The sequence below is a fragment of the Triticum dicoccoides genome, chromosome 3A (assembly GCF_002162155.2).
Source record: "Triticum dicoccoides isolate Atlit2015 ecotype Zavitan chromosome 3A, WEW_v2.0, whole genome shotgun sequence".
Lineage (NCBI taxonomy): Eukaryota > Viridiplantae > Streptophyta > Magnoliopsida > Poales > Poaceae > Triticum > Triticum dicoccoides.
The window spans coordinates 647,081,212-647,138,231 of NC_041384.1; the positions used below are offsets into that span (position 1 = coordinate 647,081,212).

A 57,020-nucleotide genomic window follows, 5' to 3' on the forward strand; every position below is an offset into this window, starting at 1 on the left:
GAAACGTCTTAAAAATGAAAGACTGAAAAAAAAGATTTGTCTGAGCCCAGCGGGGGACCTTTAGTGTGTGAGACTAACGTGATAACCAACTACACCACCCAGACCCGCTTGACATGGGACACGCCTAAAGTATGTTGTACAGACAGCTGGCATCAATTTCAACCTACGCGAGTTCCACAATCCTTAATCTTTTTCCCAAAAATACAATCTGTAACCTTGATGCCTTACGTGGATTATGTTTAAAATAATATAAAAGTGGTAAAAGTCATATTGTAAGGACCATATGAAGAATGCAAGTGTCGAGCTATTCGAAATTGTGCAATGCTTTTGAAGCTTCCAACGAAAAATTATAGCCTCCTCCCTCTCATGCACTCCCTCCCACTCTCTTTTGATTTAATCTCCAGATGTTGTCATTTTCACTTCTGCGGATTCTTTTTATCTATGCTATCAGGTGCTCGACAAAGAATCAAAGCAAGTAGTAGAGGAAGATTAATCTACGTTTTCAGGTCACATGTGAATACATGAAACCAAACATGAGAACAACATTGTTGAAGTATTTTTGCTTTTCCTGATTCTTGCCATTTGACATGGGTTCCCGGTTGTAAGTGCATTGTCTCTTAATCACTATTTTGGTGTTGATGGCAATAGGATTAGTAAGACCCAATGTCGTTTTCTAGATTATCTCATGAATCAGGACATTGGACTCTCAGTGATTGTCTACGGACATCGGTGACCCCGTATTTAAAAAGACGGTGATTTCCGAAGGCTCGGAAGTTTTTAGTTTATTTAGTCGTAGGAAAGTCGCTCTATAAAGAGGTTTTGGAGTGGAGAAATTCATATCAATCATATACATTGCCTTCCTCACTAGCTTTTGTCGAAATAATGGTAAAACCAAGGTTCAAAGTTCCTATGCCAGAAGGTCCGAGTGCCCGCAGTAACCCGAGAAGAAGCATGCACATTTCGCTAACCCAAGTTCCCGAGGTCCTACCCCCCCCCCCCCCGTGCTTGGAGGGAGGGAAACCTCTGTGCATACTCCGGGTTGCTGGAGTCCCTTTACTACAGGTGCTCGGTCTCCTGTGGTTGGTTCACCTTTTGTGTATTCTGGATGCCCGAGCATTAATCTAGATCCATAGAGTCCTAGGGTAATGACTCTTTTTTATGCTTTTGCAGGTGAAAGTGTAAAAGCCCCCTTTTCCACCTCTCAACCCAGTAGTTGCTTAAGCTAATCCACCATTTCCAAAACCCTAAAAGCTTGATATCTCCCTTTCACTCCACCCAAACACTCTGATTCTTTGAGGACTGGAAGAGGTTCACCCGATCTAAACTTCCACCAAACCAATTTGTGTTGCCCCAACTAATTATTCACCAACACTTGTTACTGTTCGAGCTTGGGCTTCTAAGTGATAGTGGTCCCTCCAGAAGCTTCTTTGTGTGTGGTGTGCTCCGGAGTGAATATGCAAATGTGTGGTAGTCACCTTCAAGACCAACCCTGGGTAATTTGAGGCTCATCCATTGAACATGATCGAGGAGACTATCATGAGCCATTTGGTGGTGCTCTCGAGACTTGGTTCCAGCACTACTCTAACAGAGATTAGCACTTCCCAAGGAAGTGTGAACTCCGGGGTAAAATCCGCGTCCTCGACTCACTTGTGTTTAATTCTTCATGCACTTTAGTTTGCTTTGTATGCTCGTGGGCTTGTTAATTAGTTTGCTGCCCTAGGTTACATTGCTTTGAGCTTGCTTGCCACATAGGTTGTGTTTATCTAATCGTATATCCAGAGAACCTACTTTATTCATAATTTTCTTAAATTTGGTAACTAAGATTATATTTGTAGGCTCCTATTCACCCCACCCCTCTAGTGGACCGTATTGATCCTTTCGATTTGTATCATACTGCTTCTCCGGGGGGAGGAGTTAGAGGCGTCGTACTTCTCGATGCTCGCGACGACCCGTGCAAGGTCGGTGAGATGGCTGGCGTGCGGCGGTGGCGACGGTGTTGGAAATATGCCCTAGAGGCAATAATAAAAGTGTTATTATTATATTTCTTTGTTCATGATAATAGTCTTTTATTCATGCTATAACTGTATTATCCGGAAATCGTAATACACGTGTGAATACATAGACCACAATATGTCCCTAGTGAGCCTCTAGTTGACTAGCTCGTTGTGATCAACAGATAGTCATGGTTTCCTGGCTATGGACATTGGATGTCGTTGATAACGGGATCACATCATTAGGAGAATGATGTGATGGACAAGATCCAATCCTAAGCCTAGCACAAAGATCGTGTAGTTCGTATGCTAAAGTTTTTCTAATGTCAAATATCTTTTCCTTAGACCATGAGATTGTGCAACTCCCGGATACCGTAGGAATGCTTTGGGTGTACCAAACGTCACAACGTAACTGGGTGGCTATAAAGGTGCATTACATGTATCTCCGAAAGTGTCTGTTGGGTTGGCACGAATCGAGACTGGGATTTGTCACTCCGTCTAAACGGAGAGGTATCTCTGGGCCCACTCGGTAGGACATCATCATAATGTGCACAATGTGACCAAGGGGTTGATCACGGGATGATGTGTTATGGAACGAGTAAAGAGACTTGCCGGTAACGAGATTGAACAAGGTATCGGTATACCGACGATCGAATCTCGGGCAAGTACAATACCGTTAGACAAAGGGAATTGTATACGGGATCGATTGAGTCCTTGACATCGTGGTTCATCCGATGAGATCATCGTGAAACATGTGGGAGCCAACATGGGTATCCAGATCCCGCTGTTGGTTATTGACCGGAGAACGTCTCAGTCATGACTACATGTCTCCCGAACCCGTAGGGTCTACACACTTAAGGTTCGATGACGCTAGGGTTATAAAGGAAGTTTGTATATGGTTACCGAATGTTGTTCGGAGTCCCGGATGAGATCCCGGACGTCACGAGGAGTTCCGGAATGGTCCGGAGGTAAAGATTTATATATGGGAAGTCCTGTTTTGGTCGCCGGAAAAGTTTTGCACTTTATCGGTATTGTACCGGGAGTGCCGAAAGGGGTCCGGGGGTCCACCGGGGGGGTCCACCTGCCCCGGGGGGCCACATGGGCTGTAGGGGGTGCGCCTTGGCCTATATGGGCCAAGGGCACCAGCCCCAAGAGGCCCATGCGCCAAGGAAACTTGGGGAGGGAAGAGTCCTCAATGGGGAAGGCACCTCCGAGGTGCCTTGGGGAGGATGGACTCCTCCCCCCCCTCTTGGCCGCAACCCTTCCTTGGAGGAAGGGGCAAGGCTGCGCCTCCCCCCTCTCCCTTGCCCCTATATATAGTGGAGGGGAGGGAGGGCATCCATACCAGAAGCCCTGGCGCCTCCCTCCCTCCCGTGACACCTCCTCCTCTCCCGCAAGTGCTTGGCGAAGCCCTGCAGGATTGCCATGCTCCTCCATCACCACCACGCCGTTGTGCTTCTGCTGGATGGAGTCTTCCTCAACCTCTCCCTCTCTCCTTGCTGGATCAAGGCGTGGGAGACGTCACCAGGTTGTACGTGTGTTGAACGCGGAGGTGCCGTCCGTTCGGCACTAGGATCTCCGGTGATTTGGATCACGACGAGTACGACTCCTTCAACCCCGTTCTCTTGAACGCTTCCGCTTAGCGATCTACAAGGGTATGTAGATGCACTCTCCTTCCCCTCGTTGCTGGTTTCTCCATAGATAGATCTTGGTGACACGTAGGAAAATTTTGAATTTCTGCTATGTTCCCCAACAGTGGTATCAGAGTTAGGTCTATTGCGTAGATTCTTTGCACGAGTAGAACACAAAGTAGTTGTGGGCGTTGATGTTGTTCAATATGCTTACCGTTACTAGTCCAATCTTGTTTCGACGGTATTGTGGGATGAAGCGGCCCGGACCGACCTTACACGTACTCTTACGTGAGACAGGTTCCACCGACTGACATGCACTTGGTGCATAAGGTGGCTAGCGGGTGCTAGTCTCTCCCACTTTAGTCGGAACGGATTCGATAAAAAGGGTCATTATGAAGGGTAAATAGCAATTGGCATATCACGTTGTGGTTTTGCGTAGGTAAGAAACGTTCTTGCTAGAAACCCATAGCAGCCACGTAAAACATGCAAACAACAATTAGAGGACGTCTAACTTGTTTTTGCAGGGTATGCTATGTGATGTGATATGGCCAACAAGAATGTGATGAATGATATGTGATGTATGAGATTGATCATGTTCTTGTAATAGGAATCACGACTTGCATGTCGATGAGTATGACAACCGGCAGGAGCCATAGGAGTTGTCTTAAATTTATTGTATGACCTGCGTGTCATTAAACGACGCCATGTAACTACTTTACTTTATTGCTAACCGGTAGCCATAGTAGTAGAAGTAATAGTTGGCGAGACAACTTCATGAAGACACGATGATGGAGATCATGGTGTCATGCCGGTGACGATGATGATCATGGAGCCCCGAAGATGGAGATCAAAAGGAGCAAAATGATATTGGCCATATCATGTCACTATTTGATTGCATGTGATGTTTATCATGTTTATGCATCTTGTTTACTTAGAACGACGGTAGTAAATAAGATGATCCCTTACAGCAATTTCAAGAAGTGTTCTCCCCTAACTGTGCACCGTTGTTACAGTTCGTCGCTTCGAAGCACCACGTGATGATCGGGTGTGATAGATCCTTACGTTCACATACAACGGGTGTAAGACAGATTTACACATGCAATACACTTAGGGTTAACTTGACGAGCCTAGCATGTACAGACATGGCCTCAGAACACGGAGACCGAAAGGTCGAGCATGAGTCATATAGTAGATACGATCAACATGAAGATGTTCACCGATGATGACTAGTCCGTCTCACGTGATGATCGGACACGGCCTAGTTGACTCGGATCATGTAATCACTTAGATGACCAGAGGGATGTCTATCTGAGTGGGAGTTCATAAGATGAACTTAATTATCCTGAACATAGTCAAAAGATCTTTGCAAATTATGTCGTAAGCTCGCGCTTTAGTTCCACTGTTTAGATATGTTCCTAGAGAAAATATAGTTGAAAGTTGACAGTAGCGATTATGCGGACAGTAGAAAGCTTATGTCCTTAATGCACCGCTCAGTGAGCTGAGCCCCAAACGTCGTTTGTGGATGTTGCGAACATCGGACATACACGTTTTGATAACTATGTGACAGTTCAGTTAAACGGTTTAGAGTTGAGGCACCAAAGACGTTTTTCGAAACGTCGCGGAACATATGAGATGTTTTTGAGGGCTGAAATTGAGATTTCAGGCTCGTGCCCACGTCAAGAGGTATAAGACCTCCGACGATTTTCTTAACCTGCAAACTAAGGGAGAAAAGCTCAATCGTTGAGCTTGTGCTCAGATTGTCTGAGTGCAACAATCACTTGAATCGAGTGGAGTTGATCTTCCAGATGAGATAGTGATGTTTCTCCAAAGTCATTACCACCAAGCTGCTAGAGCTTTGTGATGAACTATAACAAATCAGGGATAGATATGATGATCCTTGAGATATTCATGATGTTTGACACCGCGAAAGTGGAAATCAAGAAGGAGCATCAATTGTTGATGGTTGGTGAAACCACTAGTTTCAAGAAGGGCAAGGGCAAAAAGGGATACTTCATGAAACGGCAAATCAGTTGCTGCACCAGTGAAGAAACCCGAGGTTGAACCCAAACTCGAGACTAAGTGCTTCTATGATAAGGGGAACAACCACTGGAGCAGAATTACCCTAGATACTTGGTAGATGAGAAGGCTGGCAAGGTCGATAGAAGTATATTGGATATACATTATGTTAATGTGTACTTTACTAGTACTCCTAGTAGCACCAGGGTATAAGATACCGGTTCGGTTGCTAAGTGTTAATAACTCGAAATAAAAGAGCTACGGAATAAACGGAGACTAGCTAAAGGTGAGCTGACAATATGTGTTGGAAGTGTTTCCAAGTTTGATGTGATCAAACATCGCACACTCCCTCTACCATCAAGATTAGTATTAAACCTGAATAATTGTCATTTGGTGTTTTGCGTTGAGCATAGACATGATTGGATTATGTCTATGGCAATACGGTTATTCATTTAAGGAGAATAATGGTTACTCTATTTATTTGAATAATACCTTCAATGGTCTTGCACCTAAAGGAATGGTTTATTGAATCTCGATCGTAGTGATACACATTTTCATGCCAAAAGATATAAGATAGTAATGATAGTACCACCTACTTGTGGCACTGCCATGTAAGTCATATTGGTATAAAAACGCATGAAGAAGCTTCATGTTGATGGATCTTTGGACTCACTCGTTTTTGAAAAGTGTGAGACATGCGAACCATGTCTGTTGGTGTATACGCATGAAGAAACTCCATGCAGATGGATCGTTTGGACTCACTTGATTTTGAATCACTTGAGACATGCAAATCACAGCACATGGGCAAGATGACTGAAAGGCCACGGTTTCAGTAAGATGGAACAAGATAGCAACTTGTTGGAAGTAACACATTTTGATGTGTGCAGTCCAATGAGTGCTGAGGCATGCAGTGAATATCGTTATGTTCTTACTTCACAGATGATTCGAGTACATGTTGAGTATATTTACTTGATGAAACACAAGTCTAAATTATTGAATGGTTCAAGTAATTTCAGAGTGAAGTTGAAGATCACTGTGACAAGAGGATAAAATGTCTATGATATGATCATAGAGATGAGTATCTGAGTTACGAGCTTTGGCACGCAATTAAGACATTGTGGAAATTGTTTCACAACAAATACCGCCTGGAACACCATAGTGTGAGGGTGTGTCCGAACATCATAGTTGCACCCTATTGGATATGGTGCGTACCATGATGTCTCTTATCGAATTACCACTATCGTTCATGGGTTAGGCATTAGAGACAACCGCACTCACTTTAATAGGGCACCACGTAATTCCGTTGAGACGACACCGTTTGAACTATGTTTGAAGAAACCTAAGCTGTCGTTCCTTAAAAGTTTGGGGCTGCGACACTTATATGAAAAAGTTTCAGGTTGATAACCTCGAACCCAAAGCGGATAAAATGCATCTTCATAGGACACCCAAAAATAGTTGGGTATACCTCCTAATTCAGATCCGAAAGCAATAGGGATTGTTTCTTGAATCGGGTCCTTTCTCGAGAAAAGTTTGTCTCGAAAGAGTTGAGTGGGAGGATGGTGGAGACTTGATGAGGTTATTGAACCGTCACTTCAACTAGTGTGTAGCAGGGCATAGGAAGTTGTTCCTGTGGCACCTACACCAATTGAAGTAGAAGCTTATGATAGTGATCATGAAGTTTTGGATCAAGTCACTACTGTACCTCGTAGGGTGACAAGGATGCGTACCACTTCAGAGTGGTACGGTAATCCTGTCTTGAAGGTCATGTTGCTAGACAACAATGAACCTACGAGCTATGGAGAAGCGATGGTGGGCCCATATTCCGACAAATGTTTAGAAGACATGAAATCCGAGATAGGATCCATGTATCAGAACAAAGCATGGACTTTGGTGGACTTGCCCAATGATCGGCAAGCCATTGAGATAAATGGATCTTTTAAGAAGAAGACGGACGTGGATGGTAATGTCACCATCTATGAAGCTCGACTTGTGGCGAAGAGTTTTTCACAAGTTCAAGGAGTTGACTACGATGAGATTTTCTCATCCGTAGCGATGCTTAAGTCCGTCGGAATCATGTTAGCATAAGCTGCATTTATGAAATCTGGCAGATGGATGTCAAAACGAGTTTCCTTACCAACTTTCGTAAGGAAAGGTTGTATGTGATACAATCAGAAAGGTTTTGTCGATCCTAAGGATGCTAAAAGGTATGCTAGCTCCAGCAATCCTTCTAAGGACTGGAGTAAGCATCTCGGAGTTGGAATGTGCGCTTTGATGAGATGATCAAAGATTTTGGGTTTATACAAAGTTCATGAGAAACTTGTATTTCCAAAGAAGTGAGTGGGAGCACTATAGAATTTCTGATGAGTATATGTTGTTGACATGTTGATGATCAGAAATGATTTTCTAGAAAGCATATAAGGTTATTTGAAAGGTGTTTTTCAATAGAAAACCTGGATTAAGCTACTTGAACATTGAGCATCAAGATCTATAAGGATAGATCAAAATGCTTAATAATACTTTCAAATGAGCACATACCTTGACATGATCTTGAAGGTGTTCAAAGATGGATCAGTCAAAGAAGAAGTTCTTGCCTGAGTTGTAAGGTACGAAGTTAAGACTTAAAGCTCGGCCTCGGCAGAAAAGAGAGAAAGGACGAAGGTCGTCCCCTATGCTTTAGACGTAGGCTCTACAGTATGCTATGCTAAGTACCGCACCTGATGTGTGTCTTGCCACATGTCTGGCAAGAGAGTACAAAGGTGATCAAGGAGTGGATCATCAGATAGCGGTCAAAGCTATCCTTAGAGGAATAAGGATATGTTTCTCGATTATGGAGGTGATAAAGAGTTCGGCGTAAAGGGTTACGTTGATGCAAGCTTTAACACCTATCCGAATGACTCTGAGTAGCAAACCAGATACGTATAGTGGAGCAACCATTTGGAATAGCTCCAAGTGGAGCATGGAAGCAGCATTTACAATATGACCTAGAAATTTGCGAAGTACATACGGATCTGAATGTTGCAGATCCGTTGACTAAAACCTCTCTCACAAGCAGAACATGATCAAACCCCAGAACTCATTGAGTCTTAATCACATGATGATGTGAACTAGTTTAATGACACTAGTAAACTCTTTGGATGTTAGTCACATGGTGATGTGACCTGTCAGTGTTAATCACATGGTGATGTGAACTAGATTATTGACTCTAGTGCAAGTGGGAGACTGTTGGAAATATGCCCTAGAGGCAATAATAAAAGTGTTATTATTATATTTCTTTGTTCATGATAATAGTCTTTTATTCATGCTATAACTGTATTATCCGGAAATCGTAATACACGTGTGAATACATAGACCACAATATGTCCCTAGTGAGCCTCTAGTTGACTAGCTCGTTGTGATCAACAGATAGTCATGGTTTCCTGGCTATGGACATTGGATGTCGTTGATAACGGGATCACATCATTAGGAGAATGATGTGATGGACAAGACCCAATCCTAAGCCTAGCACAAAGATCGTGTAGTTCGTATGCTAAAGCTTTTCTAATGTCAAGTATCTTTTCCTTAGACCATGAGATTGTGCAACTCCCGGATACCGTAGGAATGCTTTGGGTGTACCAAACGTCACAACGTAACTGGGTGGCTATAAAGGTGCATTACAGGTATCTCCGAAAGTGTCTGTTGGGTTGGCACGAATCGAGACTGGGATTTGTCACTCCGTGTAAACGGAGAGGTATCTCTGGGCCCACTCGGTAGGACATCATCATAATGTGCACAATGTGACCAAGGGGTTGATCACGGGATGATGTGTTACGGAACGAGTAAAGAGACTTGCCGGTAACGAGATTGAACAAGGTATCGGTATACGGACGATCGAATCTCGGGCAAGTACAATACCGTTAGACAAAAGGAATTGTATACGGGATCGATTGAGTCCTTGACATCGTGGTTCATCCGATGAGATCATCGTGGAACATGTGGGAGCCAACATGGGTATCTAGATCCCGCTGTTGGTTATTGACCGGAGAACGTCTCGGTCATGACTACATGTCTCCCGAACCCGTAGGGTCTACACACTTAAGGTTCGATGACGCTAGGGTTATAAAGGAAGTTTGTATGTGGTTACCGAATGTTGTTCGGAGTCCCGGATGAGATCCCGGATGTCACGAGTAGTTCCGGAATGGTCCGGAGGTAAAGATTTATATATGGGAAGTCCTGTTTTGGTCGCCGGAAAAGTTTCGCACTTTATCGGTATTGTACCGGGAGTGCCGAAAGGGGTCCGGGGGTCCACCGGGGGGGTCCACCTGCCCCGGGGGGCCACATGGGCTGTAGGGGGTGCGCCTTGGCCTATATGGGCCAAGGGCACCAGCCCCAAGAGGCCCATGCGCCAAGGAAACTTGGGGAGGGAAGAGTCCTCAATGGGGAAGGCACCTCCGAGGTGCCTTGGGGAGGATGGACTCCTCCCCCCTCTTGGCCGCACCCCTTCCTTGAAGGAAGGGGCAAGGCTGCGCCTCCCCCCTCTCCCTTGCCCCTATATATAGTGGAGGGGAGGGAGGGCATCCATACCAGAAGCCCTGGCGCCTCCCTCCCTCCCGTGACACCTCCTCCTCTCCCGCAAGTGATTGGCGAAGCCCTGCAGGATTGCCACGCTCCTCCATCACCACCACGCCGTTGTGCTGCTGCTGGATGAAGTCTTCCTCAACCTCTCCCTCTTTCCTTGCTGGATCAAGGCGTGGGAGATGTCACCGGGCTGTACGTGTGTTGAACGCGGAGGTGCCGTCCATTCGGCATTAGGATCTCCGGTGATTTGGATCACGAGGAGTACGACTCCTTCAACCCCGTTCTCTTGAATGCTTTCGCTTAGCGATCTACAAGGGTATGTAGATGCACTCTCCTTCCCCTCGTTGCTGGTTTCTCCATAGATAGATCTTGGTGACACGTAGGAAAATTTTAAATTTCTGCTACGTTCCCCAATAGGCGGTACTCGGGGAAGAGCTCGGGCCCACAAAGAAATTGGTTGTAAATAAACTTATAACATACCCTAGATTCGGTTCTCTGTCTCTCATCCGCCGTGCCTGACCGTCGCCACAATCAGTCCCCAACGCCTCACGCAAAACCATGGTAGAGTGCCGATCTGGCTGGACCCTCGCTGTATTAGCCATCCCCGACCTCGTTGTGGCCAGTCATGGCCGGATCCTCCCCGCCTAACCGTACCCAAGCTTGTCGTAGCTCGATCTCGCCCGACGAAGTGAGGCGACGTATGAACCGACGACAGAGGGAGGAAGGTACCTACGGTGGTGGCGGCGCCCGACGAGAGTATATAGCAAAAACCTACCACATTACATGTTTTCGTTCCAAAAAACTACCATTTGTTTTATTTTTTTTAAAACTACCACAAAAGTGGTGGGCTATTCCAAAAAGCCCCAAGTGACTAAATGGTTATTATCATAATCTAGACTATGACATGAAGGGCCCGCTCGTCAGCTCCACGTGGCAAAAAAGTCAACACCGTTATGTAAACAATTAGTTGACTGTTAGACCGGGTGGGGCCCACATGTCATCTTCTCCTCCTCCTTCCTTTTCTTCTTTGTCCGGTCGAGAAGCTATGCCGGCCCACCCCTGCCGCCTGAGCACCATGCCGGCGAGCAGCCCCACCCCCACCGCCTCAGCACCACGTCGGCGAGCAGCCCCACCCCAGCTGTCGCTGGATCTTGGTGCTCTTCGCCGTTGCGTGATACTCGAGCCACCGCGCCTAGGAGCTCGGGTGGCCGCGAGCAGCCACGCCCTGGAGCTCGGGCCACCGCGCCCAGGAGCTCACGCCCACCCGTGCACAGGGCGCTTACCGACGCGCGCCCCCACCATCGACTGAGCGATGGATGGACCCCTCCCCCTTCCCCACTCGTGACTCGTGGCCACATGAGCCGTCGCCCGTCGCAGCTGCCAGGAAGGAGGCAGCACCCATCGTCGGGTGGAGAAGCCGGAGGCGGAGATGAGAGGTCGCGGTCGTGCGCCTCTGCTGTCGGCTGGTCCCCCTGCACCATCTCCACCACGCGGCTGCAAGGCGAACGGCGAGCTCGTCGCACATGGATGTGATGGATGTGGTTGGCGAGCTTTTCCGACGCCCTCGACTCTAGCGAGTTCGTTGCCGGCGAGACCTGATTGGATTTCATATTTTTTGGAAAGGACCTGATTGCTTTTTTTATAAAAATTACAGGGACCGGATTGCTATCAATTTTTTTGTCGGGACATGATTGCCTTTTAGAAATATGTGGGGCCCACCTATCATAACATGTCAACGGTCAACTTAACAGTCAAATCTAACAGTCAACCTGACGGGTGGGCCAGACATGTCATAATATTGCTTAAATCTTAACGGTTCAGTCACTTGAGTTTTTTGGAACAACCAACCAATTTTGTGATAGTTTTTTGAAAAATTAAAAAATTGGTAATTTTTTTAAACGAAAGCATGTAATATGGGGAGGTGGATTAAGAGCACTCGGCGGCGACTCCCTCCGAAATCACGGCCTGTCGTCTACCCCCCGGGGATTCGCGTCACTTTAGCCGAACTGATTTTTTTTACGCGTGAATACACGGTGAAGTTGTATAGGTTAGCAGTGCGTACATGTCCTTTGACATTTAATATAGTTGACACTTAATGGTATATTTGTGCAGCATGGTGGGGTAGCATACTAAATTGGACAGCAAAAGTCAATATTCTCAGTTAATGTCACACATTTGCATGCAAGAAAAGTTCATATGATGTCTTTTGTCTGCATAGGTATGTCAGAGTAGTTATTAGTACTACATAATCAATATGTTGTGTTGGAGCTTAGAGGTATGGCACGACTCAATAAATAAAAACAAAACAGTTGTATGCAATGTAATTATCGTTAATTCATCTTTGTTGGCCCATGAAGATGAACGATTAAATGCCACTACGCTGCACTGATAAACCAGACAAGGTGACTAATAAAATAGTTTCTAGAGAAGGAAAAGTTTTGGAATTACTATAATTAATTTGTCTAGAATTATTATCACGAAGTTCTCGGGTTTAACTAAAATAAAAATAAGAAGACTTAATTTCATGGAATTTATTCCATGAGTTTTCAAGCAATTAGAATATTGGAATTCTCTCTTTATTTAAAATTCTAATAACAATAAAATCCACTATTTTAATTGTCATAGGATGAGGTTCTCAATTTTATAGAAGACACATAACTTGATGTGTTTTTCGATATTACAGTTTTAAAACTGAAACAAAAACATAATCTTGCAAAGGCTATTGTCAAATGAAAAATAATATTGCAGTTTGAAAACTTGGTAGAAACTAAATATTAGATGTGTTATATGATTCAAAACGCATGGCTCAATAAAATCCGCATGCATGTAGGGCCGCTGTCAGATGTCAGTCTGCCACCCACATCTCCATACATTTATTCTTAGTCAGAGATCATTAAAAGTTTGAAAGAATACAAACCCTATACCTCTCCTAAAAGAAAACATACTCCCTCTGTCCTTTAAAGAGTGTACTTCCAACTTTGTTGGAGAGTCAAACTATTTGAAAGTTTAACTGAGTTTGTGCAAAAATAGATCAATATTTATGAAACCAAATAGGTATATGATAAAAATATATTATATCATGAATCGAATGCTATTAATTTGACAGCATAAATATTGGTGTATTATTGTATAAATACAGTCAAACATAAAAAAGTTTGACTTTCCAAGAAAGTTGGAAGTAAACTCTTTAATGGATGGAGGGCGTACGTCAATCTAAACTAAAGAATACATATTGTCTAATATAACAGCATGAATCCCTATGCTTATTTAATAAAGAGATATGAGGGTGGTGAGCCCGCAGGTGTTCCTAGGCATTTTCGGTAAGGCTAGTCATAGTGGAAGTAATTTAGTTAGAGCATGGTTAATAGCACAACCTGCTGCTGGCTATAAGCCCCTGCCACATCATCTATAAAACCTTCCCACACAATAAGCTGGCTTTTAGGTTGGCTCTAAGACTGACCCTAATAAAGACATGGACATTTAATATTTACACCTGTTGTGATCCAATACATACAACATCTTTATGGCCATTTCAATGAGCATATATCTGCCATTCATGCCAATAGGATATACCGGATATACCAAAAGAAACTGATCAATATTCAAGCAATTTTAATAATTATGTATGCATATATTCCATTCATGCCAATAGAACATACCAAGGAAAACTAATTAATAAACAAGCAAGAAACAGGTACGCATAACACCATGACAAAACAGTTGAACATTGCTTGAGTCTTTCCAAGGAAGCATTAACCAAACATAGAACTAAATAAGACGCTCGGCAAACAAGCCGTTAGTTTTAATCTTGACGCCGACGATCAACAAACTGATGGCGCATAACACCATGACATCGACACTTAAACATTACACCAGTCTTTTTAAGAAAACATTAACGAAACAAGAGACAATGCAAATAAGCCATTAGTTTTGATGGTAAATGGAGCAACGAATCCATCTGCATCAACATATAACCCCGAGAACCAAAGTGTGAATGATTATTAGTAGTTTAGTACACTGCTAACTTGCTTTCATTTGTAATTTTTAAGATTGATTAGACAGTATTCTAATCTACTGAAATATAAGGAAGGCTTTCTTATTACTAGTTAAGTACAATACAAAGGCCGTCAAGGAGACTAGCGTGCTGGTTAATTATAAGAAAATTAATTAATTCATTAGGGAAAATTCTAAATGTTCAGAGTTTTAGATAAGATGGATACCCTTATTTGCTTTCTGTTTTTGTCATAACCATTTTTAAATTACAACAGCTGAGCATGATATCAAATACATGTGGATTCATATCATACAGAAACGCATAGCTGCATATCATGCAAATATTTGACAGTTTGACACCAACAAAGACCATCTGCATGTTCAGAGTTTAGATAAGCAGAAAAACAAATGTATCACATAGCAAGCTAGCATTGCATGACAGTACTAACTAACCAGATATGCATAAACAGGTGAAATGTATCAAACAGAAGGCTATCATAGCAAGACTGTACTAGTAAACAGGGGGAGAACACATACCATGCTTCTGGATTCAGATCATCAACATTCGTGTACCACAAAGGGCCTTGTGTCTGGGGGAGCCAGCATGGTGCAGAGGCCGCCGCTGCCTTTGGTGGCCGTGGAGGAATCGAGGCACCTGGTCCGGGCTGGCGTGGTGGCGGGACGAGGTGTGGCGCCGACGGCGGGACGAGATGCGGCATCAACGGCGGAAGGAATTGAGGCAGCGACGGCGGGACGACCTGAGGTGTCGGCGCACGCGTCCTTTTGGACTGCTGACCCATCTCCTTGATGCGGCGCCGGCGGATGTTCTAGGGTTTGGGGTGGTGGCGATTTGGGGGAAGCTGGAGGCTTTAAAGCTTCGATTTGGCGCGCACCAAGCGATTTGGAGCGAGGGGAAGATGGATTTCGCGCGCGGAGGTGGAAGGAGAAGCGCACGAGGCAAGGGAGACGCACGGGATCGGAAGCGGCGGCACTAGCGCTCGCATCGGGCTGCGAGCAGGCGGAAGGCTCTTGTGTTCTGTGTCTTAGCCCGGCGCTTCACGAAGAGCCCGCTCCTTCTCTCTCCTTTCTTTTTTTCTCTCCAGCTCAGATTTTTGCTGATGTGAACTCTGTTGCAGCCTGCTGAATAGGACTATTGTACTTGCTCTTAGTAACATAACACATCCCAAGACAAATTTGCTTATGTGGCACCTAGTTAATGAGGAGAGAGGTGTTTGGAGTAACATATTATGTTACCATCACATAGCGCTTCTCAAGAAATGTTAAGTCTATAAGCTAATAAATGCAACCATATATGATACTACTTCTATAACACTTAGCACTATGAAGATAGTAACATAAACTAGTGTCATATGCATGATACTAGTCTAAGTTATTCCCCACTATGACCAGTCTAATGTGGTTGCTTTTTTGCTATATACTCCCTCCGTTTCTTTTTACTCCGCATATAAGATTTGGTCAAAGTCAAACTACACAAAGTTTGACCAAATTTATATATAAAAATATGGACATCTACAATATTAAAACTATATAGTATGAAAATACATTTCGTGGTGCATCTGATAACGTTGATTTCATATTGTCAATGTTTATATTTTTAATATAGAGTTAGTCAAACTTTACAAAGCTTAACTTTGACCAAATCTTATATGCAGACTAAAAAGAAATGGAGGGAGTATACTCCGCCCAGCGACCATCTGGTTCTGATTCGGCCGCGTCCGGCTCCTATTCAATGTCAGGTAGATCTGATTGGACCGCGTCCGACACGGAATCCAGGTCAGGTACGCAATCTTGCCTCCGAATTCGACTACAATTGGGCTGAAGCCCCGAGCGCAACAAAGGATCCAGTCTTTAGGCCTCTCTCTCTATATATATACTGCGTGCAAACAGTGGGAGCAGCAGATCAAAAAAACCCAGGATGTCTAAGCGGCTCCAGGGAGAGGAGAAACAGGCAAACTGCGCCCGCAAAAGGTCACGACGTTCTGATCAGAAGCACCTCTATCTGGTACTGGATGACTGGAAAGATGGGTTCAGCATTCACAAGATCGACGCTGACGACGATGACGCGGACCTTGGCCAGCCACCGGTCCTCCGGTTGGTGTCGCCGGCGCCTGGTTTTCCAATGCGCTTTGCGGTCCTGGGCAGCAACATCGTCATCGTCACCAACCCACGCTGTGGCCAGGCTCCCACACTTTTCTATGATACGAAAAGAACAGGACTCGCCGTCGGCCCTCCACTCCCCGGTCCACTGGTAGGTGACTTCCACACCTCCGTGGCCACTGCGGATATGCTGTATGCGCTGAGTTTTCACCATAGGAATCAGCAGCACTCCTTTGAGGTGATGTCTTGGGAATCTCCAAATCCTCATACCATGAGCTGGTCATGGACAAGTGTGCCCTCACCACCCCCGTTCGAGGAGGATGAATGGATCGCCTCCTACGCCGTGCACCCTGATGGACGCACCATCTTCATGTCTGGGGTCAACAAGTACAATCTCAAGCGCCGGACCTTCTCTTTCGACACCGGCTACTGCGAGTGGAGGTTTCATGGGGAATGGGCCTTGCCTTTCCAAGGCCAGGGCTACTATGACAAGACGCTGGACGGATGGGTTGGCCTTCACGAGGATGGCTACATCTGCGCCTGCCAAGTCGCCCCCCGCAGCCGCGCAAGTACCATGCAGCCGGAGTGGAAGATTGTCAAGGGGAAGTTGTTCCACAAGGTCCCGGAGAGGAAACGAGCGGCCTCATATGCCACTCTAACATGCATGGGCAATGCCAGATTTTGCCTTGTGGAGTGTGTGGTACGCGAGGAAGTGGAGTATGAGGACGCCTTAGGTGATTGTGATGGTTGCATGCTCCTTATGACCAAGTTTGGCCTCAAGTACTCTCATAATGGAGAGTTGCAAACCATCAATCGCACCACCAACTCCTATGTGTTGTCCAAGCATATCACCGGGTTTTCTCCTGTAGCCTTCTGGATGTAGGAACTAGCTGGCTGGCTTAGCTGCACGCAATGGATACTATGTCTGTTTCGAGTTTCTGGATGTATATTATGATTTGCATCAATAAAAATTACTTCGTGGCAATCTTGTCGAACCAGTTTATCTTTATTTTTACATGTCTGCCCAGAAAACTCCGAGATATCGATAGGTTTCAGGAACTAAAACACATGCAAATCATACTAAATGTCGATGGCAGAATTCAAATATATTTTTATTTTCAGCATATAAACAGCAAAAGTAGTTCGTCGCTACAGAAAAGAAATGATAAGTTTACAAACCAACTTGGCCGGTAATTGTGTAGGTCTCTTCAGCTTGATACTTTGTTTCTCTCTAGAACAGATATAGTCTGATCATCTCTTTCAGAACAGATCTGAAGATGATATCGCAGCTAGAGGTTCATTGTCTCCACCAACAAAGAATTTTGGTCGGTTTCCATCCACCTATGAAGCATGAGGTGTCTTTAATTAATCTCCTGCTCCAGGAATACAGGTATGCCTTGCTTGGCGATTTAATTTGCTTGTGCGGCCTGATTCATAATTAGGTATATCCCTGCTGATTTTGTGTTCAGTTCAATTGCAGAAAAACGGGAAAGTCTAAAGCATCACTTATTTTGGAACATACGGGCTATATGGCACTTCATCTATCTCGTGATATTGTGGCTGACCTAGTTGTTTGTACATCCTTCATGTTGAATTTTTGAGACCATAAGTTGGTTGTATTAGTTGTGTTGGCCTCAAATGGAACAGAAAAAGGCAGATGCAGAAAAAGGCTAATGAACCATCTCCCTAACATTCATTCTACTTTAAAAAATTGTACTGTGAGAAATCCTGGATAATTGATTCAGACATCAACCACCAGACACCTTATACCATCATTAAATTTGGCCTGACATTTCCAGGCACATACTGTATCGAAGCACTATATATATAACCACACTACTATGTATGTTGTTGAATATTCACTTGAAAATGATAGAGAAGAAACGTGTGTTAGGTGGTGTGTACAAAGATAGATGTATGGATGTGTAGGCTGTCATTTTATTTCTTGGAATTACAGGCATCGGGAAAAATCTAGCCAGTATCGTAGCATATCACCGTAGTAGCTCGCCTAGATTCATATTCACATGTGTGATTGAGTTTATTGTCGTATAGGATTTCAATATACATTCATTAAATTGTGCAAGGCTACCGCACCACATGCACAAAATGGATTTTGTCCGCGGGCTTAGATAGCTCTAGACAACTGTGCAATAGCAAAGACTACTCTGTAACATTTGATGTTGTGACTTAAACTTATGATGTGTTTGGTCCAAGGTTTTTCTGAGTTCCTTGTAGCTCAAAATAATAAACGGATGTATTCGCTCCATCTTTCTTTTCATTTTCAGTTTTAAGAGATGGAATATTTGTGTCCCTTGCAAATACTAATGCTTCTCACCCTTAATTACTAGGCGGTTCACTGTATGTATGGTTGATGCTGACTGTATTCTGCTCAGGGTTTGATACTGGCAGATTCTGACTATTCCATGTAATAGTAGGTAATGGGTCTTCCTCGGCGGGGGGCGGCAGCACAACCTCATCGGACATTGGGTGAAGGGGCTGCTTGTCCTTGTTGTCAACGGCCGGGAGCACCTCCGTGCCAATCTCATTGCTCTCCTCGATCTGCACATAATTCATGGAGTCAAGCACAACACAAAGTTCATGGCTAATTGAAGAGCGTGTAGTTAAAACGGCATGACTGTCACTCTTCTCCTCCTCTCAATCCCTCCTATATTTTACTCACCCTGCCCACGACTACTTACCCACCCCCTCTCTTCTCTCACTGACAACCTTCCTCCTCCCCATCGCCATGAGCTCTAGCTCCAGCTCCAACGCCAACCCCTTCCCTTGGGGTATTGGCTGGAGGGCCTTCTTCCTTGGGTGGACGGCTAGTGACCGGACCCAGTTCGAGAACACCATGGAGGTGTGCTCGAACTTCGGCTCCATGCCTGAGATGCAGAAGGAAGCTAATGCAGTGCTCATGAAGGCCACTGCAGAAGAGCTGAAGATGCTGGTTCCTGACCCAACGAAGGGCGTGATGGCAGTTGACATCATTCGCCGGGCCATGAATCAGTCCGTCTCCGACGATGCTAAACAAAGGAAGAAGTGGTGCAAGTACAATACCCACTGGGTTCCTGATGACCGTCGCGCCGCAGTGTACTGGGAGACGGCTATCGCGCCACCGGCGGTCATCTACGGGGAGCCTAAGGCGGAGGAGGAAGAAGCGGTGCACAATGCCAGTAAGGGCGCCGGAGCCAGGCCGTCGTACCTGGCAGATCGACCTCGACTCTGCTGAGGACGATGACCCACCGGCCCGCACGGCGATGAAGAAGAAGATGAAGGCCAGCGGCTCGACCAGCCGCTCCGCACGCCGTGAGTCGGCGCGACACGTACGAAAGAACAAATTGTTAACATATTTTTTTTCTAGTTAGTGATATTGGCAATCGATAAAAGATGTATGCAAGTAAACCATGACAAATATATGCTGTGATACAGTTGTGAATGAAAAATATAATGGTGCCATTCACATCTTTTTTAACGTCGTTACTAATTAACTAGTGGTCAAGTACTGTACATACAAGTATGATTATTGATTTTCTACAAGAGTATATGCTTTAGACGAAAGGGGTATATAACATGAATAATTTGAGCAAGTCAATTCTTTAACTCTTGCATATGCCATTAATATAATTTTGTTGGCTTCTTTTTTAGATGAACCATGCATTTAGGAGATTAAATGTGATTAAGTGGATTAATCTCAAACCAAATTAACGAGCTACTCCTATATGCTTTTTAAAAAACATTAAAAAAAGTTGTCTAAGCCCAGGTTCGAACTGGGGACCTTTAGTGTGTGAGACTAACGTGATAACCAACTACACCACCCAGACAAGTTGTTTTCTTAAGCCAGGTGCTGCTATATTACCAACTGACATACACGCATGTTGCATGCTTAAACGATTAAACCAAATAATTACGTTGACTAGATTTTACCCCGCGTGTTGCTGCAGGAATTTTTAGTACTGTATAGGAGGATTTATGAAGTGAGAAATAGGGAAACTTATGAAAGGAAATATAAACATATGTCTATTTGAACATTTGAATGGTATAAAAAGTCCGACAAATTAATATATTATAGAGTATCTCCATATTTGCATAACGAAAAGAATGCGTTGCCAACATTAAGAGAACTAACATATATTGGGATGAAAATTTTCTCATAACGATTCAAGATAATATTTGTTAGTAAGCATGTAGTACAGTAGTAGGGCTATAGGCACCATATAGTTAAACTAAATTTCAGAGAGAATGCAAGTATGTTAATAAGAATATTTCATATTTCCTTTCATTTGTATATGCAGGTGATTGTTGTGACAACAGTAGAACCCTACAATTTGGGAAGAACAAAAATGTCAATCACACAATTGTATCACTCGAGTAATAGAACAGAACGAACCATAAAATTCAGAATGGAATACCTGAAAATGAACAAATTACCTGAAAATTATATGATATATGTTGTGAACTTGTGATTCTACAAAATAATCTGCCCAGAGCAATAATAGTACAAAATACTAAACTAACATGTGTGAGAGGGGGGAGACAGAGAGATGCGGGATTGCAGTTGGGCACAATATAGCTCGCCAGGTGGACGCCTGGGCGTAGTCTTGGACCATCATAGCTCACACGACGACAGGGATCACCGGGCTTCAGGAGAGGTGAAGATAAAGGGAAGGATCACGAGGCTCTGATCCGGCAGTAGTGCTTGGGTCTCCGACGGTGACGATCGACTTGTGAAAGCTTGGCCGGCCGTGGTGCAATACGAAGAGAAAGAGGTAGAGATAGACGAAACATGGGAAGAACCGATTCGTGTTGTTTCCTTTTCATGAAGGAATAGTTGGAGCTTTATTCGTCCAGGGAGATGAATGAACCTTCGGGGGTTCGTTGATTAGATAAGATTAATAGGGCAATAAGACGGCGGTTCAGGAGATGGCCAATAATATTCCTTCAGTTATGGAAAAAAATTAGCGCATGCACAGCCTAATCCCTTAAAACTCGTGCAGTTATTGTACTCTCTCCGTTTCTTTTTAGTCTGCATATAAGATTTGGTCAAAGTCAAACTTTATAAAGTTTGACCAACTTTGTTGGAAAAAATATCAACATCTACAACACTAAAGCTATATGGTACGAAAATTAATTTCATGATGCATCTAACAATATTGATTTCTTATTATGAATCTTGATTATTTTTTTCTATAAACTTAGCCAAAGTTGATAAAGTTTGACTTTGACCAAATCTTATATGCAAGGCTAAAAAGAAATGGAGGGAGTATGTGCCTTCTTTCTCTCGATTCCTCTCCCTAGCATGATCCACATGCACATGAATAGCCCAATCAGATCCTTCTTTCCCGGGCATGCATTGTTATTTGTGTTGTGCCCCTCATCGCTCCAATCAAGGCTAGATTTATTCCTGGCAATAGTGTGCATGCTGCATTAATTCTCTAATTTTCCAGCCCTCTAAATATGGACGTGGCTGGATAGGAGTCTAGTGATAGACATATTTTTTTCCTAATTATTTCTTGCATCTAGGGTGGAAGGATGCATGTCTCATGAGTGGGTGCATGGATGAGGAACTGCTGACGTGGTAGGTTGATGACGTGGACAGTGTACATGCTAAGAGAATTACTAGTAGTGGGAATCAACTTCTTAAAAATGTTAGATAAGTTCTTTACAGTGTTATAAAGGCTTACACCTCAATAGCTTCCCTGGATACTCTGCATATTTGCTTTTTGTCCTAATTTATGCTTCCCATCCCATAATATAAGACGTCTTTTGACACTAGTGTAGTGTTAAAAAATATCTTACATTATGGGACGGAGTAGTATTACTTTACAATATAATAAAGTTTGGCCAAGTTTATAGTAAAAATTTATGAACATTTACAATACGGAATCAATGCCAGTAGATTCATCATCGAATATATATTCACATTATATATATTTGTTATTATAAATTTTAATATTATTTTTATAAACTTTCAAACTTATAAAAGTAAAGATTCACTTAGGACAAAACTAAAATGCAAAGTAAAAAAAAAGATGGAGTACTAGAGTGGTGAGAAACCTAACTGAAACATATGAGTTGCAACATTGCATAAATAACAAATAAATAATGGACTTTGGAGCTATTTAAATTCGAGCAATGCATATGCCTCTTCTTTCGCAATATAGTGGTCAAACACAAAAAAAAACGACATTCACGTTCCAACATAACATCAATGTTATAAGGGACCATGGTGCCCGTTGCCTAGATGAGGAGAGCTGAGAGGAGGAGGTACGTAAGAATTTTCATCCATTTTTCAATGAATTTCCGCAAAATACGTGTGCACGGATCACAACGTAGATACATGCCCCTGCGAATTCCGCACGCACGTGCCCCTGCGAAATTTCGCAACATCCAACATCATGCATCATGTGTGCGTTCACGATTGCTTAGCTAGTACTCCCTCCTTTCCGGTTTATAGAGCTTATTTTAAAATTTTAGTTTCTCCATTTTATAAGGCTCAATTTGGTTGTTCCCCATCACATGTTCAGACTTCAAGGTGCATTAAATCATTGTATGCAAGTATTAAGATAAAACTGACCAATGCATGCACTTTATGCATACATGCATTGTAATTAATGCATTCGTAAACATAATTTTTTGAGGAAAACAAGAGCATTAGTTGAGTGTTTTTCAAACTACAAAAAATATTCCACCACTCATCATCTACCTTGGCTGGTGAGATTTTTGAATTGAGCCTTATAAACCGGAAAGGAGGAAGTAAAATAGACAAATCTACTTTAGAAATACATTAAAAACTAACAACAATGTAGCAAAATAATTGTACTAGGGGACAACACTCAGGTGCTTGCTAACTACTCCCTCCGTCACAGTTTATAAGGCACCTTTCAGATTTCATGCATTTTCAGAATTGAGAAGGATTAAGGCGCGTTTCATTTACTGCCTAGTAGTACACCATGCATGAGTAATTAGGAGTACTAGTACTAGCTGCATGCATGGTGTGAACGTGGGGTGGAAACCTGGGGTGTGAACAGGTGTGGAATTGGTCTCCACCAATGCATGCAAGGAGGCTGCTCGTTTATTGGAGGTGGGGTTTACCGAATCATTAACTTCTCAGCTAATTAGGCGCATACAATTAACTATGCTATAGATGAAATGGAGCCAATCGCTGCATCCCTTGGTTCCAGCGATCTGGGCTAGACGCCCTATAAACTGTGACGGAGGGAGTACTTGCTACTTTATTACTGAATCTGCATGCAGAAGAGTTTAATCGATGAGGCCCTCTTAATAATTAACTACGCACTAATTGTTCGACCACCATCGACAGCGATGACTTGGCCGGTGACCAAAGATGCCGCCGGCATGCAGAGGAACGAGACCACTGCAGCCACCTCCTCTGGCTCGCCTGCCCGCCGCATCGGAGTCCTCGCCAACTCGGTCTCTTTAATTTCCGGTGGAAGCTGTTCCACGCACAAATGATCAGTTCTCCAAATGATTTGTTTCTTTGAAAAATGACAGTATAAGAGAATCCTACTATATACGTAAAAAGTCATAACTAATTAGGCTAAATGGTTTTGTTTGTGTATTTTTTGAATGTAATTTTAATGAAGACTCGGTAGGTGCCTACACTGTTTAACATGTCACTCTTGGTCGCGCCCGGGGCGACGCAATTCACTCGGATCTTGTTTTGGGCCCATTCGGTAGCAAGGCTCCTTGTAAGCTGGTTAATTCCTCCTGGTATATTAGAGACAAAAAAAGAGATGTCAGTCTTATGCCTCACTTGAAAGTTGGATCGAGTCGTGGTTATGAATACCTTCAGTTAGAGCTTCTTTGAGTTTTTATACAAGTAGTTAGATTGGATAGCTAAAAAGTTATAGTGCGATTTCGTCTCGAAAAAACATTGTCGCTTGAGACAAGGAAAGATTCAAATTTTCAAAATAGTCACTTGACTATCGATATCTAGAAATATTGAGATTGGATTGAACACCTAAAATCATGTGTGTGAATTTGCATCGGAAAGTGCACCATTCAATTTTTTGGACTCTACAAACATAGAAATGAAAGCATGGTTGTTGTTTCAGACATTTACCTGATCTTTAAAGTACAAATTAAATCACTATTTTCTGAAACCGTCATTATTTGAAAGTTTCAGTTTTAAAATGGGCGCTATAATAATACTCAAATTTCAAAACAGGAAGACCGGAGGGAGTTACCTTTTGTCATACTGTAAATTGCGAGGCCCGGGAACCCAAGTGTGCCCCCAAGGGAGGATATGTTGACAATGCTCCCTCCTCCAGCGATGGAGGCCCCGAGGAGCAAGGGGTGCGCGAGCTGGCTCAGGTGGAAGCACGACTCTAGGTTGGTTGCCATGAGGTGCGAGTACTCCTCCGATGTCCACTCCACGCCCGGCTTGGCTAGAATCTGCGCCGCGTTGTTCACCTGCATATATACAGTAGGAATGATCCAGCGAAAACACTTAGCCCTTTATGTCCAGACCAACCTCTTTGGATTGGGTGGAATTTTAGAGCCCATTTGCAATCTCAATCCGAAGTTCATCAGATTGAACTGGCAAACTCTGGAGATTTCAGGAAGACGACTTACCAGTATGTCGAGCTTGCCGTCGAAGACTTGCTTGGCCGTCTCCACGAGCTGCTCCCTGTGGGCGCGCAGGGAGACGTCGCAGACGGAGACGGTGACCGGGAGCCCCTTGGCCTCCCACCGGCGGCGGCACTCCTCCAGCTCCGCCGCGCTCCGGGAGCACGTGTGCACCCGCGCCCCGTGCCCCGCCAGCTCCTCCACGATCGCGTGGCTGTTCTCCACCCATCGATAAGCACATGAATATATGCATCGATCGGTCGATCAACGACTATAGTGCAGTAAATTGCATCTTCCTACCTAAGCTAGCCGATTAGATTACAGTATGATCACGTACCCGATCCCTTTGCTGCCGCCGGTGACGAGCGCCGTCGCGCCGGCCAGGCTCCACCTCTCCTCCCTGCTCATGCCACCGGCCGCCATCTCTCTCTCTCTCTGTGCGTGTGTGCGCGTGTTCTGGTACTCTGTGCTGTGGAGTGGGCGAGTGGCGGCGTAGGTAGGGAGAGTTACCTCGCTTCACACGTAGCGTAGGCAGTGTGTGGCAGAAACACATGTTCCACGAGCACCGAGCATCATAGTGTCCAGTCGTATTTGCCTACTCCAGACAGTCAAGCCACACTCCAATTTGTAGACCGATCACTGGTTCACGGTGAATGGGAGATGGATTGGCCATTGGCGATTGACGATGCATGCAAACGGACGCGGTTGGCGTTTTCTCAAGAATAGCTGCCGTTTCGGATGTCGATTCCATTATTACAGCTTTGACCACTGATGACTTATCCTTGCAAAATTATATACTCCAAAGTTTATTGTTACATGTACTTGTCGGAGCTTTTGGCGGAGTTTGAATCATTGCTTCGCTGTAATCTACTCCCTAAAGTTGAGTCATCTATTTTGAAACGGAGGGAGTAGATGATAATTATTGCGCGGTTCTCCGTCCCGGTGGTTTGCGGCTGGAGGCTCCGGTGGTGGTGGGCCCTGATGGTGTACTTTGGGTCTGGGAAAACCTTGGCCAGTCTGGCCGGCCCGGCGGCGGCGACGTCTATGGGCGCCGCTTTCCTTCATGAAGGCGCAACTGAGGGTCCAATCTACCCACCCTGATCCCCGACCGGATGAAAAACTTCAATACTTTACGGATTTGGCGGCAACGGCGCTTTTCGCGTCGTGATGTTTCTGGAGATGTCGTCAGGGGCACTAAGGCTTTGTTGGGAGTGCAGAGGATCTACAAGTGGAGGGGATGGGACCAGTGGTAGCAGGTGGTGTTCGCGAAGAAGGAGCGGCGCTGCATCTGACACGTCGACAACTGCGGGTCTCAGCGGCATGGAGCAGCGGGGTCTCGCTGCTGGGCGTGTGTTGATGGACGAGCGCAGGAAGGTGGCGTTGTCTGGCGTCGTGGTGACGTCGACGACAGCTAGACTGGGCAAGATTGATGCATCAGTACAACTCTGTAGTTGGAGTGGTGGCAGTTGGCGGCGCCGACCTCTGAGAGCGCGCCGGACCGGTGTGTTCCCCATACCCAGCAAATGGCTTAGTTGGGGCCTCAGGTCTTAGATGTTAGGCTTGGTTGCGAGGTCTGTTTCGTATTAGGCCCGGACTATCAACATCTCTTCATCAAATGGATACGAGTAGCGACAGATGTTGCCTAAACGGTGGCTTCAGACTTACTGTTGTATTTTTTTTAAGGTCTTTTAAAAATAATTAATAAAATGGTAGCATGCATCGTCCAGATGCAGAGGCTGTGGGCCTTTCTCTTTTTTTTTTTAAGAAAGCTCTCTTGACGTGCCTTTTAGGAAAAGCCGTCGTTGCGACTTTATTCAAAATGGCATAAAAATTGCATCATTTGTTAGTTGTGCGAATATTGCATCAGGTGGTTCATGTTGTTGCCACAGAATAGCACTAAAACTCTTAGAATTACGAGCTAAAAACTGCGCTAACTTGATTGGCTTCTCTAGGTCAGTGATCGAACTTGACAATAGCAAAACCTCTACAAAAGGAAGGATTCTTCTTCATAAACTGCAGCAGCGACACCGATTGAGTCTCCATAGTTATCCATCGTGTCAATAACATCCATATAGTTAGAGTGTACCAAAAGCTTGTTGCATGACACTTGCCCTACTAGGATTAGACCGTTTCTCAATGCTATCGGCTCCATCATCACGCAAGAGAATTCAAATCTATCTGCAATAAATTAAGTTGTGAATTAATATTAGTTTCCTTATTCACGTATGTTATCCCCCTCCCCCCTCCCCAACATCGAGTGGGTTGAACGATCATCTTAAGGATGTTTCTACATGGAAGATTAGCTCTAGCAGATGTTGTCCTTTTGCCTTCTAGATAAGTATACAAGGTGCAACACATGCTTACTCTATGAGTTTATCATTGTACTTGTCTTCCATGGGTAGAAATTGAGGCATGTAAGTAAGTAGGCACACAACTTTTGCACATAATAGCAACATGTACTTTATTTGCATGCTAACCTGATATATTCAATCTTTTATGTACCTTGATCTTGGGTAGTACGTCACGTCATACACAAGGGAAACCCTAGGCCCCCGCGCCGTTGAAGGAAATATGCCCTAGAGGCAATAATAAAGTTATTGTTTATTTCCTTATATCATGATAAATGTTTATTATTCATGCTAGAATTATATTAACCGGAAACATAATACATGTGTGAATACATAGACAAACAGAGTGTCACTAGTATGCCTCTACTTGACTAGCTCGTTGATCAAAGATGGTTATGTTTCCTAACCATAGACATGAGTTATCATTTGATTAACGGGATCACATCATTAGGAGAATGATGTGATTGACTTGACCCATTCCGTTAGCTTAGCACACGATCGTTTAATATGTTGCTATTGCTTTCTTCATGACTTATACATGTTCCTATGACTATGAGATTATGCAACTCCCGTTTACCGGAGAAACACTTTGTGTGCCACCAAACGTCACAACGTAACTGGGTGATTATAAAGATGCTCTATAGGTGTCTCCGAAGGTACTTGTTGGGTTAGCGTATTTCGAGATTAGGATTTGTCACTCCGATTGTCGGAGAGGTATCTCTGGGCCTACTCGGTAATGCACATCACTATAAGCCTTGCAAGCATTACAACTAATGAGTTAGTTGCGGGATAATGTATTACGGAACGAGGAAAGAGACTTGCCGATAACGAGATTGAACTAGGTATTGAGATACCGACGATCGAATCTCGGGCAAGTAACATACCGATGACAAAGGGAACAACGTATGTTGTTATGCGGTTTGACCGATAAAGATCTTCGTATAATATGTAGGAGCCAATATGAGCATCCAGGTTCCGCTATTGGTTATTGCCCGGAGACGTGTCTCGGTCATGTCTACATAGTTCTCGAACCCGTAGGGTCCGCACGCTTAAAGTTCGATGACGATTATATTATGAGTTTATGTGTTTTGATGTACCGAAGGAGTTTGGAGTCCCGGATGAGATCGGGGACATGACGAGGAGTCTCGAAATGGTCGAGATGTAAAGATCGATATATTGGATAACTATATTCGGACATCGGAAAGGTTCCGAGTGATTCGGGTATTTTCAGGAGTATCGAGGAGTTACGGGAATTCGTATTGGGCCTTAATGGGCCATACAGGAAAGGAGAGAAAGGCCTCAAAGGGTGGCCGCACCAACAAATATCTACTTAATGAAGCACAAGTCTGAAACATTTGAAAAGTTCAAAAACTTCAGAGTGAAGTGGAAAATCATCATGACAAGAAAATAAAGTTTCTACGATCTGATCGCAGAGACAAATATTTGAGTTACGAGTTTGGTCTTCAATTAAAACAATGTGGAATAGTTTCACAAACTCATGCCATCTGGAACACCACAGCATAATGGTGTGTCCGAACGTCATAACCGTACTATTATTGGATATAGTGCAATCTATGATGTTTCTTACCGATTAACCACTACAATTTTGAGGTTGTGCATTAAAGACAGCTACATTCACATTAAAAATGGCACCATCGAAATCCGTTGAGACGACGCCTTATGAACTGTGGTTTGGCAAGAAACCAAAGTTGCCGTTTCTTAAAGTTTGGGGTTGCAATGCTTATGTGAAAAAGTTTCATCTTGATAAGCTCAAACCCAAGTGGAGAAGTGCATCTTCATAGGATACCCAAAAGTAACTGTTGGGTACACCTTCTATCACAGATCCGAACGCAAGATATTTGTTGCTGAGAATGAATCCTTTCTAGAGAAGGAGTTTCTCTCGAAAGAAGTGAGTGGGAGGAAAGTAGAACTTGATGAGGTAACTGTACCTGCTCCCTTATTGGAAAGTAGTTCATCACAGAAATCTGTTTCTGTGACTACTACACCAATTAGTGAGGAAGCTAATGATGGTGATCATGTAACTTCAGATCAAGTTACTACCGAACCTCGTAGGTCAACCAGAGTGAGATCCGCACCAGAGTGGTACGGTAATCCTGTTCTGGAGGTCATGTTAATTGACCATGACGAACCTATGAACTATGAGGAAGCGATGATGAGTCCAGATTCCACGAAATGGCTTGAGGCCATGAAATCTGAGATGGGATCCATGTATGAGAACAAAGTGTGGAGTTTAGTTGACTTGCCCGATGATCGGCAAGCCATAGAAAATAAATGGATCTTCAAGAGGAAGACGGACGCTGATAGTAGTGTTACTATATACAAAGCTAGACTTGTCGAAAAAGGTTTTTGACAAAGTTCAAGGTGTTGACTATGATGAGATTTTCTCACTCGTAGCGATGCTTAAGTCTGTCCGGATCATGTTAACAAATTGCCGCATTTTATGAAATCCAACAAATGGATAAACAAAACTGCATTCCTTAAAGGATTTATTAAAGAAGGTTTTGTCAATCCTAAAGGTGCTAACAAAATATGCAAGCTCCAGCGATCCATCAATGGACTGGTGCAAGCATCTCGGAGTTGGAATATACGCTTTGATAAGTTGATCAAAGCATATAGTTTTATACAGACTTGCGGTGAAGCCTGTATTATTCAAGAAAGTGAGTGAGAGCACTACACCATTTCTGATAAATATATGTAAATGACATATTGTTGATCGGAAATAATGTAGAATTATTCTGCAAAGCATAAATGAGTGTTTGAAAGGAGTTTTTCAAAAAAGACCTCGGTGAAGATGCTTACATATTGAGCATCAAGATCTATAGAGATAGATCAAGACGCTTGATAAGTATTTCAATGAGTACATACCTTGACAAGATTTTGAAGTAGTTCAAAATGGAACAGTCAAAGAAAGAGTTCTTGCCTGTGTTACAAGGTGTGAAGTTGAGTAAGACTCAAAACCCGACCACGGCAGAAGATAGAGAGATAATGAAAGTCATTCCCTATGCCTCAGCCATAGGTTATATAAAGTATGCCATGCTGTGTACCAGACCTATTGTATACCCTGCCCTGAGTTTGGCAAAGGAGTACAATAGTGATCTAGGAGTAGATCACTGGACATTGGTCAAAATTATCCTTAGTGATATAAGGATATGTTTCTCGATTATGGAAGTGACAAAAGGTTCGTCATAAAGGGTTACGTCGATGCAAATTTTGACACTGATCCAGATGACTCTGAATCTCAATCTAGATACATATTGAAAGTGGGAGCAATTGTCTAGAGTAGCTCTGTGCAGAGCATTGTTGACATAGAAATTTGCAAAATACTTACGGATCTGAATGTGGCAGACCCGTTGACTAAATTGCTCTCACAAGCAAAACATGATCACACCTTAGTACTCTTTGGGTGTTAATCACATAGCGATGTGAACTAGATTATTGACTCTAATAAACCCTTTGGGTGTTGGTCACATGTCGATGTGAACTATGGGTGTTAATCACATGGTGATGTGAACTATTGGTATTAAATCACATGACGATGTGAACTAGATTATTGATTCTAGTGCAAGTGGGAGACTGAAGGAAATATGCCCTAGAGGCAATAATAAAGTTATTATTTATTTCCTTATATCATGATAAATGTTTATTATTCATGCTAGAATTGTATTAACCGGAAACATAATACATGTGTGAATACATAGACAAACAAAGTGTCACTAGTATGCCTCTACTTGACTAGCTCGTTAATCAAAGATGGTTATGTTTCCTAACCATAGACATGAGTTGTCATTTTATTAACGGGATCACATCATTAGGAGAATGATGTGATTGGCTTGACCCATTCCGTTAGCTTAGCACACGATCGTTTAGTATGTTACTATTGCTTTCTTCATGACTTATACATGTTCCTATGACTATGAGATTATGCAACTCCCGTTTACCGGAGAAACACTTTGTGTGCCACCAAACGTCACAACATAACTGGGTGATTATAAAGGTGCTCTACAGGTGTCTCCGAAGGTACTTGTTAGGTTGACGTATTTCGAGATTAGGATTTGTCACTCCGATTGTCGGAGAGGTATCTCTGGGCCCACTCGGTAATGCACATCACTATAAGCCTTGCAACTAATGAGTTAGTTGCGGGATAATGTATTACGGAACGGGTAAAGAGACTTCCCGGTAACGAGATTGAACTAGGTATTGAGATACCGACGATCGAATCTCGGGCAAGTAACATACCGATGACAAAGAGAACAACGTATGTTGTTATGCGGTTTGACCCATACAGATCTTCGTAGAATATGTAGGAGCCAATATGAGCATCCATGTTCCGCTATTGGTTATTGACCGGAGACGTGTCTCGGTCATGTCTACATAGTTCTCGAACCCGTAGGGTCCGCACGCTTAAAGTTCGATGACAGTTATATTATGAGTTTATGTGTTTTGATGTACCAAAGGAGTTCGGAGTCCCGGATGAGATCGGGGACATGATGAGGAGTCTCGAAATGGTCGAGACGTAAAGATCGATATATTGGACGACTATATTCGGACATCGAAAAGGTTCCAAGTGATTCGGGTATTTTCAGAAATACCAGGGAGTTACGGGAATTCGTATTGGGCCTTAATGGGCCATACGGGAAAGGAGAGAAAGGCCTCAAAGGGGGGCCGCACCCCTCCCCATGGGCTGGTCCGAATTGGACTAGGGAGGGGGGCGCCCCCTTCCTTCCTTCTCCTTTTCCCTTCCCTTTCCTTCTCTCCTACTCCTACTACTTCGAAGGGATCCTAGTTCTACTAGGAAAGGGGGAATCCTACTCCCGGTGGGAGTAGGACTCCCCTAGGGCGTGCCATAGAGAGGGCCGGCCCCTCCCCTCCTCCACTCCTTTATATACGTGGCCAGGGGGCACCCGATAGACACAACAATTGATCTCTTGATCTCTTAGCCATGTGCGGTGTCCCCCTCCACCATAATCCACCTCGATCATAATGTAGCGGTGTTTAGGTGAAGCCCTGCGTCGGTAGAACATCATCATCGTCACCACGCCGTTGTGCTGACGAAACTCTCCCTCAACACTCGGCTGGATCAGAGTTCGAGGGACGTCATCGAGTTGAACGTGTGCAGAACTCGGAGGTGTCGTGCGTTCGGTACTTGATCGGTCATATTGGGGCACGCGCCTCCTTCCCCACGATGGGGATTGGCATGGAATGCTGGTATGCGCCATTTATGGCCGCCGGGTGGCGTGATGACGAAGAGCATGGAGCTCGATCTTGGGTTTGCCCTTCGACCTGATTTGAAGATGGCGGTCCTCTCCCTCATTCATCGGTCTTTCCTGCCGGCCTGGGATGCTCGCGACCTCCTGTTTGTCCGGATCCGGTTGTTGGTTTGGGCATTGGGGTTGGGGGATTTGAATCAGACGAAATCATTAGATATTTTATTTCTGTCGTTGCGCGTAATTCTTTAGCATGGTGGTAGTAATAATTTAAATCTTTTGGGCGACTGGGTGCTCCTACAGTAAGGGCATAGGAAGCTTTTATGCATTGGATGGTCTTGTGGCAAGGAACATAGTTCACCCTTCTACAACGTTTAAGCTTTCCCCATGGAGAATTTTTCTTTTTTTGGGCATGACAATTCAAAGATTTGTCCTTGATTATATGCCTCTTTATGGTTTAATAGTTATGTGAACCATATATATGTAGGTGCGTATCCGGGGCAAAATTGAATACCCCTGTTAAGATCCAATAGTTGTGTTCAATTGTGCCATGGTTAATTACCTTTTAAGTTTAGGGAAAAAGAATTAATTATATGTATTATACCAAAGATCAATAATTAAGAGGCTTCACTCTATGTGATGAATATCACCACTATATGGTGCTCTATATCGGTTCGGTTCCAAAATGTACACATCTTTATAACTTGTACAACAAAAGTACACAAGGCACAATAACGGCAATGCCAACATCCAAGATCATGCATCATGGGTGCGGCCACGCTTGCTTGGCTAGTTAAATACGCAAATCTACTTTATAAATACAATAAAAACTAAAAACAAATAAAAAATGTAGCAAAATAATTATACTAGTGGACAACACTCAGGTCCTTGCTAACTCCTCCTTTTGTCTTATAATATAAGAACGTTTTTCAAACTAACGGGACGGAGGTAGTACTCACCGGCTACTTTATAAATTGATCAACATGCACACGATTTTATCGGTGAGGTGCCATTAATTAACTAGGCACTAATTGTTCGACCACCATCGACGGTGATGACCTGCCCAGTGACGAAGGATGCCGCTGGCATGCAGAGGAATGACACCACTGCAGCCACGTCCTCTGGCTCGCCTACCCGCCGCATCGGAACCTTCGCCAACTCCTTCTCTAAAATGTCGGGTGCGACCTGTTCCACACACAAATGATCAGTTCTCCAAATGATTAGTTTCTTAGAAAAACCGATACTAAAGAGTTGTGTAGTAGGATTCTGCGAACTCGTCGTCTCTAATCACCAGTACTACCTCCGTCTAGATGAATAAGTCAGTCGCGTAGTTCTAGATCATCGATTTGAGAAATTAAATATGTGTTATATGTAACAAAAAATATATATTTAGAAACTACATCCGTGTAGAAATCTAGTGATATACTTTTCATGACATACAACATATATTCAATTCCTCAAATCGATGACCTAGAACTATGCGAATGACTTATTAACTTAGACGGAGGTAGTACTATACACGTAAAAAGGTCATAACTCATAACTAATTTGGTTAAATAGTTCTGATTGTGTATTTTCTTTAATGTACTTTTAAAAAGACACGGTCGGTGCATACACTGTTTAACATGTCACTCTTGGTCACGCCCGGGGCAACGCAATTCACTCGAACTTTGTTCTGGGCCCACTCGGTAGCAAGGCTCCGCGTGAGCTGGTTGATCCCTCCTGCATGTCAGGCGGTAAAATTAGAGGCAAAAAACATATGTGAGTTTTATGCCTAAGTTGAAATTTGGATCAACTTCTGGTTATGGCGATGAGCACCTTCAATTAGAGCTTCTTTGAGTATTTATTTTCACAAATAGTTAGATTGGATAGTTAAAATGTTGTAGTGCGGTCGTCTCGAAAGAACATCGTCGTATGAGGCATGCAAAGACTCAAATTTTCAAAATGATCAATTGACTGTTGGTATCTAGAAATATTGAGATTGAACACCTAAAATCATGCATGTGAATTTGTATCGAGAAATACAACATTCATTTTTTGGACCTTACAAATATATTAAATGAAAACATGACCTCTGTTTTGGACATTGACATGATCTTTAAAGTACGGATTAACCCACTATTTTTTAAACTGTCATCATTTCAAAGTTTCATTTTTAACATGGATGGATGATGTAATTTTGAAGTATCCCTCTGACTATTTATCGAGATAATAATAGTACTGGAATTTCAGAAGTAGGAAAACTGGAGGGAATAGCGCATACTACCTTTTGTGATACCGTAAAGTGCGTAGCCCGGGAACCCAAGCGTGCCCCCAATGGAGGATATGTTGACGATGCTACCTCCTCCGGCGATGGAGGCCCCGAGGAGCAAGGGGTGCGTGAGCTTGCTGAGGTGGAAGCACGGCTCTAGGTTGGTCGACATGAGGTGCGTGTACTCCTCCGATGTGCACTCCACTGCCGCCTTGGCAAGAGCCTGCGCCGCGTTGTTCACCTGAATATGTACAATAGGAATGGTCAGCCCCGTAAAGTGTAAAACCTATATGAACCTCTTTGGATTGGGTGGAATTTTAGAGCCCAATTGCAGTCTCTGGACGGCTGGCCTGATCTCAATCTAAACTTAATCAGGTTGAACATACGAACTCTGGAGATTTTAGACTAGTCATGGGTAGTAAGATTAGCATATGTTACTGTTCTATATTACTATCTTGAAGTAACATATGTGTGGTGTCATGTAATATTTTATTTATTAGGTTGTAGACTCATCTTGTCTTGTTATATTTGATGTTGCAATAACTAACTATGTTATCACATACCCATATTCCCTCATTAATTACTCGTCACATTCTCCATCTATTTTGCCTAGAGATATGTGATTTTACCATCTATCTATGTTACTCCTATTGTAAGTACTCTCAGAAAGAGGGCCAAGTACAAGTCCATGTAGTTATTATTAGTTACCAGTATGTCGAGCTTGGCGTCGAAGACTTGCTTGACCGTCTCCACGAGCTGCTCCCTCTGTGCGCGCAGGGAGACGTCGCAGACGGAGACGGTGACCGGGAGGCCCCTGGCCTCCCACCGGCGGCGGCACTCCTCCAGCTCCGCCGCGCTCCGGGCGCACGTGTGTACCCGCGCCCCGTGCCCCGCCAGCTCCTCCACGATCGCGTGGCTGCGTTGCATCGATCGACACCATGATGCCACAGAAGCACATGAGTATACGTGTACATAGCATGTGTGTACGTAAGAAGGTTATATAGAATTGCGCACCCGATCCCTTTGCTGCCGCCGGTGACGAGCGCCGTCGCGCCGGCCAGGCTCCACCTCGCCTCCCTGCTCATGCCACCGGCCGCCACCTCTCTCTTTCTCTCTCTCTCTCTCTCTCTCTCTCTCAGGTGCGGGTGCGGGTGCGGGTGCGTGTGCGTGTGCGCGTGTTCTGATACCTTGTGTCGTGGAGTAGCAAGAAGATATCCTCGTAAGTCGACTAGGGCCGTACGTAGCGAGAGTGCACTCGCCCCACACGGTGGCTGTCTGGCTGAGACGCATGTTCCACAAGCAGAGCAGAGTGTCCAGTCGTACGTACGTATTTGCCTACTGTACGCACGCCACAAGGCCCACAACCACACACTGGCACGCACTGCGGCACTGGTACCTAGTACCTCGCAGAACGCAGAGGATAACACGATAAGTCCAGATAGTGTACGCGTCGTCCTATCACGTTCACATCACGCTCCATTTTCTTTTTTTGAGGGGCACATCACGCTCCATTTTGGAGCTGCACTTAAGCCACCAATGCGTTCTTGTCATATATGTGGGCCGGGCCACATCGTCAGGCAGCGAAGTACTAGCTCTCTACAGGATTGTCTCAAAAACAAAAACAAAAAAGCTCTGTACGCGTCAGGCAGTGAACTCATCTTGTCGTTTTTTTCCCACGAGCTTCTCGAATGTTCAACCTTCATCAAATTTTCCACCGGCATCATGCACATGAGCATCTTGCAAAAAAAGTTCTTTTTTGAAATTTATTTACTACTCCCTTCGTCCCAAAATCCTTGTTGGTCTAAACTAGTAGTGAACTCGTCTTCGGATTTTTGCCGTGAGCTTCTGGAGTGTCCAAACTTCACAAAAAAAAGGTTTTTTCTTTTTCTTTTTGAATTTGTTTATTACAACTCCATTTGTCTCAAAATTCTTGTCTTAGATTTGGCTAAATGCGGATGTGTCCAGCCACACGTTTTAGTGTTAGATCCTTCCATATCGAGATAAATCTAAGATACAATTTTGGGACGGAGGTAATATTTCAAATGATTTTACTGTTCACACCCGGGCTCATATATTTTACTGTTCACACACGGGCTCATATGAGCCCGGGTGCAGAATAGCCGCATCCTTAGACTAATCATGTTCATGTTAAGGTAACATTCAAAATCAAAAATTATTTTATTATTATCTACATGCTTGGAGATGATCAGACATTAAACTTAGGGACGCTGATATGTTCTAGGCATATTTATTAAAAAAATTGTTTCCTGTTACAATCATACTATATTGTATAGTTTGGCACCACCTTTTATTATTATTTTGACTAACCTATTAATTCATTGTCGAATGAAGTTTTAGTTTTTTGTTGCTTTCAAACTTTTTAGAAAAACAATTTTCAGGAGAGCAAAAATATCAGAAAAAATATGTCGGTGATTGTCAAGTCCAAAAGGTACAAGGAAGCACCAGAGGGCTGGATAGTGATGCCCGTGAGCCCCACGTGCCCCTAGCTCGCGGCTAGGGGTGCGAGCCAGGGCTGCATGGGTCTCATAAGCACCCTTCCACCACCTATTGACGCCCCTGGTTTTATATTGGCCCAAAACCCTATGTCATATTTATCGAGGAATTTTTCTGCCACCGAACCTCTCTATTCTGCAGGCTCTAATCGATCTATAAATTACAAAAAGGAAGTACCATTTTTCTCAATACGGAATTCTTGCCTGCGATCCATTCTGGAGGTTTTTTCTGCACTCTGTCGGAGGGGGAATTCATCACGGCAACCATCTACATCAACGTTGCTGCCACTACCAACTAGATGACAATCTCTGCCTTGTTTTTCTATACAATGATCACATGAGCTGTCCTACATTGATTTTGATATATCTAGTGTAATCTTTATGATGTGTTCTTTGTGGTGTGATAAATTATCATTTTATGATCAGATTTATCTATGTTATTCATGGATTCATATGAGTGATTTGCTGCATAATTTATAGACTTATATACTCTGTGATTTATTAGTTTTGCACTCGCCATGTTTAAATGAACGATCTTCAAGAGGGAGTTGTGTATGTTAGTTGGGGTTCAATCAAGCAATCTACCACATTGGCAGAAAGTGATAAAGGTTTTTATTGTGTCGTTGCCACTGAGGATAAAAAGATAGGTGTGATAAAGCAATCTACGCATGGTGAAAATAATATGATATCTACATCATGTCATCGGGCTTAATGTAATTTTACTTAATAGTTTAATGCATGCTTGATATCGATATCATTATGGAATATTCACTATATATGTTATTGGATTATTGGAATTACCCTTAAAGAAGAAAAGAAAAGAAAAAAACAAAAAAAATCAAAACAATGAAGTTTTCTATGAAAAAATGAATTAGTGCCATTGGTATTAACCTTTAAAGAAAATGGAAAAAAATATAAAGCAAACAATGGATTTTTTAAAATATGCCAGAATAAACATATGATAGTAGAATTTTTCACAAAAAAATAAGTTTCCTACAAAAACATGAATTAGTGACATTGGTATTATCCTTAAAGAAGAAATAAAAAATAAAATTTAAATAATAAAGCTTTACAAAAAAGAACAAATTAGTAGCAATAGTATTATCCTTTAAGAAGAAACAAAATAAAAAATGTAAAAAATAGTTGCATACAACTTTGCACTGAAATTGTGCTTTTTTAATATGTGAAAACTAATCATATAACAATGCAATTTTGGATGTATAGTATTTGTGCGTAAATATTTACACTCACCCAACATTTCATAAATACCTTGAAAATAAATATGAAAATAAGTTAATAAAATAAAAAATTGAAAATGAAATCAGATTAAAAACAGAAAAAACAAAAGAAGAGAAAAACAAAGGGAGAAATGGGAAGGTTGGGTCGCACCTAGTAATGGGCTTTGGCCCATTAAGAAATCAACTGGCCCAAACATGTGGTCGGTCAATTTAATAACGATCAACAACATATAAAATCGACTGACCCAAAATTAAATTCCAGGTGACTTACATGTAGCTAAATTGTTTATTTAGAGCGCATAGATGATTGACATAACTAATTAAGGAACACAGCTTCAATGTAGATTTATTTACAGAGCATACATGATTGACATAACTAATGATAGAAATCATATGGATTTATTTACAGAGAATACTTACTTAGAAAGACTACTGTGTGTGCATTGAACACGGAAATAACGAGGGGGGGGGGGGACTGCTCGGTGGTGAAATAACAAGGATCGTCGGCGCTAACAGATGTGTGCCCCCGCTTACTGCGTACAAGATGAATATCTCAGTAAGCCGCCCAGCCTACTGCGTGCAGGTTGAGTGGTGCATTTAGCCACACGGTGGTAGGAGCTAGAGTGGTCGAATTGATATAAAAAATATTTACACTAGAAATGCAACATTTCAACATACTAGGAGAGACGGAGCCATGTGTTAAGATGAGGGAGGCAATCCCCCCCTCCCCTAGCTTTGAACTAATTTATGAAAACAACATGGGAGGGCTTAGATGGGAATTTTTTAGCCATTGTTCTCCCCCTCCCCCTCCCCCTCCCCCAAACACTCATGGTTTGTCTTTTGCCAACAGCAGGAAAAGATATCGGGTCTGTTTGGTTTGGCACCCTATGAGCAACCTGCCTAAATATTTGGTGTTGACTTCAATGCTGATCTCCGTTTGGTTCTCGTCCAATATTTTGGTTTGCCCTAGCCCCAACAATATTCTTAGTTGGTTTCTTAGCCAATATTTTGGTGACTGGCTGGCAGGCGAATCCGCTGCCAGTTATTTTTGTGCACCAATATTGGCATGGAAAGCACACGAAGGATCCAAACGAACCCATCTTCTAGCTCCACCACTGCATACTAGTATAGAATTTATGAAAATAATATATCCGTAAGTTTAATTTTTCAAGAACTCTACAATAAAAAGGTTTAATTTTTAATTATCGTTTTGAATGAACCCATAACCATCATAGTCAGTTGGCTTCATTTATCCATTTTGAGTTTCTATTTGTAATCACAGATAAACCTTAAAGGCGAAATCATACTTTGAATTGAGAATGAAAATTATAGTTTAAATTGGAATGATGTGAGGTCAGCGGAGTTCCTACCTCGGTGGCTTGATCTGCCCCATGCACACGTTACTAGCCCTGCCTCACACTCCTTCGCCCTATGTTTCCCATGTGCCATCGGCTTCTACATCGCTCAACGCTAGGGTTCGCTATCACGGTGTGGTCGATTGGAGACTTCGAGTCATCAAGTCCATCCTCTAGCGTACAAGGAAACATATTTTAAGCACGCGATGGAACTTCTCTTGGGAAAGGCGTATACCTAGAACATAGGAAGGAATGAGGGAGCTAGCTATAGATTGTGCAGTCGTACTTTTTGAAGTTAGTCCTTCGACGTGCGTTGCGGCCTACCAATTTTATTTTGCGGGTATAATGAAGTACTGGGCCGATGTACAGGGTGGTCCTAGTCCACCCTCCAACTACGCCATTGCAACCTAGGAACACGGGCATCATATTTCATGTCACTAGGGTTCCTCACCTCCACAGGTTGCTCTAGCGGTGGGAGGGAGGGCACCTCACGCATGTTTAGTTATGTAGTGTCTTCATCAATTCTTTGTTTGTCCACGGCTTATGCTTCGGCGGTCGCAATGCTGGCATCAAATAAGTTTCCTCCCGATTTTTCATCGAAGTGATGGTTTTCTTAGCTATTGTTGTCGGATCTGGGAGGTGGTGTCTATAACGTCTGCGGTCCTTGGGATCTAAGCGGGCGCTTCGTGTGTCTTCGTGTTAGTATCAAGGTAATGATCTTCTTCTTCCCACTCTTTGTGGTGCTAGTGTTGCAGGCAACTAGCGACTTCGGAGGCAGAAGGCCGACCCTTGTGGATGTGGGTGATGTTCTCCTGGTTGTTTTTGCGGCAACGGCGAGGCTTTTTCCTCCTTTTCTCTCCTTGGGTGCCTCCTTTATGCGACACAATGTTCTCTTGTGGTTCATGTTTCCTCTTAGTCATGGAGATGCTCTCTCTGTCGTCGTTGCAGATCTGACGAAAGGTTTGTGTTCGAACATGGTTTGGCTCTGAGATATTTATCTACACAAGGCTTCTACGATGACGACTTTTTCTCCGAGGTGTTGGTCCAACTGGATCTTAGCATGATGACTTCCCGACTGCAGGATACAACGTCAGGATGGCTTCGACGATGAAGCGACAACGGCTCCAACTAGACCTTAGCATTTTTTCTGATAAAGGGATGAAAGTGCAACTATCCCTGGGTGGTTTTGGTAATTCCTAACAACATATAGCTCATTGAGCTAATACTATTTCAAGATAAATATTTCAGGAAAGCTCAATGATTGGCATGGCATGGATTAGAAATGTGGACTCCTTAAAATACTAAGGACAAAAGATTGGCTCAAGCTCTAAAGCTCAAGACTCTACATTTTACCTTTTAGTGATCCAAGATCACATTGAGTCCATAGGAAAAGCCAATACTATTAAAAGGGGATGAGGTGTTGCTTAATGGGTTACTTGCTCAAAATGCTTAGTGATATGCTCCAAAAACCTCAACCACTTTCATATATCCACATATGTCCCAAACCAAAAGTCAAACTCGGCCCCACCAAAACTTTCTATCTGGCGCCATCGAGTTCAGTTGACATAGCCACTGCCACAAAACCCTAATCATTTCGGTCTCACCGATAGGGATCTCGGTCTCACCGAGATGGGATTGCAAACTCTCTGTTTCCCTTCGTAACGTTTTGGTCCAACCGAAATGAGCGATCGGTCCCACCGAGTTTGCAATGCAAGCTCTCTGTTTCCCCTTCGTAACGTTTCGGTCTCACCAAGATGAGCGAGTCGGTCCCACCGAGTTTGCCTGACCAACTCTCTGGTTAGCTTATTACCAAAATCGGTCCCACTGAGTTTGTGTAATTGGTCTCACTGAGATTACGTTATGCCCTAACCCTAATGAAATCGGTCTCACCGAGTTGACATGTTGGTCCCACCGAAAATCCTAACGTTCATATTTTGAACTAAATCGGTCCAACCGAGTTTCATTATTCGGTCCCACCGAGTTTGGTGATTTGTGTGTAATGGTTAGATTTTGTGTGGAGGCTATATATACCCCTCCACCCACTCTTCATTCGTGGAGAGATCCATCAGAATACGCCTACACTTCCATCATACATTTTCTGAGAGAGAACCACCTACTCATGTGTTGAGGTCAAGATATTCCATTCCAACCATATGAATCTTGATCTCTAGCCTTCTCCAAGTTGCTTTCCACTCAAATCATCTTTCCATCAAATCCAAATCAGTGAGAGAGAGTTGAGTGTTGGGAGACTATCATTTGAAGCATAAGAGCAAGGAGTTCATCATCAACACACCGTCTATTACCTTTTGGAGAGTGGTGTCTCCTAGATTGGTTAGGTGTCACTTGGGAGCCTCCGTCAAGATTGTGGAGTTGAACCAAGGAGTTTGTGCTAGAATTTTGTCTATTTTGGGCCTAGTCCAATAGCAGTTTTAGAAATTCCTAATAAATACTAAAGGCCCACGCAGCTCATTAGTGCAAGGCAAGAGGTGGAACTAAAGTTTAGTCCCACATTGCTAGTTCAGTGGGAGTTGGACCTCCTTATAAGGGAGGTTCTTTCCCCACTTGTATGAGCATGAGAACAAGAGGGATATCCACGCGCGCTCCTCCTCCACCGCCCGCCTCGCCACGCCACGCCACGCCTCGTCACGACGCGCCGCGGTTTGCGGGTTGCGGGTTGCAGGAATGAGCCGAGCCGATGTCTAAATTTTTGCCACGCACTACGGGTATTCGAAAGGTCACTCGGGAGCTAGAAAGTTTTTGCTGTAGTGGATATTGAATACGAACGCTGCACCCTTCGGCTGTTGTCTATTCGTTTCGTCTCCCGCGTTCCCTTCAGCTCCCGGCACAGCCTCTCGCCTCCTTCTCTTGCGCCTATAAAAGGGTGGTCGCTCCTCTCAGAGAGACGCACCAGAACTTCTCCTTCCTCTCGCCACCGGTTCCAATCTCTGAGTTGTTGCTGTCTTCCTCATCTCAGCTTGCGGCGTGCACCGCGAGTCGGGACTGTAGGCCTCCGAAACTGCACCTCTTTGAGTCCTGTATGGGAGAAGGGTGATAAGGTTTTTGGGGAGCGCTCAGCGCGACTACTGACTTCTTTGTCACGGATGCCCCGGACTCCGACGACTACTTCCCCGACGACGACTACTTTCCCAACGTCGACAACCTCCTCAACGACATGGCTGGCAAGGACATCGACCCCAAGTTCAGTACTACTGTTGCTGCTGTCACGTATGTGTTCTTCTCCTTTCTGTTAGATGCCCTGCCACAGTTTCTCGTACTAGTACTTGCCCTAGATGTGTTAGGTTCTACTCCATATATGCAACTAGCTCTACTGCCTGCTCTAGATATGCTAGGCTACAATTCATATATGTAGATGTTATTTACCTTCTCTCTGTCAGAACGCATGACTTGTTTTATCTCTACTATATTAGTCATGCTTTATCTAGTATTTCTGTTAATACAATCATTTGGTAAATTGCTCATATTTCCAACAATCCAAAAACCTTATAATAGGAAATTTACCCCAAGTGGTTTTGCAGCTTCCATGAGACCTCCTATGTTTGAGGGTATCCACTATAAGAGGTGGCGTGTGAGAGCAGTCTTATGGTCTCAAACCATGAGTTGCTATGACGCCACGGTTGGCAAGCCTGAAGGGGAGTTTGTGTTGGGGATCGTAGCACAAATTTAAAATTTTCTACGCATCACCAAGATCAATCTATGGAGTAATCTAGCAACGAGGGGAAGGGGAGTGCATCTACATACCCTTGTAGATCGCTAAGCGGAAGCGTTGCAAGAACGCGGATGAAGGAGTCGTACTCGTAGCGATTCAGATCGCGGTTGATTCCGATCTAAGCGCCGGACCATGGTGCCTCCGCGTTCAACACACATGCAGCCCGGTGTCGTCTCCTACGCCTTGATCCAACAAGGGGAGAAGGAGAGGTTGGGGAAGACTCCGTCCAGCAGCAGTACGATGGCGTGGTGGTGGTGGAGGAGCGCGGAACTCCAGCAGGGCTTCGCCAAGCACTACGAGAGACGAGGAGGGAGAGAGGTAGGGCTGCGCCAAGAGGGATATGATCCCGCGTGTCCATTGCAGCCCCAATACCTCAAGTATATATAGGGGAAGGGGAGGGGCTGTGCCCCCATCTAGGGTTCCCTCCCTAGGGGTGGCGGTAGCCCCAAAACCCATCTAGGGTTGCGACCAAGGGGGAGAGAGGGGGGCGCACCTAGGGTGGGCCTTAAGGCCCATCTGGACCTAGGGTTTGCCCCCTCCCACTCTCCCTTGCGCCTTGGGCCTTGGTGGGAGGTGCCCCAGCCCACCTAGGGGCTGGTCCCTTCCCACTATTGGCCCATGTAGGCCTCCCGGGCTGGTGGCCCCACCTGGTGGACCCCCGGACCCCTCCGGTGGTCCCGGTACACTACCGGTGATGCCCGGAACACTTCCGGTGGCCAAAAGCATACTTCCTATATATCAATCTTTACCTCCGGACCATTCCGGAACTCCTCGCGACGTCCGGGATCTCATCAGGGACTCCGAACAACATTCGGTAACCGCATACATACTTTCCTATAACCCTAGCGTCATCGAACCTTAAGTGTGTAGACCCTACGGGTTCGGGAGTCATGCAGACATGGCCGAGACAACTCTCCGATCAATAACAAACAGCAGGATCTGGATACCCATGTTGGCTCCCACATGCTCCACGATGATCTCATTGGATGAACCACGATGTCAAGGATTCAATCAATCCCGTATACAATTCCCTTTGTCCATCGGTACGATACTTGCCCGAGATTCGATCGTCGGTATCCCGATACCTTGTTCAATCTTGTTACCGGCAAGTCTCTTTACTCATTCCATAACACATCATCCCGTGATCAACTCCTTGGTCACATTGTGCACATTATGATGATGTCCTACCGAGTGGGCCCAGAGATACCTCTCCGTTTACACGGAGTGACAAATCCCAGTCTCGATTCGTGCCAACCCAACAAACACTTTCGGAGATACCTGTAGTGAACCTTTATAGCCACCTAGTTATGTTGTGACGTTTGGTACACCCAAAGCATTCCTACGGTATCCGGGAGTTGCACAATCTCATGGTCTAAGGAAATGATACTTGACATTAGAAAAGCTTTAGCATACGAACTACACGATCTTTGTGCTAGGCTTAGGATTGGGTCTTGTCCATCACATCATTCTCCTAATGATGTGATCCCGTTATCAACGACATCCAATGTCCATGGTCAGGAAACCGTAACCATCTATTGATCAACGAGCTAGTCAACTAGAGGCTTACTAGGGACATGGTGTTGTCTATGTATCCACACATGTATCTGAGTTTCCTATCAATACAATTCTAGCATAGATAATAAACGATTATCATGAACAATGAAATATAATATAATAATAACTAATTTATTATTGCCTCTAGGGCATATTTCCAACAGTCTCCCACTTGCACTAGAGTCAATAATCTAGTTCACATCGCCATGTGATTAACACTCACAGGTCACATCGCCATGTGACCAACATCCAAAGAGTTTACTAGACTCAATAATCTAGTTCACGTCGCGATGTGATAAACACTCAAAGTGTTCTGGGTTTGATCATGTTATGCTTGTGAGAGAGGTTGTAGTCAACGGGTCTTGCCATATTCAGATCCCTATGTATTTCGTAAAACTTTATATCGTAGATGCTGCTACCACGTTCCACTTGGAGCTATTCCAAATTGTTGCTCCATTATACGTATCCGGTATCTCTACTCAGAGCTATCCGGACAGGTGTTAAGCTTGCATCGACATAACTCTTTATGTTAAACTCTTTATCACCTCCATAACCGAGAAACATCTCCTTATTCCTCTAAGCATAATTTTGACCGCTATCTGGTGATCTACTCCTAGATCACCTTTGTACCCTCTTGCCAGACATGTGGCAAGGCACACATTAGGTGCGGTACTTCAGCATGGCATACCGTATAGAGCCTATGACAAGAGCATAGGGGACGACCTTCGTCCTTCTTCTTTCTTCTGCCGTGGTCAAGCTTTGAGTCTTACTCAACTTCACACCTTACAACTCAGGTAAGAACCCCTTCTTTGACTGATCTATTTTGAACTCCTTCAAAAACATGTCAAGGTGTGCATTCTTTGAAAGTATCATCAGGCGTTTTGATCTATCTCTATAGATCTTGATGCCCAATATGTAAGCAGCTTTATCCAGGTCTTCCTTTGAAAAACACTCTTCAAACAACCGTTTATGCTTTCCAGAAATTCTACATCATTTCGAATCAACAATATGTCATCCACATATACTTATCAGAAATGTTGTAGTGCTCCCACTCACTTTCTTGTAAATACAAGTTTCTAGCAAACATTGTATAAACCTAAAAGCTTTGATCACTCCATCAAAACATATATTCCGATTCCGAGATGCTTGCTCTAGTCCATAGAAGGATTGCTGGAGCCAGCATACCTTTTAGCATCCTTAGGATCGACAAAACCTTTTATTGTATCACATACAACTTTTCTTACGAAAACTTGGTAAGAAAACTTGTTTTGACATCCATCTGTAAGATTTCATAATCGAAAAATACAGCTAATGCTAACATGATTCCGACGGACTTAAGCATCGCTATGGGTGAGAAATTCTCATCGTAGTCAACTCCTTGAACTTGTGAAAAGACTCTTTCCCACAAGTCGAGCTTCATAGACGGTAACATTACCGCCACGTCCGTCTTCTTCTTAAGGATCCATTTATCTCAATGGCTCGCTGATCATCGGGCAAGTCCACCAAAGTCCATACTTTGTTCTGATATATGGATCCTATCTCGAATTTCATGGCTTCTAACCATTTGTCGGAATACGGGCCCACCATCGCTTCTCCATAGCTCGTAGGTTCCTTGTTGTCTAACAACATGATATCTAAGACAGGATTACCGCACCACTCAGGAGTAGTACATATCCTTGTCGACCTATGAGGTTCGATAGCAACTTGATCCGAAGCTTCATGATCACTATCATTAACTTCCTATTCAACAGACGTAGGCACCACCGAAAACATCTTTCTGTGTTGCATCACTCTCTGGTTGAAGTAAAGGTTCGACAACCTCATCAAGTTCTATCTTCCTCCCACTCAATTCTTTCGAGAGAAACTCCTTCTCGAGAAAGGACCCGTTCTTAGCGACAGACAATTTGCCCTCGGATCTGAGATAGAAGGTATACCCAACTGTCACCCTTGGGTATCCTATGAAGATGTGTTTGTCCGCTTTGGGTTCGAGCTTCTCCGGCTGAAGCCCTAAGCATCGCATCCCCAAACATTAAGAAACTACGACAACTTTGGTTTCTTGCCAAACCAATGTTCATATGACGTCGTCTCAACGGACTTAGATGGTGTCCTATCTAAAGTGAATGCAGCTGTCTCTAACGCATAACCTCAAAATGAAAACGGTAGATTGGTAAGAGACATCATAGATCGCACCGTATCTCATAGGGTTCGATTACGACGTCCGGACACACCATTACCTTGTGGTGTTCCAGGTGGCTTCAACTGTGAAACAATTCCATAATGTCTTAAGTGATTGCCAAACTCATAACTCAGAAAATCCCCTTTTGATCAAATCATAGGAACATGATCTTATTGTTATGATGATTCTTAACTTCACTCTGAAATCGCTTGAACTTTTCAAACGTTTCAGACTTGTGCTTCATTAAGTAAATATACCTATATCTACCCAAATCGTCAGTGAAGATGAGAAAATAGCGATATCCACCGCACGCTTCAATTCTCATTGGATCACACGCATCAGCATGCATGATTTCCAACAAGTCACTTGCCCGTTTCATTGTACCTGAAAATGGGGTCTTAGTCATCCTGCCCATGAGGCATGGCTCGCATGTGTCAAGTGATTCAAAATCAAGTGACTCCAAACATCCATCGACATGGAGTTTCTTCATGCATCTTACGCCAATATGACCTAAGCGGCAGTGCCACAAGAAAGTGGTACTATCATTATTAACTCTATATCTTTTGGCGTGAACATGTGTATTACCACGACCGAGATTCAATGAACCATTCACACAGGGTGCATGACCATGAAAGGTATCATTCATGTAAACAGAATAACCATTATTCTCTAACTTAAATGAACGACCGTATTGCAATGAACATGATCTAATCATATTCATGCTCAACGTAGACACCTGATAACATTTATCTAGGTTCAATACTAATCCCGAAGGCAGATGGAGCGTGCGATGGTGATCTCATCAACTTTGGAAACACTTCCAACACACATCGTCACCTCGCCCTTAGCCAGTCTCCGTTTAGTCCATAGCTTTTGCTTCAAGTCACCAATAATAGCAATTGAACCGGTATCCAATACCCAGGTGCTACCAAGAGTACTAGTAAGGTACACATTAATAACACGTATATACTTTGTTGAAGTTGCCAGCCTTCTTATCTACCATGCATTTGGGGTAATTAAGCTACCAGTGACTGTTCCCCTTACAATAGAAGCACTTAGTCTCAGGTTTGGGTTCAACCTTGGGTTCCTTCACTGGAGCAGCAACTGGTTTGCCATCCATGAAGTTTCCCTTCTAGGCCTTGCCCTTCTTGAAACCAGTGGTCTTGTTAAACCATCAACACTTGATGCTCCTTCTTGATTTCTACCTTTTGCGGTCTTAAGCACCGCGAACAGCTCCGGGATCAACTCCATCCCTTGCATGTCATAGTTCATCACGAAGATCTAGTAGCTTAGTGATAGTGACTAGAGAACTCTATCAATCACTATCTTATCTGGAAGTTTAACTCCCACTTGATTTAAGTGATTTTAGCACCCAGACATTCTGAGCACATGCTCACTAGTTGAGCTATTCTCCTCCATCTTGTTGGCAAAAGAACTTGTCAGAGGTCTCATACCTCTCAATACGGGCATGAGCCTGAAATCCCAATTTCAGCTCTTGGAACATCTCATATGTCTTATGGCGTTCAAAACGTCATTGGAATCCCGATTCTAAGCCGTAAAGTATGGTGCACTAAACTATCAAGTAGCCATCATGATGTGTCTGTCAGGTGTTCACAACATCCACAGACGACGTTGTAGGGGTTTGCACATCGAGCGGTGCATCAAAGACGTAAGCCTTCTGTGTAGCAGTGAGGACACTCCTCGGACTACGGACCCAGTCCGCATCATTGCTTACAATATCTTTCAACTTGGTATTTCTCTAGGAACATATTGAAACAGGGAGCTACAACGTGAGCTATCTATCTACAACATATTTGCAAATACAATTTAGACTATGTTCATGATAATTAAGTCCATCTAATCAAATTATTTAATGAACTCCCACTCAGATAGACATCCCTCTAGTCATCTAAGTGAAACATGATCCGAATCGACTAGGCCGTGTTCGATCATCACGTGAGACGGACTAGTCATCAACGGTGAACATCTCATGTTGATCATATCTTCTATACGACTCATGTTCGACCATTCAGTCTTCCGTGTTCCGAGGCCATGTCTGTACATGCTAGGCTCGTCAAGTCAACCTAAGTGTTTCGCATGTGTCCCGAGGCCATGTCAGTACATGCTAGGCTCGTCAACACCCGTTGTATTCGAACGTTAGAATCTATAACGCCCGATCATCACATGGTGCTTCGAAACAACGAACCTTCGCAACGGTGCACAGTTAGGGGGAACACTTTTCTTGAAATTTTAGTGAGGGATCATCTTATTTAAGCTACCGTCGTTCTAAGCAAATAAGATGTAAAACATGATAAACATCACATGCAATCAAATAGTGACATGATATGGCCAATATCATTTTGCTCGTTTTGATCTCCATCTTCGGGGCTCCATGATCATCGTTGTCACCGGCATGACACCATGATCTCCATCATCGTGTCTTCTTGAAGTTGTCTCATCATCTATTACTTCTACTACTATGGCTAAAGCTTTAGCAATAAAGTAAAGTAATTACATGACGTTTATGTTGACACGCAGGTCATAAATAAATTAAGACAACTCCTATGGCTCCTGCCGGTTGTCATACTCATCGACATGCAAGTCGTGATTCCTATTACAAGAACATGATCAATCTCACACATCACATATATCATTCATCACATCCTTTTGGCCATATCACATCACAAGGCATATGCTGCAAAAACAAGTTAGACGTCCTCTAATTGTTGTTGCAAGTTTTTACGTGGCTGCTATAGGTTTCTAGCAAGAACGTTTCTTACCTACGCCAAAACCACAACGTGATATGCCAATTTCTATTTACCTTTCATAAGGACCCTTTTCATCGAATCCAATTCGACTAAAGTGGGAGAGACAGACACCCGCTAGCCACCTTATGCAACTAGTGCATGTTAGTCGGTGGAACCAGTCTCACGTAAGAGTACGTGTAAGGTCGGTCCGGGCCGCTTCATCCCACGATGCCGCCGAATCAAGATAAGACTAGTAACGACAAGTAAATTGACAAAATCGACGCCCACAACAACTTGTGTTCTACTCGTGCATAGAAACTACGCATAGACCTAGCTCATGATGCCACTATTGGGGATCGTAGCAGAAATTAAAAAATTTCTACGCATCACCAAGATCAATCTATGGAGTAATCTAGCAACAAGGGGAAGGGGAGTGCATCTACATACCCTTGTAGACCGCTAAGCGGAAGCGTTGCAAGAACACAGATGAAGGAGTCGTACTCGTAGCGATTCAGATCGCGGTTGATTCCGATCTAAGCGCCGAACCACGACGCCTCCGCGTTCAACACACATGCAGCCCGGTGTCGTCTCCTATGCCTTGATCCAGCAAGGGGAGAAGGAGAGGTTGGGGAAGACTCCGTCCAGCAGCAGCACGACGACGTGGCGGTGGTGGAGGAGCGCGGAACTCCAGCAGGGTTTCGCCAAGCACTACGAGAGACGAGGAGGGAGAGAAGTAGGGCTGCGCTAAGAGGGAGATGATCTCGCATGTCCATTGTAGCCCCAATACCTCAAGTATATATAGGGGAAGGGGAGGGGCTGTGCCCCCATCTAGGGTTCCCTCCCTAGGGGTGGCGGCAGCCCCAAATCCCATCTAGGGTTGCGGCCAAGGGGGGAGAGAGGGGGGCGCACCTAGGGTGGGCCTTAAGGCCCATCTGGACCTAGGGTTTGCCCCCTCCCACTCTCCCTTGCGCTTTGGGCCTTGGTGGGAGGCGCCCCAGCCCACCTAGGGGCTAGTCCCTTCCCACTATTGGCCCATGTAGGCCTCCGGGGCTGGTGGCCCCACCTGGTGGACCCCCGGACCCCTCCGGTGGTCCCGGTACACTACCGGTGATGCCCGGAACACTTCCGGTGGCCAAAAGCATACTTCCTATATATTAATATTTACCTTTGGACCATTCCAAAACTCCTCGTGACGTCCAGGATCTCATCCGGGACTCCGAACAACATTCGGTAACCGCGTACATACTTTCCCTATAACCCTAGCGTCATCGAACCTTAAGTGTGTAGACCCTACGGGTTCGGGAGTCATGCAGACATGGCCGAGACAACTCTCCGGTCAATAACCAACAGCGGGATCTGGATACCCATGTTGGCTCCCACATGCTCCACGATGATCTCATCGGATGAACTACGATGTCAAGGATTCAATCAATCCCGTATACAATTCCCTTTGTCCATCGGTATGATACTTGCCCGAGATTCGATCGTCGGTATCCCGATACCTTGTTCAATCTCATTACCGGCAAGTCTCTTTACTCGTTTTGTAACACATCATCCCGTGATCAACTCCTTGGTCACATTGTGCACATTATGATGATGTCCTATCGAGTGGGCCTAGAGATACCTCTTCGTTTACACGGAGTGACAAATCCCAGTCTCGATTCGTGCCAACCCAACAGACACTTTCAGAGATACCTGTAGTGAACCTTTATAGCCACCCAGTTACGTTGTGACGTTTGGTACACCCAAAGCATCCCTACGGTATCCGGGAGTTGCACAATCTCATGGTCTAAGGAAATGATACTTGACATTAGAAAAGCTTTAGCATACGAACTACACAATCTTTGTGCTAGGCTTAGGATTGGGTCTTGTCCATCACATCATTCTCCTAATGATGTGATCCTGTTATCAACGACATCCAATGTCCATGGTCAGGAAACCGTAACCATCTATTGATCAACGAGCTAGTCAACTAGAGGCTTACTAGGGACATGGTGTTGTCTATGTATCCACACATGTATCTGAGTTTCCTATCAATACAATTCTAGCATGGATAATAAACGATTATCATGAACAATGAAATATAATATAATAATAACTAATTTATTATTGCCTCTAGGGCATATTTCCAACAGTTTGATGCCCGACAGGAACAAGCTTTTCAGAAAATGGATACTCTGTTTAAGGTTGCTCTCTTGAGTGTTCTTGGTGAGAACATAGTTGATGCTTATGCGTCAATTGACAATGGAAAAGATATGTGGGACGCACTCGAGGCCAAGTTTGAGGTCTCGGATGCCGGCACTGAGCTATACATCATGGAGCAATTCTATGGTTACAGGATGACTGAAGACTGCTCCATGGTTGAGCAAGTTCATGAGATACAGTCATTTGCTAGAGAACTTGAGCACTTCAACTGTATGCTACCGGACAAGTTTGTTGATGGGGGTATCATCACCAAGCTTCCTCCTTCGTGGAGGAACTTTGCTACCTTACTGAAGCATAAGAGACAAGAGTTTTCCGTTCCTGATCTCATTGGTACTCTTGATGTCGAAGAAAAGGCGAGAGCAAAGGACACACATGCTCGAGGTATTGAGGGAGGATCTAGTGCCAATCTGGTATAGAAGAAGAACTTCCAGCCCCACAAGTTCAAGAACAAGGGCAAGTTTGATGGTAAAGCAAAATTTTATGGGAAAAACAAGGTTGTGCAACACACGAACTTCAAGAAGAAGAATGGCAAGAAGAAAGGTGTCTGTCATGTGTGTGGGGATCCTGATCATTGAGCTCCTAGTTGCCCTAATCGCTATGACAAGCGTCGTCCTAGGAAAGGCGGCAAGACTGCTAAGGTTGTCATTGGAGAGATTCACATGAAGGATGCCGGGTATGGTATGTTTCCCACTATTCTTTCAGTATGTCATTCTCCTGATTGGTTGATTGACACAGGTGCTAATGTGCATGTATGTGGTGATATTTCCATGTTTTCGTCTTATCATACCGCAGGGACTTCAACCGTGCTGATGGGCAACGGTTCAAGTGCTTCTGTTCGTGGTGTTGGCACGGTCGATCTGAAGTTTACTTCAGGGAAGATCGTGCGGCTGAAGAACGTACATTATGTCCCCTCCGTCAATACAAATCTTGTTAGCGGATCTCTTCTGTGTAGAGATGGCTATAAGCTTGTCTTTGAGTCGAATAAATTTGTAATATCCAAGTATGGAACCTTTGTTGGTAAAGGCTATGAGTCAGGAGGCCTGTTTCATTTATCCTTATCAAATGTTAGCAATAAAGTTGTTAATCATGTTTGCAACAATAGTGAATCAAATGTGTGGCATTCACGTCTTTGTTATGTTAACTTTGGTTGCATGTCGCGACTAGCGAAGTTGAACTTAATCCCTAGTTTCACCACTATCAAGGGATCTAAGTGTCAATTTTGTGTGCAAGCTAAGCAACCTTGTAAGTCTCACACGACTGTGGAAACGAGAAATCTTGCACCACTAGAGCTCATACATTCAGATCTATGTGAAATGAATGGTGTTTTAACAAAAGGAGGAAAGAAATATTTCATGACGTTAATTGATGACTCCACTAGATACTGCCATGTGTATCTTCTGAAATCTAAGGATGAGGCTTTGAACTCTTTCAAGATCTATAAAGCTGAAGTGGAAAACCAACTTGATCGAAAAATCAAGAGGCTTAGGTCCGACCGTGGTGGAGAGTATTTTTCCAATGAATTTGTTGCTTTTTGTGCGGAACATGGTATAATCCATGAGAGGACGCCTCCCTACTCACCTCAGTCAAATGGGGTGGCCGAAAGAAATAAGCGTACTCTAACTGATTTAGTTAACACCATGTTAGACACATCGGGTCTTTCCAAGGCATGGTGGGGGGAGGCAATATTGACAGCATGTCATGTCCTAAACCGAGTCCCCACAAAGAACAAAGAGAGAACTCCATTCGAGGAATGGGAGAAGAAAAGGTTAAAGCTCTCTTATCTACGAACCTGGGGTTGTTTGGCGAAAGTAAATGTGCCAATCCCAAAGAAGCACAAGCTTGGACCAAAGACTGTGGATTGTGTTTTCCTGGGATATGCTTTTCATAGCATTCGCTATAGATTCTTGGTTGTAAAATCTGAGGTAGCTGACATGCATGTCGGTACGATCATGGAGTCGAATGAAGTGACTTTCTCTGAAGATATCTTTCCCATGAAGGATATGGCTACCTCATCTAATCAGGAGATGCCTAGTTCATCGAATCAGGAACCAGTTACAATTACTGAACCTGCCATTTCATAGAACACTTTGAAAATCCTGTGGAGGAGAACAATGAAGTTCCTACTAGGAGCAAGAGACAGAGGACTGCAAAGTCCTTTGGTGATGATTTTCTTGTGTATCTCATAGATGATACTCCCAGTTCTATTTTAGAGGCCTATGCATCTGAAGATGCTGACTACTGGAAGGAAGCAGTTCGTAGTGAGATGGATTCCATCTTGGCGAATGAAACTTGGGAGATAACTGATCGTCCTTATGGGTGCAAACCTATAGGGTGCAAATGGGTATTTAAGAAGAAGCTTAGGCCTGATGGTACTATTTAAAAGTACAAGGCTCGGCTCGTGGCTAAGGGTTATACCCAAAAGGAAGGTGACGACTTATTTGATACTTACTCACATGTGGCTCGACTGACCACTATTCGAGTTCTACTTTCACTAGCTGCCTCACATGGTCTTCTCGTTCATCAAATGGATGTTAAGACTGATTTCCTAAATGGAGAGTTGGACGAGGAAATTTATATGGAACAACCAGATGGGTTTGTACTAGATGGTCAGGAAGGAAAAGTGTGCAAGTTGATGAAGTCTTTGTATGGACTCAAGAAAGCACCCAAACAGTGGCATGAGAAGTTTGAAAGAACTTTAACAGCTGCAGGCTTTGTTGTAAATGAAGCTGACAAATGTGTGTACTATCGCCATGGTGGGGGCGAGGGAGTTATACTTTGCTTATATGTTGATGACATACTAATTTTCGGAACAAATCTGAATGTAATTAAGGAGGTCAAGGATTTCCTATCTTGCTGTTTTGAGATGAAGGATTTAGGAGTGGTTGATGTCATTCTGAACATCAATTTATTGAGAGACGATGATGGTGGGATTACATTACTTCAATCTCACTATGTGGAAAAGATCTTGAGCCGCTTTAGCTATAGTGATTGCAAGCCCTCTCCAACACCATATGATGCGAGTGTGTTACTTCGAAAGAATCGAAGAATTGCTAGAGATCAATTGAAGTATTCTCAGATTATTGGCTCTCTTATGTACTTTGCCAGTGCTACAAGACCTGACATCTCTTTTGCTATTAGCAAACTGAGTCGGTTTGTCTCAAAACTAGGAGATGTGCATTGGAAAGCTCTAGAGAGAGTTTTGCGTTATTTGAAAGGCACTGCAAGTTATGGAATTCACTACACTGGGCACCCAAAGGTTCTTGAAGGGTATAGTGACTCAAACTAGATCTCAGATGCTGATGAGATAAATGCCACGAGCGGATATGTATTCACTCATGGAGGTGGCGCTATTTCTTGGAAGTCTTGCAAGCAGACCAACAAGGTCAACAATGGAAGCAGAACTCACAGCACTAGATACAACTAGGGTCGAAGCAGATTGGCTTCACCGGCTCTTGAATGACTTACTGGTTATTGAGAAACCTGTACCGGGTATCCTTATGAACTGCGACAATCAACCTGTGATCACGAAAGTGAACAGCTCAAAGGATAACATGAAGTCATCAAGACATATTCAGAGAAGGTTAAAGTCTGTTAGGAAAATGAGAAACTCCGGAGTTATTGCATTGGATTATATCCAAACGTCTAAAGATCTGGCAGATCCTTTTACTAAGGGTCTATCACGTAATGTGATAGATAATGCATGAAGGGAGATGGGTATGAGACCCACAATATGAGTTGTTCATAGTGGTAACCTAGTCTATGTGATCGGAGATCCCATGAATTAGATATGAAAGACAAGCTATTGGTCAACTGAGAGGGGAGTATCCTTACTGTTAACAATACCACTCCATGAAGATGCAATACTCTCCTAAATCTGCATGGCAGGTTGATGTATATCTTAATGTGTTCTAAGTGGCTCATTTAAGCAGAGATGTTGTCCTGCAGATCATCTTTTGAAGAACACACCTATATGAGTCTTATTGTCAAACGTCGCAATCTATGAGAGTAGGGTTCTCTCTAGTAAACTCATGAAAGGTCATGGAGTATGACGCATAAGCTCCATCCGCGGGGAAGACCCACGGTAGCCTAGTATCGGTCAAGGCTTTGTGTGAAGCTAGATTAGCAGAAAACTTGCAGTTCAAGGCCCAGTCCACTGTTCAAGTTGCCTACTAGTGTAGCATAGAGTTCTAGGTGGAAGTTCAACTTAACATTCTCCACTGCAATACCGGTATATAAAATAGTGTTTTGGAACCAAAGGCAAATTTTCTGTGCCTCTGGGATCTAGTGGGGGATTGCTAGAATTTTGTCTATTTTGGGCCTAGTCCAATAGTGATACGTCCATTTTGCATCATACTTTTATATCGATATTTATTGCATTATGGGCTGTTATTACACATTATGTCACAATACTTATGCCTATTCTCTCTAATTTTACAAGGTTTACATGAAGAGGGAGAATGCCGGCAGCTGGGATTCTGGGCTGGAAAAGGACAAAATATTAGAGACCTATTATGCACAGCTCCAAAGTTCCTGAAACTTCACGGAATACGTTTTCAGAATATATAAAAAATACTCAGCGGAAGAGATTCACTAGGGGGGGCACACCCTACCCCCTAGGCGCGCCCCCTACCTCGTGGGCCCCCTTGGTGGCCCTCCGGTGGCCATCTTCTGCTATATGAAGTCTTTCGATGGGAAAAAATAGGAAGCCATCTTCTCGGACGAAACTCCGCCGCCACGAGGCGGAACCTTGGCAGAACCAATCTAGGGCTCTGGCGGAGTTGTTCTA

At 43.8% G+C, this 57,020-nt stretch overlaps 3 protein-coding genes and 1 non-coding gene across 5 annotated transcripts; 1 reads left to right on the top strand and 3 right to left on the bottom strand.

Moving 5' to 3' along the window:
• The first annotated feature begins 16,121 nt into the window (after positions 1-16,121).
• On the top strand, positions 16,122-17,279 carry LOC119272744. The gene has a single exon (XM_037554152.1). It carries the CDS (start codon positions 16,122-16,124, stop codon positions 17,184-17,186), a length of 1,065 nt encoding a protein of 354 aa, XP_037410049.1. The 3' UTR covers positions 17,187-17,279.
• A 2,774-nt stretch (positions 17,280-20,053) lies between these two features.
• Positions 20,054-20,127, bottom strand: TRNAV-CAC. The gene has a single exon. It is a non-coding gene; the product is annotated as a tRNA-Val (tRNA).
• Positions 20,128-23,058: 2,931 nt separating this feature from the next.
• LOC119269910 (noroxomaritidine/norcraugsodine reductase-like) lies at positions 23,059-35,870 on the bottom strand. Its single transcript, XM_037551839.1, has 6 exons — positions 35,820-35,870; positions 25,233-25,322; positions 24,902-25,109; positions 24,514-24,739; positions 23,928-24,034; positions 23,059-23,760 (listed from the first exon to the last, which is right to left on the bottom strand). The coding sequence occupies exons 2-6, from the start codon at positions 25,316-25,318 to the stop codon at positions 23,596-23,598; spliced, it is 792 nt and encodes a 263-aa protein (XP_037407736.1). The 5' UTR covers positions 25,319-25,322; positions 35,820-35,870; the 3' UTR covers positions 23,059-23,595.
• On the bottom strand, positions 33,138-35,906 carry LOC119269911 (noroxomaritidine/norcraugsodine reductase-like). Of its 2 annotated transcripts, none has more exons than XM_037551842.1 (4): positions 35,734-35,906; positions 35,428-35,635; positions 34,735-34,960; positions 33,138-33,653 (listed from the first exon to the last, which is right to left on the bottom strand). In XM_037551842.1, the coding sequence occupies exons 1-4, from the start codon at positions 35,802-35,804 to the stop codon at positions 33,496-33,498; spliced, it is 663 nt and encodes a 220-aa protein (XP_037407739.1). In that variant the 5' UTR covers positions 35,805-35,906; the 3' UTR covers positions 33,138-33,495. The 2 variants fall into 2 exon arrangements, with proteins under 2 accessions (XP_037407739.1, XP_037407738.1); XM_037551841.1 differs by adding an exon at positions 34,084-34,190 and having other exon boundaries at positions 35,428-35,842.
• Between the last annotated feature and the right edge of the window lie 21,114 nt (positions 35,907-57,020).

Excerpts from the sequence above, each read along its gene's own strand:
- LOC119269910 (XM_037551839.1), bottom strand. The coding sequence starts at position 25,318 with ATGGCGGCCGGTGGCATGAGCAGGGAGGAGAGGTGGAGCCTGGCCGGC. Across the intron at positions 25,110-25,232 it reads GGCGGCAGCAAAGGGATCGG|CCACGCGATCGTGGAGGAGC; the intron begins GTACGTGATCAT and ends GGTGGAGAACAG. Across the intron at positions 24,740-24,901 it reads ACGGCAAGCTCGACATACTG|GTGAACAACGCGGCGCAGAT; the intron begins GTAAGTCGTCTT and ends GTATATATGCAG.
- LOC119269911 (XM_037551841.1), bottom strand. The coding sequence starts at position 35,646 with ATGCAACGCAGCCACGCGATCGTGGAGGAGCTGGCGGGGCACGGGGCG. Across the intron at positions 34,961-35,427 it reads ACGCCAAGCTCGACATACTG|GTGAACAACGCGGCGCAGGC; the intron begins GTAACTAATAAT and ends GTACATATTCAG. Across the intron at positions 33,654-34,083 it reads AGAGTGACATGTTAAACAGT|GTCGCACCCGACATTTTAGA; the intron begins GTATGCACCGAC and ends TGTGTGGAACAG.
- LOC119272744 (XM_037554152.1), top strand. The coding sequence starts at position 16,122 with ATGTCTAAGCGGCTCCAGGGAGAGGAGAAACAGGCAAACTGCGCCCGC.